The following is a 60948-nucleotide window of genomic DNA, read 5'->3' as shown; positions in this document are numbered from 1 at the left end:
GAGACTAAAGCACATTGTAAAAATAATCATCTTTCAATGATATCCAGTTGTTTGCTTGTGTCATGTCCTCCTTTGGAGCCAAGTGGCTGAATGTCACAATGACATTTTTCTGGGTTAACATAACCAGCACACCTCCGTCCTCGTGTCCTCGTGTCCTCGTGTACATTTACATAAGGGCTTCACTTGCGCACAATGTTGCTTTTGCAGGTGACGTGCAAAGTATTTTGAAAAATAAGTTAAAAGAATTGAAATTAAAGGAGAAGCACAGCAAAGGGCTTCTAATAAAATGCAGCTTAGGAAACATACTGTAAAAAAAGCTTATAGAGAACTATGCATAATGAATCGCAATACTAAAAACTGTGTGTGTGTGTCTCGGTATGTATATATATATATATATATATATATATGAAAGTTGAGCGTAATTTCGTCACATTGCATGAAGTTAATATCGCGATGAAAGCCACTGTTTTTGAACTGGTAGTTTGCGGGACCAGTTTCAGTGGGGAGAGGCGAGCGGGCACTAAAGGGGCTCCGTCACCGCTGTCAGTGGGTCGTAGAGTGCCTCCCCCTCAGTTTTACCACCGGCCACACTAGATGGGATGCCTGATGTTTGATTTACTATGCTGCCCTGTTTTTTGTGAAGTGAATTTGGTTCAAAATATTAACAAAAAATGTGTTGTGACTTAATGACCAAGGCAAAATATAGGTGCTGAAGCTAAACTAGTTGAGAGCCACCGATCTAAGCCGATATGATAAGCCACAGGTAAACAAGTGGAACCATGTGATGGTCTCAGTACTTAAACAGTGTCCCAAGACTCATGGCTTGCATTTCAGCAATTCACTATGCACACATTTCTGCTCTCCCTATGTGTGGTCGTGGCTGGTAAGCTGCTTTCATAATGCTCGGTCAGTACCTCAGTAAATAATTCTGAATTGAATAATGTTTCAAATTCTCCTTCAATTTCAGCTTGTCAGAGTATCAATTATGGTAAGTCATTATAAAATAATATATATAAATATTTTTTTTTATATTAATATCTGCAGGAAGGTGATAAGAATTCTGCATATATAGCTTTATAGATGATTATATAGATGAAATGTAAAGTGTTATATTACTAGGTAATACAGCTTTCAATATATTTCAGTACCGGACTTAAATCCAAAAAAAGCCTATGAGTACAAATATGTAGGGGTGATGACTATTGGACGTGATAGGCCAGATCTGGCCGAATCAGGCGTGAGAATTCAGTGCTCACTTAAAATCACTGGCGTATCGGATCAGACTTTCCTTCTTCAGGTATGAGCTCATCTGTTATGAAGTTAAATATATAAACATACAAAAAGTGTGTAAACTTTGTGTACTACTCAATTGTCTCAGAAATTATTAAATATTTTTTATCCAAGAGCTTTGTATAAAAACTGGTAAAAATAAATAAAATGAAAATAAGAAGTACATGGAAATAAATGACTGAATACCGATAAATTGACAGCTATTAATTTGCTAATAATAAAAAACTATTGCTTAATCTTGATAATACAATAGGAAGAACTATGAAGAAATCAACAAAAAAATGTTTTGACTGTTTTCTTAAATTGGTTTATGTACATTCTGTTGTTCTGTTGACATAATAATAATTTTGCTGATAACAGATTAACGATCTGACCTTCGATGAATTCAATGGCATCCCTGGAAAAAGTTCATTCGTCACCTCCCCGAAGCTGACCCAAAGGGTCGCAGCAGAGTTGACCCAGCCTGTTATGTTTGAGTATGTCAGAGGCCAGGTTGGTGATCTACAGGCTCCAGTGGAAGTTTCACACTCAGTGCTGAACATAGTAAGAGGAATTCTTGGATTTCTACAAGTTACGGTGAAGACCACACAGAACATTTATGAATTGGAGGAGGTACGTCTCCATATTATTTACTTAAATCCATAAAAGTTCATGTAGAGCTACCGTAACTGTGAGCGGTATTTCATTAAACATCAAATCATATAAAAATGATGGAGATGAAATTCACTGAAGGATAAGGCATGTTTGTATTGAACTGAAACAGAGATTTGCTTATACATTTTAATGATGGTATCTGTAACAATTGCCAGCTAGAAATAGTTCATCTTACATTTTTGTTACAGCTTGGGATCCACGGCATTTGCCAGAGTAACTATGCCATTGAGGAAGACTTAAACTCTAAGGAGTTGCATGTAACTCGGATAGTTGATATCAAAAACTGCAGAGAAAAGGCAGCAGTATACAAAGGAATGGCACTGGCACTTGAAAATAATGATTGTAAAGAGGTTTGTCATATTTTACTGCCAAGGTTGCAAGGAAATCAATATTGAAGGTAATTTTTTCTGAATGCTTCTGAATAGGCACATGTACATATTTTAAATGTGTTATGTATTCTCTTCTTTCACAGAGAGGTGATAACACTGTAGAAATTGTTCAATACAAGTATAATGTCAGACCTACTGAAGACGGTGGCCTTATTACAAAGGTCTATGCTGAGGAAAATCAGCTGTTCTCTCCATTTAACGTAAAGGGAGGTAATTCAAAACTACTGGCAACGTAAGGGAACCGTCGTTATATCATTTATGCATCATAAGAATAAATGAATCACATTCTGTGTTTAACATACATATTTTTTTCCATTTAGACAAGAGGTGTTTTTGATCGGTGTGACAGACAGTGTGGGTAATGTAACTCCAAGTCCAATGCAAAATAGAGGGAATCAAATCTACAAATTTGGGACGGAACTGAATCAAATTCCACTTCAGCTAAACAAAAATACTGATCCAATGGCAAAGGTAAGCTTAATGGTCTGCTAGACCATGATCACATGATCATTAATGGTCTGCTAGACCATGATCACATGATCATTAATGGTCTGCTAGACCATGATCACATGATCACTGATGCAGTAAAGTAATACTTTTGTATATTGTTTGTGTATAATATATTTGTATGTTCTGTAGATTTCAGAATTAATCGAACACATCGTAGCAGCTAACATTAAACAAGTTGACAACTCCAGAACTGCAGATATTCTCCAACTATATCAACTTCTTCGCTTGGTAACTCTTGATAATATGGAAACTCTGTGGAATAAATATTTGGGAAATTCTGAGCACAGGTATCTTTATGTCTGTTTCTTATTTCATTGATAAAATTGCATGCAATAATACCAACTGATGAAATTAGTTTTTTTCATAATGTTAAATGAGAAAGCATTTACCATACGCGAAAGACAATATACGAAGTATCAAAGCAAGGTTCAAGAAAACTGAAATAGTCTAAATCTCTACCTTTGGGATTTCTTAAAACAAGAGACATTCAACATTTGCCTTGATATCAGCTTCACAAACATAATTCTTGCCCAGTTTTGCTGTATGCGGGATCATTCATTTATTGAACAAGAAGGACTGCCCAATCAGCCAAAATCCTGTACAATATTCTCATCACATAATCTGATGTAATTTTTTCTTGTTTTTTGTAAAGGACAGATTAAACTGAAAGCCCCTTCACTATGTGTTCTTATAGGAGATGGCTGCTGGATGTCATAGCCGAAGTTTCAGATGCTAGGGTCATCAGATTCCTTATAAACAGATTTCAAAGGGGGGATCTTTCAGTAAACGAGGCTACACAGGCAGTTCTGCTGACCTTCAACCATTTAGAAGCAAATTCTGAAACTGTAGAAATGTGTAAGGTAACAAAGCATTCTACCTTTTGTGAGAATAACTTTTTTTATCATAAAGTTTTCATAATTTATTAATAATAGTATGTTTATTATTAATGTTCTTGATGTTATTTACATTTACACAGTGTGAAATTGCCCAATTCCTCCACCCCATTTTTATTTATTTTTTTAAGGAATTTCTGATAATGCCATTCAGTAGATCCAGTGACTTGCTGTGGAGCACTGTACTTCTGTCTTATGGATCTGTAGTCTATAGGTACTGTGGTACCGTTGACCCCTGCCCACTGATTGCTGTGCAGGTAAATACCATTAACAAACAATTAAAGTATTGTTCTACTCAAACACTACCGGGGATGGGCCTTTCAAGTGCAATTAATTATGATTTGATCTCACGTTTCACAGCCACTGCTGGACCTGGCCACCGATAGCCTTTCTCGAAATGACGAGGCGGATCTGATTCGATCCTTAAAGGCGATAGGAAATGCAGGCCATCTCTCCAGCGTCAAAACTATCATGAAGTTCCTCCCTGGCGTCTCTCCGACAGTCGTGTCTGTTTCCACTCGGGCCCAGAGAGCAGCTGTGCAGGCCCTCAGACACTTAGCTGTCAGAGACGTGCATCGTGTGAGCTATCCCAAACCAAAGCAGCACATACTTCAAAATCTTTTCTGGGACTCCTGTCGTTTAATTAAAAAACATTCTATTTTAGCATTATTTGGTTATTTCGCCAACACTTTTATCCAAACAAATTATTTGGTTGAAAATTTATTGAAATAACTCAGGTTAAGTACCAAGCCACAACAATGAAGCCCACCCTGGGATATGAACTTTCATCTTTATATTTCCAATTTAATATTAAATGATCCTGCTACAATTTACCCTTTAAGGTGGTCTTCATTGTTTACACACCAATAGTATATGCCAACCACTAATCAAGCATTTAGGTGAATTGAGGTCTGATATTTATAAGCAATACATGTTCATAGTTTAGTATATTCATTAAACTGCTGCATTTTTAGTGTATCTGTTTTGTTTCTAAGATTTTTATACTCAAATTTGTGTTGCTGCAGGTACAGGAAATCACATTAAATCTGTTTATGCAGAGGAACCTCAGCTCCGAGGTGCGAATGCAGGCCTGTCTGATCCTGTTTGACACAAAGCCACCTTTAGCTCTAGTGTCAATGATTGCATCATTCTTGCTGGAAGAAAGCAATCTGCAAGTAGCCAGTTTCTCTTATTCTCTGATTCATGGCCTTGCAAGATCCCAAACTCCTGACAACCACATTCTGTGAGTGTTCTGTAGGTGCCCATATCTTAATAATATTCAGATTTAGTCCAGTGTCAATCCATAAATGTACCTCTATGTGTCTGTATTTTTTTTTACAACAGATCCATAGCCTGCAATGTAGCCATTAAGATTCTTAAACCCAAACTGGGCCACCTCAGTTACCACTACAGCAAGGCCCTACACTTTGATTGGTTTAATGGTACGTTCAAATACTTTCTTAAATCAGTCATATGATTTTACCCCCTTGAGATGTTCTTTATTATGCTTTATGTCTCATTTTGAAGGTTAAACAATGGCAGGCTAATTATTGTACAGTATGTTTTTTTCTTATTTTCAGATGACTTTTTAATTGGCAAATCGTCTGATATCTATATTTTCAAAAATGTGAATAGCTACTTTCCATCAACACTTATATCAAAATGGAAAGCCTACTTTATTGGTAGAATACTGGAGACCATTGAGGTAACTGCAATTTTGGTGTATCTTGCATTGCTGTTTTTCATTTTACACTACGTATTTATTTATGTAGTATCACAATATTCTGTTACGCAACATATTTTATTTGTGTACTGTATACTTTTTAAATTAGTATGCACTATGTTTACTTTGTGTAGTGCCTTGCACCTTGTCTGTTTGGCACTATATGTATATGTGTCTGTGTACTGTGTTCTTCCTGTTGTATGTCAATAATGTCCATCCTAATTTTGTATGCACTAGAATTCCCCACTGGGATCAATAAAGTCCATCCTAATTTTAATCTTACTTACAGTTTGGTGTCCATACAGCAGGAATCCAGGAAATGTTCAGGAAGACTACCTCCATTTTAACTGAAAAACAAAACACGAGTCTTATGGAAGCTGTATTAAAAATGGTAAGATGGGTTATATGCAGTACCAGCACACAGCATCCACTGAAATAATTAAATAAAATATTTTTTTAGGTTAGAGTACAAGGAAATTATCTTTGTTTTTACCAGCTCTCAGAATGGCAGTCATTACCAGAGAAACAACCGCTAATATCTGCATTTGCAAGGGTTTTTGGACAAGAAGTATTCCATGCTGATTTGAACAAAGATGTTATTCAAAGTGTCATGCAGGTATGTGGATCATTCTTGCTCTTTTTCATAGCTTCATTTTCAAATCATGCTACATTTAATAAATGATGTAGTGTCATTTTTATAACCATTTGTGTCAGATGTGTTCGAAAGACATGATAACTTATTTTATTATTTTGTTTCATATCTACAGGCAATTAGTCCTAAAGCTGGAAAAGAAAGTCCAGTTTGGAATATGATAGAAAATATTCAGAATGGGGTAGCTTGGCACTGGACAAAGCCATATCTAATATTTGAAACCCGATACATACGAGCAACAATGACTGGCCTTCCAATTGAGATTAGCAAATACTACCTCTCTGTAACAGGCTCCACAGTAAATGGTAAATACACTCTACCTGTAACATAATGTATCATTATGTTTTTATGGACTTCAAATAAAGAAGCACACTCTTTGTTCTCTTCTCCAGCTAAATCTACAATCAGTCCCCCACCTACAGATAATCTGGGTCAACTACTGAATGCTGACATTTTATTTGAAACTGATGGAAATGTACGGTAATGTATCAGAACAAAAATATTACAATTATTTTGTAAATACTAGTATCAAACCAAATATTTTGCATATTTATGCATGCTCTGTACTTTCTTGCAGTTCTGCAAAAGACCTTTTTGTTTTTCATGGAATAAACACTGATGTTGTTCAGTCTGGTGCGGAATCAATTAGTAAATGCCTTTTAAATATTCCATGGAAATTTTCTATAAAAATGAATGTAAAATCAATGAAATTCCAACTGGATACCCCTCCTTGGAAAACACGGACAGAGATTTTGTCTCTCAAGTATGTTTTTTTTTGTCTATATATGCACATTATACATTTCTCATTGAATGTACACTCAGATGCAGTTTATTAAGTACACCGGATTGGAAATGCAAACATCTGGCTTCTCCCGACAGAAAATCATGTAGGTGCAACTAAACACATATATTTTAATATGTGGTGGTCCCAGCATCTCAGAAACAGCAATCCTCCTGGGATTTTAACAAACTGCAGTTTCTAGAGTTTGCAGAGAATGCTATGATAAACAACAAACACCCAGTCAGAGGAAGGTCATATTTGTTGAAGCTAACAGGCAAACCACTGGGGCAAAAATAACGGCTCAGTATAACAGCAGTGTGTGGAATTGCTTCTGAAAAGTCTTAAAGCCTTAAAGCAGTTCAGTCAGGCAAGTGTGGGTCCTATCCACTAGCTAAGTGTACTTAATAAAGTGGCCATTGAGTGTGCATCTAATTCAGACATTGATGTATAATAATTCACATTCAAAAAACTGGGTGCTAATAGGAGAATAATTCTGTAAATGCTTGCAGTTACAATGTCTATGCAGTCTCAAGAAACATTGAAGATCCAGCGGAGGCTAAAATGACTCCAATGATGGGAGACCACATGGAATTTGAGGAAAATCCGCAAACCCTCAAAAACACAACAGGAGAGTCTGGCCAAGAGCAGGTGTGTCCCTCGTGGTAAAAAAAAAAACCTTTGGCCAAAAAAAGCACATGTTGGTGTATGTGTGTATTTGTATGTTATCCTTTATCCAACAGACAAAGAGCTGGTCAGAGGCAGACCATCTTCAAACGAAGATTTGTGCAAAAGCTCCCAGTTATGCCACTGCAATGTGCATGGAAATGGAAGCAGAAAGAGCACATTACCTCAGTGAATATCCTCTTTACTATGTCTTAGGATACACGCGGTGCGCATTTACACTCGAGCCAGGTAAAGAAATATTCATCTTCATTTAAACATCTTTTAAAGTTAATGGAAAAAATGTATTCCATTCTGACTGAAAACCATTTTTAATATATCAATTCATTAAGAAAGTTAGAACAAAATGTCAGCTTCCAGAGGAATTTTTTATTTAATGACATTATCATGTTTTCTTTTACCTGTCTTTCATTTTTTTTGTATTTTTCTTTTTTTTTTTTTTTACAGTTGAGAGAAATAAACCGATTGACAAAATACAAATAGAAATAAGCAATGGGCCAAACAAAGACACGGAAAGTGTCAGTCAATCAATGAAAATTTTCCTCAGTCAGCAAATGTCCAAGGTACAATATATTACATTTTCAGATTAGTATGAAATTGATGCATTGCATAATGTTTTCAAATGTAATACAGAATGTAATCGTTACTGTTGTCCTGCTTTACCTCCAGTCCTTGGGCTCCATACCAGATCCTGTTTTGATTATGACAGCTTTGGCAGTCAGTGGTAATGACAAACCTGAAGGTTATGAAACGACAGTTTATTTGACTCAAGCTGCCGAGAAGGATGAAATTCAGCTCTTAGTTTCACAAATTGGAGAAGAAGCCAACTGGAGATTGTGCGTAGATGCAGATGTTGATAGAACTAATAACAAATCAAAGGTACTGATGTTAATTCCTTGTTTAAAATCTTGACGTGTTTGATGCCATATTAATTATTTCACTGTTGCTGTCATCAGGGACATTTTGCAACCATCATTACAGTATTATAGAATAATTACATGATCTTTACTATATATATATGCGTTTATACATTCCAGATGCAATTACAATGGGGTGCAGAGTGTCAGACATACAAAATTAATGTAGAAGCTGAAACATCACACCTGCCTGGATCAAATCCATCCGTGAATGCCACGGTGAACTGGGAAGAAGTGCCAGAGTACATGCAAGAAATTGGAAAGCGGTACATTCTGACTGACATTGTACTATTGTGCTTAACATAAACAGAACAGCAACTAAAGACAGCTTTTTAATCTGTGTGACTAGTCTATACACATTCTTATCAAAAGCCAAGAGACAACAGAGATACATAGCATAGCACCCCTGATTAGAGGTAAAAATATAGTTTTATACCCTAGTTTTATATGGAATGATGTAACATATATGGAAAATCATGCCCATATGAAGCAATAATGACAAGCATCAGTCCAGATGAAAATAAAAGTTATAAAGTCCCCTGTTAAAAAGGTAAAAGTATGTTATATCTTTTATTGGAAGTAAAAAAATTAACAAAGATGAAATGGAGAAAACACCTGAAAAAGCATAGTTTTTCTAGCTTATATAGAGAGTAAAGGGGTGTACTATATATAGTAATATTGTATTGCTTTGTCTTATCTTCATAAGAGTTGGAGAATACATTCCAGGCGTGGCCTTACTTCAAAGATTTTCTCAGACACATGAAAAAAATCCAGAAAAGCAAATTTCTGCCTTAGTGACTTTGGCAACGTCCGAGAGCATTGACATGAGGATGGAGATTCCAGAGGTGGCATAGTCATTTGTTGAATTATTTTTTTCCTCTTTCGCTGACAATGTAAAAGCAATTCCCAATACATTGTAAGTTCCTTAATACATTTGTGTTTTTTTTTAACAGCTTACAGTTTATCAAAAGGAAATTCCACTTCCTTTTCAATTTTTTCCCTTTGAGAGCAATCAGCAAGACGAGGGACCAAGCATTTCCTCGTCAGTCCGGCTTCTCGAGATACAAGGTAAATTTGCAGTGCAGCTGCACATTTACATTTTTGTCTGCCTAGTTTAAGCAAAATAAGTAAAATTTGATAAAGCAGGAAACATCTGGGAATACAAAAATAGAAATGTATTTTTGCATTTTATAGGTATTTGCACAATTTCTGGGAACCACTTCAGGACCTTTAACAACATCAGATTCACTGAAGCTATGCCAAAGGACTGCTACCTTGTTTTAGCCAAGGACTGCACTACAGAAGAAAAGTTTCAGGTTTTAGTGAAAGAGCAATTGAATAGAAGAAAGGAAGTCTCTCTCAAAACGCCAGCGGGGTTAGGACCATTTTCCAGATCACACATCACATATCAGACCAATTAATTTCAACAATATTCTGTTAATATTGTGTTCATAGCAGTATCTGAATTGTTCATAACATATCAATATATTTATTTACAGGTCCATCAACATGAATTATTTCAGGTCGGGCATTCAGTTAAAAATGAATGATTCCAACATCTTGCTGTCTACCTTGCCAATAAGAGACACATCAGGTAATATTCACCATAAAAAATCAGCTATATTAGTACTCCTTATATATTTCTGTGACGGTGTATTAGATATTTGTGTTTTCTATGTACAGGGACCTTAGCTTGACCCATTTGTATATACTACCAGGTTTAAGGGGCATATAATTGTGTAGAAATGCTTATTTATGCTGAATAGGACTGCCTACCTCAGTATATTTTAGATGCATCCGTGATCAAAGACAGGTATTTCAAGAAAAAAAAAACAAAAAAAAAACATGATCTCTTTGATCTTTCTCAGTCTTGCAGATCGTGTTGTTTTCTGTAGATTCAGAGCACTTCTTTACCCTTTAAAAATGCAGGCATGCCGATTTTAGCATTTTGTGTTGCCATGCACAAGTGCTGCAATGGTGTTATTACAAGCTGCACTCTATAATAGATTAAAATTTGTTGAGAACCTATGCATTAAATTTTAATATGTCTTGGTAAGTTAAAACATTTAGATTAATTTTTTAATATGCTATATGTAATTGTCTAGTTTTTATTTTTGTTCAATTTTGTCATCAAAGTACAAATTAAAATTTCTATAATCCATCCGACTTCTCGCTGCCTATTTTTATCTGGCTTGCAGGAAAACTTTGCAGTCTGATTTTAATATTATTACTCTTTTAAACAGGACAATTACTGATAAAATTTGAGAATGGGATTGTAATCCAAGCACCAACGCTAGGACTCAATAGTTTGTATTACAATGGACACACTATAAAGGTAAGATATTTCACAAGCATATAGCAAATGATCAGTGTTTTCCCTGCAACAAATTGTTACTGTTTGAATTGGAATGCAATTTCCTGTTTTTAAATTAGGTTGAGATTGAATCTGGGATGAAAAGGACAACATGCGGCTTATGTGGTCAAGCAGATGGAGAGACCAAAGCTGTATTCAGAAAACCTAAATCACAGATGGCCAGAAACGCGTTCAGCCTCCTCACCTCATGGATGCTAGACAGAACAGGCTGCTCAGACAGTATGATTCTCTATATGTCATCCTTTTAAAAGGAAGTCAGTTTACTACAATATGATTCTAAATTAATCTAATTAATATTTGAAGTTTTTTTTATTATTTATTTAGTGCAACCGTCTACTATAATAGGTATTATAAAAGGTATTAACTATCATCTACTGTATTTGTGATTGTAAATGATGAAACTTTATATGTTATACAGTACTGTGCAAAAGCTCTAGGCAGTCAAAAGAAAAGCTGAAAGTTATCTGGATAGTAAGTGTATATTTGCTCAGAACAAAAACACATTTTGACATCAGAATATATGCAAATTAAGAGTAACACCTCAGAGTAAAAAACTAACAGGAATTTCTTCTGTTCTCCAAAAAGTCATTGATATCTTGCTGGATGGCTAGATGAATACTGCTTTGGTTCCCAAACCACTCACCAGGGGCACCTTTGTCATTCCATGTATTTGTTAAATTTCACCACCAACTTAATTATTTAATTAATTAAGGTTTCTAAAAGTGGATCTAGTCAAAAAATGCATGGGTGTATTGGGTGGTTGTTGTAAATACTGTGGTGATTATAGGAGAGATTTGAAATGCTTAAGCTAACACACTTTTACAGACGTAATATAATAGTTTTACACAATCTTGAAGGTCACTTAAACATTGTTTCCTTTGACTACCAAAGACTTTTACACAGTACTGTATCTGAGTGAAAATCCCAATTGGTCATGCAATTGACTGAGGGCAGATAGCAAGGGCTTCATTTGGGACTGAGCCGCATGTGTTGAAATGCTTGTGAATGTATGTTTATTCCAGCCTGCAGCCTAGAACGTCAACACCTAGAGATGAAGCTAGAGACAAAGTCAAAGTGTTACTCAGTGGAACCAGTGCTACGGTGCAGGGAAGGCTGCTCTCCCAGAGCTACTGTACCGCAATCTGTTGGTTTTCGCTGTATCCCCACTGGTAAGTTTACAATAATGTGATAATTTTCTGGAGCATACATTATATGGACAAAATATTGGGACACCAGGGCATTACGTCTACAGGAACTTTTATGAATGCCATTCTAAAACCATAGGCATCAATATGAAGTGGTTCCCACCTTTGCAGCTGTAACAGCTGCCACTCTTCCAGCAAGGCTTTCCGCAAGATTTTGGAATGTGTCTGTGGGAATTTTTGCCCATTCATCCAGAAGAGCATTCGTGAGGTCAGGCACTGATAATGGATGTGAAGGCTTGGCTCACAATCTCATCTCAAAGGTGTTCGATGGAATTGAGATTAGGGCTCTGTGCGGGCCAAGCAAGTTCTTGCACACCAAACTCACCCAACCATGTCTTTATGGACCTTGCTTTATGCACTGGGGCACAGTCATACTGTAACAGAAAAGGGCCTCTTCCCCAAACTGTTCCTACAAAGTCGGAAGCAGAGAATTGTCCAAAATGTCTTTGGTATGCTGAAGGGGAAAACTAGGGCATGTAGTCCAACCATTGTAAAACAACCCCAGACCATTATCCCTCATCCATCAAACTTTACAGTTTGCACAGTGCAGTCAGACAGGTAACGTTCTCCTGGCATCTGCCAAACCCGGACTCATCCATCAGACTGCCAGACAGAGAAGCGTGATTCGTCACTCCACAGAACATTTCCACTGCTCCAAAGTCCAGAGGCAACATGCTTTTTGCAATACTCAAAGACCCTACTCTGTTACTTTGAGTGGTCTACCACTCCGGGGCTGAGTTTCTATTGTTCCAAAACACTTCCACTTACCAATAATACCATTTACATTTACCTAGCAGAGAAGAAATTTCACAAACTGACTTACTGCAAAGCTGACATCCTATGACAGAACCACACTTGAATTCAGTGATTTCTTCAGAACAATCCATTCTTTCACAAATGTTTGTACACATGACTGCATGCCTAGGTGCTTGATTTTATACTGGGTCTGAATGAAACACCTGAATTCAATGATTAAGAGGTATGTTCCAATATTTTTGTCCATATAGTGTAACTCAGAAGTACGTTTTTTTGATTATAATCTATTTCTTTTTAGTCGAAACTGGGATTTTTCTAAATAAGAAACTCATCTAGTTAACAAGTCTTGGAATTAGTTATGGATTATGTAACATTGTACAATATGTTTATAAATGATTTTCTGAAGCTTTCTGAAACGTTACTATGAACAACTGTTGCTTGCTTGTTAACTGCTTATTTCAGATACTGCTGTGACATCTTTTGATCCTCCATCATCAAGATCATACGATACAAACAGTGCATATGTGGAGGAAACAGTGGATGCACACATATCTTGCTTTTGCAAAGCGAATGACTGCTTAGCTGCTTGAGTGTGTTTTTTTTTTGCCAATAAGAATATTGAGGTTCATAATAAAGTGTATAATTATTCTCTTAAAGCTTTTCTTTGAGTTGATTTTCCATATTGAAATGGCATTTGATTATAACTGAGAGCAGCAATGTAAAACAATGCAGCAGATGTGTAGTATTGTGTTGATGTCTTACGCCATCAAATAACATGCTTAAGGTAAGTGTATATTTACAGAGAAAAAAATATTAGAATATATGCAAATGAACAGTAACAAAAAAATAAAAAGAATGTCTTCTGCTATCCAATAAAGTTATTGGTATCTTGTTTGACGACTAGAGGAACACCACTTTGGTTTCCTAAACTCTCAATGGGGGCACCGCCGGCCATTCTATGTATTTGTTAAATTATACCAGCAGCTCACTTTTAATTAAACTTAAATAATTTCATGAGGCATTCATTAGCCAAACATGGCGTGCTACTTTTCAAGTGAACAAATACAACTTTGACTATCAAAGGCTTCATAGTATTTACTACTGTTAACCAGATACAACTTACTTTTACAAATGCTACTAGTATTATTTATTTATGTTTAGATAAGCAAAAATAAAAACAATAGAGGTATTCATATCCCAAGTAAACTGATTAATAAGAGATGTACATTATACATATAGCACCAGTGGAGAATATTATATATAAAGAACCAAAATAAAAAAAGTAAAAATAATAAACCAATTCAAGATATTTTGGAATGTTATCAATGTCACTTATTTTCAATTTCAATATATAGTGCACTTTCACAACATTATATGAAACATTTTGCAACCCAAAATGGTGTAAAGCAAAGAAGCTGTTAACATTCATTTAAATGAGAAATTTTTTGATGGGTTCTCAGACCCAGCAAATAACCTACTAAAATCATACCAAATAACATATAAAACCTAAAATAACACTAACATATTGTAATAACAGGAATGTACAGTGTAGTTTCACTTATGAGAATCAATACAGTCATGCCTCATTTAATTACAGGGATACGTTCTGAGAAATGATTTTTTGGGCAATTTGTGAAGTTGTGAAAACATCATAGTGAACCTAGACTGTACACTACTACACACCTAGGTTATATGAAATTGAGTAAATAACAATAAAAAACAACTACAGTATAGTAAATACATAAACCAGTAACATAGCTGTTTATCACTATGAAGTTATGTGCTGTACATAATTCTATGTGTTATACTTGAGTCACCACAAACATGTGAGTGTTGCATTGTGCTAGGGCTACAACATTGTTGGGTGATTTTTCAGCTGCATTATAATCTTATGGGACCACTGTCATATATGTAGTCCTTCATTGACTAAAACTGTCATGGGAAAGGGGCACGGTGCAAGCAGGACACAGGAGGTGACGATCCACTAGCAGCTCTGAGACACAAAGGGGTCTATTACAGAACTTACAAACAAAAGAAAAGAACCACAAGGGGCCAAAATTAAACCAGGGAACGATGTAAGTAACAGAACAAAATATGATCTACGAAGGGAAAACTGGTAACACAAGGAACAGGCACGGACACAAACATAGCACACAGCAAAACCAAATAATCAACATACACAACCAACAAATCACTGGAGAACAAAGCAGGGCAGGCACTTAAATACACAGTAAACTGGGGCATACAAGGAACAGGTGTAAGACATAATTGATTAATCAATCAACACAGGACATTGGACAACGAGCAACAGAATAGAACAATCAACAAGGACTGGCAAAACAGGCAACAGGTGAAACTAATAATTAAATCAAGGAACTGAAAAACTAGGAAACAGAATTAAAACACTAGGGAAATAACAAAGACAGGTAAAACAAAACCAAAGGCACAAAGCAAAAAACCAAAACAGAACACAAGCCACAGAATTCAGGAACTAGAAAAAGTAACCCGAAGGAAACACTAGGGAACAAAATCTGCTAAAGACAAAAACAGATTGGACTCGTACACACGACTGAAAGGGTAATAACCGCACACTCAGCCCATAACACCACACAGAAATCCAGGGAATTGAAGAAACTCATGAAGGACTTGGGCATTGGGAGAACAGGATGGCCAGCGACACCTGCTGGCCAAATGGGGAGAAGACACGAAAGGCTGGGACAGATGGCTGCTGACCCCGACACAATGTCATTATGCGATGCATGACTGTGTATCTACAATTGTTTAACTGATGTTGAACGCTATTTTTGATGTTCCCCTTTCTTCGTAAAAGCAAAAATCCTCTTTGAACTTTTTATTAGAAAAAACTGGTGCTTCTGTAAAATCAAAGTGGTGTAGAGTGAACGTTTGTAAAGCAGAAGATACCTGTATTGGTATTACAGGCCACGATGTTTATCTTGCTATCTATGTAGCAATCATATTGTAGGAAACACTCCTAAGACCTACGAAAAACAGGCAATGGTGTGAAAATGACAGAGGAATAATTCATACCATGGAAGGAGTAAATTGGTGTCAATCAATGACTTGGCCACGTACTGTTGATTCTTCACTCAAAGCAAGATTATAGCTGTACAGTGTGGCATGTGACATGCCACTGACTGGTCATCACTGGAAGATCGTAATAAAACAGGACATGATTACTTACACAGCTTAAAGGGACTTCCCATCAAAAGCATGTTGGGGCACTACTGATGCCTGTGTTCATTATTCCATGTCATTCACAAATTTCCTTTGGACATTTTTTCTTTACATATCACATCCCTATACAATTTTAATGAAAACTTCATTAGAACAGTTTGCACAAATTGTATACTTTACCTGGCTTTCATGCAATTTATTAGTTTAATCTGGTAATTTTATTTCAATTGTATTTTACATGTATTTTTAGATATATATCTATGAAGAGATTTAAAACATTTTAAAGAATAAAACAGATTATTTCAGAATTATACATAAATAAAATGCATTTACCATAACCAAAATGAGGGTGTAGATGATGGATGGATAGATGGATGGATTTCTAAAAATGACATAAGCATTTGGTGTAATAAAGTGACCTTGCCCCCCCCCCCCCCCCCCCGAATTTGGGATTCTAGTCCCACCAGTGACCTGTGATGCATGACATAGGTCACCATGCCACCATGATCATGCTTAGGATTAAGATTTATTATTATTATTATTATTATTATTATCAACTCAAAAAGACATAATGCATGAAATGTCTTACTGTTTATGATTTAAATTGATCCAACTGCAAGCCCTTGCTAGTATCTTCACATATAGTAGCACAATTTGACAAAGTTATACCTGTAGTGGCCCTTTGGATGTATGCCCTTGTTTCAGATATTGCGTTAACCTTTACTGATATATGATGAAATATTCTAGTGACATGTCATGCTGTCCTCTAGAAAACCAGCCAATTACTTAATCCAGATAAATCCCAATCAGCACTTAGGTGACTGCAGTGGCATGAGGGGGTCCAGGTGGAACTCAGGCCCACCCAGGTGGAACTCATTCAGCGTGAGCGATAAAGTATAATAAAACTTTTGAGTGTCACAGATACGTGTGTGTGTATGATTATATTAATGGGAGGAAACGTGCTGTTGAGAGGCAAATAGATTTTACTTTCTCTTTGTTCATTTGGTGTTAGTAATGTCATGGGCAAGCTTGGACTGGCCATTGGGAAGTTCGTACATTTTCCTGTGAGGGGCCCTAATCTGGCATTATGTGGCCTATATACCAGGGTTGGCCAGCTTGCGTGTGATCATGAAGACAAAGTCATCAAAAAGATAAGATTCTGCTATGTAATACTTACTCTGTTTCTTTAATACTGCCATTCTCTATATTCATCCAGGAGAACCCATAAAATCACATGACTGTGCACAACAGCTGGTTCAGGACCTCTTCTTCTGGCCTGCTGTACTTGTGCTTGTCCCAAGTTACCTCACCACCCTCCAGTTATGCTGCTACACCAGTTTTCTGTCATCTCAGTCACGGTCTCACATTGATTTTCTCAAGAATTTGCCTCCATTTAACAGGAACACAGTGACACTCACCGCTAGATTAATTACCTGATTTAAGTCATCCTCAGAGAGGGAAAATGCACAATTTGCATATGAGATCCTTGAGGATCAAGTCACTGACCAGATCACCTCCAAGTTATGAGACATGATCCTGAGGGCCAGAGCTACATCTTCATCAGGACACTACCACCAACCCAATGGGCAAACAAAGGGTTTAAACCAAGATTTTTTCTTGGTTTCTGAGGACTTACATACAAGGAATCAGACTGGTTTGATTATTTACCTGGGCCCAGTTATGGACATCACCTCCTAGTTTGTTCAGCCATTGGTTTAACCCCTTTCTAGAGTCTTTTAGGTTATTGACCTTGCTTGTTCCCTCTTAATCTACCAAAAGCTAATATCCTTATCATCGATGATGGGGTTTGGTAAACTAACTCAATACACAATGTACACACAAACACACACGCACATGTAGGGTAAACATATCCTTATGGGGACCGCTCATTAATTTCAATGGGAAAAATGCTAACGATAACTATGACAACCTTAACCCCCACCCTGCCCTAACCATAACCTTAAGTAACCAAACAAAATACAAGAGTTTTTGCATTTTTAGTTTTTTCATAGCAGTCACCGATTTTTATAAAATAGAGTTTTTTTTAAAAAATGGATATTTATCACGTTATGGGGACATTGTGTCCCCATAAGGATAGGTAAACCCACTCGCACACACACACACACATATGGAAATTATGTTTTGGGAACAGCAGTCGAAAAGCATTACTGACCTGCAACCAAAAAGCAAATGACCTGTGTTTGTATTTGCTTTAAGTTGTGTTTAACTCAGATAGTGTAACTGTTATCTGTACAAGCATATTAAATGCTCTTAAATATCTTACTGCATTTTTACTTGTTTTTTTTATGTCTATCCATGCAAACTGTCAAGAAACTCCATATGTAAGCACTGTAATGATATTACTATTACCATTACTACAGTGTCATATATTGACATATATTTCTTTTATTACTTTTTGTAAAACTAAATTCTTAATACCTTAACTCTCTAAAAATAAATAAGCAGGATATACAACAACAACAAAAACTTAACAATAGCAATAATAATAAGTGTAAGTACGTGTACCCTAATCCTCTACCTGGGAAAGCTGCCTGCCGTAGTTGTTCAAGAAATTGAAACCTGGACATCTACTGCATTAAACTTAAGACACAGTCGCCCCAAGGTTGGCCAACAAGTGGTACCTAAGTTCTGGTAGGTTTTGGGGTTTGAACCGCTGACCTTCCATCCAGAGACCACAAGCTGTAGGTCCTCCTACCCGCAGACAACTGATGCTGGAACCCATGCAGTTATGGCAGTTAAAACTCCGCAGCAGGCCATGTAAATGAGCTGGGACTGAGTTTTTGCTTCCACTGCACTGAGGCCCTGAGTAGTTGTGCTTTACTCCACAATGTTTCCCAAGTTCTCCTCACATCACAATGTACTTACACATAGGTGTTATTAGACCATCCACATCCCATTTTATATTATATATAGACCCAGACTGTGTGAACTTGCATTGACAGTAGACTTACAAACAAGTGTTATTTGACCCTCAGCATCCCCTACAGCAGCCAGCTCCTACTTCGTAAGTAATCGTGAAGGGGTCCCCGTCCATGAACTGAATACTATGACGTGAATTTTACAACTGTTAAGCACTGTTACTGGTTACCACTCATTCCCTCCACAATTAAAAAGGGTGCATCTGCCAACATCTACACAGATACTGACCTGTGGAGTGCCTATATCTTTATTCATATCCAAGAGAGTGATGAATGGAAGGCTGCGTTACACACTTGGTGACCATGAGTATTTTATAATGTTCTTTGGTCTGGTGAATGGTCCTTTCTTTACCAGGCATTCCTTAATAATGTTCTTTGAGATACACCATACCTCTTGTTGTACACTTCAACAACATTCTTTCCTATTACCTTACTGAGATCAAGCAAGCGAAGCACATATGAAAAGTGCTTTTACAGCATAGGTTTTACAGAATTCCCTTGAAAAGTGTTTTTACTACTTACTAGCGATGTTACGTTCATGAACGACCTGATTCTTTTCAACTGACATCACTCTGTGCACACTATGTATGAGTGCCCATAATCCTATGAGTATTGATTTCATACTGTCCAAATTGTTGGTACTTATCTCAGGTCTCTTGCACACTGCGCTTATATTGCACTGCATAATCACTTTTACCTACAGTATCACTAATGTATAGATTATGTACAGCTGAACATTTCATATATTTTTTATTTTATATTGTTATTTTTCTATATTTTGTTATTCTCTTATCATGCACAACTGCTTGGAGTGACCAGGGTTACATTTCACTACATGTTGTATGTATACAGTTGTGTACGTGACAAATAAACCTCTTGAATCTTGAATCAATGGGTCTTTGGTAAGAATGAAGGAAACCAAGTCATAGTTGAGAGCCATTCATTTTATCACTGTGCCCAAATTTCAATGTCTGCCCTAATTCCCCTGCTCTACTCCCCGTTAAGTGAACAGTGAGAACCTGCCAGTTAAATGAGGTAGCATCTCAAAAACTACAGAGTGGATTTGGTCAAATTGCTGAATCTGTGCCCTCCCTCTGCTCAACATCAGTAACTTTGACTTTGATTATCTAATGACTGGGGACTTTGTGTAATAGTGCTGTTGTTGTGTTATGTGTGCGAGTGAGTGGGTGCATGTGTGGAAGTGAGAGTATTTTTTAGGTATTTTTTTAGGTATTTATTTTAGTAATTTTTAATTTAAGAATTAAATATTTATTATTCACGATGTACTGCAAATTTCGTTGTACATTGTGCAATGACAATAAAGCTATTACTATTACTATTACTATTACTATATGTGTGCACCCAGGTAGAATTTTCCTCCCTTGGGATCTGCACCCCTTCAGCAACTCTCTATTAATCTGGGATTTCTCCTCAGCTCCAAAAGACCTGCAAAATTTTTCACAGACATAGCAAGAGTGTAGGGTACACTTTGTATGAAGTGCCACTGGGTTCTGGAGCAGAGTTTGCCCCTGCTTTGTGGATGACCTCTCTGACCTCCTTCAGCTGCACTTCTGACAGGTCAGACTGCACTTCCGGTTCAGGGGGTTCTATCCAGGTGTTGCATTCTCCCAACCACTGCTGTCCTTCCAGAATGCTGTATGTTTGCCACAGATATTGGTTTATTTCTTCCTGCGACATTCCTGCTGCATTTTTGCCCTAGTAGCTCCTTGAAGGGGATGGTAAGGGGCTACACATTTCCAAGCCCTTTCCCACCACCATCTCCGATACCGATCGATCTGACGGAGGGCCCAAGCCAATGCACTCCTCTGCTCTGCCGATTTATACTATTATATCTTCATTATATTCATCTCCTGCCCGATGTTGTGGATCTTCACTGCTCTATGATTCTTTATGTAAGGTCAAGTACGCATGTTGAGAAACAGCCAAGGAGTATATATCTACAGCTTTCACTTCTGTCGATAAAAGGCGCAGCCATCTTGAATTCTGAGGTCAGGGTTGTAAGGTTCATCCGACTTTTGAAATCAGAGGGTGTTTCTCAATATGCGTACTTGACCGTACTTGAATTCTCGTGTACCCGTTTTGCATCATCTTCCATTGCCAAAGACCAGTTTCAATACTCAAGAACAGAAGTACAGAGGACAGTAAAAATCCCCGAATGGCATTCTTGCCATGCCTCAAATATCAAGGATACATCAGTTGCATCCTTGCCAAATGAGACCAATCCCATGATTCATTGCACCACAAGTTCATTCTTGGGAGGCAAGTTAGCCAGACCGGTCCAGACAACAAGTATGATCTACTCTTTCTTCATATTGAGAAACACCCGAGGAATTTCCAGCTTCCGAGTTCAATTAGAATCCAGCAGTCCCAGTCGGTAGAATGACCAATCAAAACATTCCATACCATTTTGAAAATGTTTTGGATGCTTCTTATTGGGTGAAACAGTTGTCACTTAAATTTGGTGTCCCCTACATAAAGGTTGCAGTGAAACACGATCGTGGACAATCATTCTATACATCAAGCATGCTATGCTAGTATGGAGTCAGAGCATTTATTTCAAAAACTGCTTGACAGTGAGTAATGACAGGGATTTATTTATGTACATAATAGATCAAGCTTTCAAATGTGTGTAAGTCTGACACTTTGTTCAATGCTTTTGGTAGAAAACTCTAGAGATGACTGCTATACCCCACGTCTACAATATGTTGGCTTACTTTTTTCTGTGATGAGTGAGTAAGCCATTTGAAAGCTTGACAGTCATTTATGTGGGAAATGGTGCATTTTATCTTGTTGTCGTGATAGTTAATGTTTTTTTGTGGTGAAAGAAAGAGTTTGAAGTGCTTGCTTTTTATTTTATTAACACTTATTTAACTTCTGATCCCTTTAAACATGACTGCCATAGTAGTTATATCTACTTATTACAAGAAAAATATATGAAACATATGAAAGAACTTCTTGAAAAATGGTCTATAAGCCTGAGTAACTGCCACATTATGGTATCAAAGGTTTGGACAAAGTAAATGCAGTGTTGTGAAGGTCATGTGCTAAAACTGGCTGGAAACCATTCCATTTTATTTACAGGTGAGGATAAAAATGGCAGGTATCCAGGCGGCATGGTGCCGGAACGGCTCTCTTGTTAGAATTTCTAATTGGGAAAACAAAATGAAAATATGATATGTATGTCATCTTTATATACTATTGTGACCTAGATGACAATTTTAAAGGGTTAACACACTTTTTTTTTCATTCAGAGGAAGCTATTCCTTAAAAATGTGTGCATTTCTTGTGCAGAAACTAGACTGGAAAGCTGTCCTAATTTTACTTGGTTTGTTCTTACATATTTAGAAAGTACACAGCAGATCATTATTTTACCACATGTATATATGCATATTAAAATTGTAAATACAAATGGGCATGTGACAGCTAATTTGTTTATTTGCCTCTTGGGCCTGGAAATATATGCAGTTTAAACACATGCAATACACATAAAGTAGTCTGTTATTACATTACTGTGTTAATGGTGGTATTGATGCAAATGTTGAAAAACATGTAATTGAAGGATTACTCTGTATAAGAAAGGTTTACCACTTGACAGTATTTCAAATGTAAAAGATACAGATTTAAAATATTAATCTTCTGCCTTTGAGTGAAGGAAAGTAAAACAAACAAACACATGCATCATGTGTATGTCTGTATGTATCTCAGAAGGTTGCCGGTTCGAGCCCAGCCTTGCCACGTCCACGAGCCCTTAAGCAAGGCCCCTAACCTCCAGCTCCCTGGGTGCCATAACAGGTCACTGCCCTTCATGGCCAGCTTGCTTTCACCTACAGAGAGCAAGCTGTGAGAGGCGTAAAGAGAATTTCCCCACGGGATCAATAAAATATCAATTACTGTATAGTTTTTTGCAGCCCAGTGCAACCATTTAGCCATCTATGCATGAAGGTATTTGCAATGCTTTAGCCCAAGACTGAAAATGTAACCTCAGATTTCTGACACTAATAGACAAAGGTGCCAGCATGGGACAGAAATATCCCAATCAATCGCTGCATGATAACTGTATACTGAAAGGTATACTGCAGTAATTAGTAGTGTGTGTATGTGTGGTTTAGGTTTATATTACATTATGGGGACCAAATGGCTCCCACAATATGATAAGAACCTGTTATTTTGACGTTGTGAGGACCGTTTTTCGGGTCCTCACAAAGATCTGTGAATGCAATGAAAAAACTAAAAATGCCAAAAGTCTTGTATTTTGTTTACTTATCAACATATGTATCAAAATTAACGGGTTCACACGGATTACTCCATCATCATGATTAATCTGATTCAAATTTTTTAACACAATTAACCCATCTGCAGCGCAGAATGACTCAAAATCCCTGAAACGTCTCTGTCAACGCATTTTGGGCAGTTTGTCCAAGTAGAGTTACCTTCGCACATGAGCAAATGGGCAGTTGATCTGGTAGTGACAGGCAGCAGAACCAATCAACTCAATATGGAAGATGATAAACAGCACATTGGCCCTCTCGATGGGAAATTTGAGTATAAAAAAAACAAGACGGAACAGTCGACCGTCATGAAGTATTATGCACATTGTGCAGGAAGGAATTTTCTTTTCACCGAAGCACTTCCAGCTTAAAATACCACATTAACGCAAAGCATACGTTAGTCGGGGATGCTGCAGGCACTTTGGCTAATGCGTCGCCCAGCTTGCGACAAACCACTCTCACGGAGCGTTGGGGCCTCTGTAAGTCTACCTCGGACAAATTGACTGACACAATTGCCAAGTGGCAGCAAACAACCCTGGGGCAGCAGAAGGAGCCATTGATCAAGGATGTGCCAACACGCTGGAATTAAACACTACAAATGGTCAAGCGTCTAAACCGCAACCAAGCAGTAATTAAAGCGACCATGGACCAACAGAGCCACAAACTTGTCATGCTGGCGCCACAAGAATGGGACAAACTGCAGAAACTGGAGTCTCTTCTGGAGCCCTGCAAGTAAGCAATCTATATACAATTTAGGCTGAAATAAAATGAATTGATTAAAGAAAATCCATTTCTTGTTTTTATAACCATTTTGTTCTTCTTCCATCTCTCCCTCTGTTTGTGTGTTTATGTAACTGAGATTCTGGGTGGGGAATCCCTACGCTTCCTGCTCAGTGGTACTGCCAGCCGTCTGCCACCTGCATCGTGTGATGGAAACCTCTGATGATGACCCTGCATATGTAGCTAAGTTTAAAACTGCATTCCAAGAAGACCTAACCTCCTGTCAAGAAAACTATGTCAACAGTGAATGGCTCAAGATTGCAACAGCTTTGGATCCTCATTCCAAGGACTTGAAGTGCCTCCCCAAGAGTGACAGAGAGAGGGTGTGGACCACACTTGGAAGACTGCTGCATGATCAGTCCCCACCTCGACAGACTTGTGAAGATGAGCCACCCAAGAAAATGAGTCTTTTACAGATGGGCTCAGATTCAGAATCAGATGAGGAGTTGCTGCCTGACAGAATCATTAGTATGCAGGACTGTCCCTTGGAGTGGTGGTCAGCTCATTCAGGAGCTCATGACAGACTGGCACTGCTGGCTTGCAAATATCTTGCCACTCCTGCAACCACTGTTCCGTGTGAGAGACTGTTCTCAGTTGCAGGCAACGTTGTAAATAAGAAGCGGTCAGCTCTCCTCTCGGATAATGTCAACAAGTTAGTTTGTCTTAGTAACTGACTGAAAGAGGAGTAACAGGGCCACATTAATGTGGATAAATGTTTATAGAGAGTTTTTTGTTAACATAAATGTTCAAGATGTTCAACAAACATGTTAAGTGCATATATATTCCCTTTTTTCTTGAGTCTGCTCATACAAAATGAAATGCGATTAATATAGATTAAAAATGAATGATATTTAATCTTGATTAATCGAAATTAATCCACAGCAACCCTGTGATTAATCAGATTAAAAATTTTAATCGTTTGACAGCACTAATATATACCTATATATAATATATGAACCTAACCTGGTGCAATATCCTACACATATCAGCAAATGACTTAATGCATTGCACCTGTTTAGGAAAGTCGTAGCTCTTTTCTTTATAACTATCTATCTATCTATTGTGCTGGATAAACAGTCAAAGAATATGAAAGGTTATGAAAGCAGTAGCTTCTTTATTAGATTGTTTGATGCATCTAATAAGCAGGGACATCGTGTCCACATACAAGAAATGGCCACAATTATTCTCTAGCGCAGCTCCTTTATACTTCTGCTTCATGTTTATCATTCAACGCGATAAGAAAGAAGGTTCACAGTCACTGTCTTCTCTGTGTGCAACTAAAACAGAACCGGTCAGAACCAGCTCAGTAATTGTCGGTGTGACCTTTCTCCTGGTCAGCTGCTATGTAGCCCCTGCTTTTCACTTTGTAACACAGTTTTCGTACCATGTGATCATAGAGAATATCTTCTAAGTAAGCGGTCCAAATGCACAATTTCCATTGTCTACAGTATCTATCTATCTATCTATCTATCTCACAATAGCCTTTGGGTACCGGTGTTAATGGTTAGAATGGAGAAGGTTCAAATTTCCTCAGCTTATTTATTGAATTAGAGCACCTCTTTGCACTGTTTTTCTATCTCACAATCAGGTTCTATTTGCCAGCCTTTTGGTCCAGAAACATGTTGTGACATATTCATTGGATAGGGCAGTCCCACAGTGGGATTCCTAAGGTCAAGAAGGGGCAATAAAATGCTTAAAGAAATTTTAATTTTAATTTTATTAGAATGGAAAGACGTCGGAAAGATGTTAAGGCATGTCAGTTACTGGCTAACAACCATTCCTGTGAAAATTTGGCTTTTTAATAAATTTTTATTACAAGCCAACATTTAGACAGGTCATTCTGTGTTTCTTTTAACTTTGTGTGTATAGGTAATTGGCTGTAGCTTCCTTTTCATCTTAATGTCCTTGACACTTGACAGAATTTTCAATCTATACCTTCTAGCAATGTAGAAATGAACACTTTGCAATGTCACTTCTTTTTTACACTGGCAAACTCACTACTGGTATCAAAAAGTTGGCAGAAGAGTTGCTTTGTGGGATGTGAAAAACTCGATGTACACAGCTAAGGATTCACATAAATGCAATTTAAGGGGCCATAATTCATTGATTGTTACTTTTGGAACATTTCTTCAGTTATTTACATGCTTTGGAAAACTTTAATAATAAAAAAACTTCATGGGATTTTGATGCTTTGCATTAGGAAATCTGATTTGTGAGACTCACATTCTTTTTCAAAGAGGATCACGTTTGGACTGGTGATCTGTTGCAAGGCTTTTTATTTCTTTGGTTTGGCCACTATTCACCTTTCCAACAAAGCTGATTGAGAGAGCTTGTTGTAAAAAGGCATGATGCTGCCACAACCACATGTTTTGATGCCGATGGTGTGGCATGGTTGGTTTTCACCAGAAATACTGCTTAGAATTCAGGTCAACATGCTTCTGCCACATGCATGTGGTGACCTCAAAATTCTTTGGGAAAGGATGTGGTTCATATTCAACCTGTGTTACTCCCATTTTCCTCTCCCGAAAAGCCCCTTTGTGCAACGTCTGGGACACTGTTGATCAATGAACATAACTCAGTCACAGTTTCTCATTCACTAACTCATTTAGAATCACAGGTATAAATTTTAGCTATTGAATTTTTGATTTGGTGTCCAATGCCTTGTAAATTGATGGGGGGAAAAAATGTAATGTATTTTATATCTGGTACCCCAAACAACAGAAGATAATAAACATTCTCGGGGGAGTGAGTACTTATTCGAGGCACTGTAGTAAATCCTGTATGATTTGAATATGTTCATTCTTTGTTCATTTTCCTTTACATTTTTTTTTTACCAAATATCCACCCATACACCTTTCTTAAATTACCTTAGACTGAAATATACTATATGTCTTATCTCATCATGATTGTGCAACACAGCAAGCGATACTGCAATGATGCACACTTTGACACCTCATGTAAAAGGTTATTACAGTAGACATAATTCCTCCCTTGTCCTTGGTGTCATCACCAGTAGTTTCAATGCCAGTATCAAAAAGACCAGTTAACATTTTATTTATGTGAAGTCAGCATTTTAAATGAAATTTAACCTCAAAATCACGTGCAGATTTGATGTTATAGAGTTTATGGTTTATTCTTCTAGCACTGTATGGTATACCAGACAATCCATTTTATACATTTAGCCAAATGTAACAAGTAAATTATTTAAACATTATATAATATTACTATATGACATAATTATTATATTCAATAGTAATCAACTTGTTTGACATTTTAACTGGGACCTTCCCAAAAATTTCTATGAGAAGGACTTTTTTTTTCACTTGCCAAAAAACTTATTAAAAATGTAATTGCAGTTAAGTGGTATGATATTCCAGATTACTGGTCAAATCTGTTCTACATGCAAATTATTTGTGAAATCCCATCCATCCATCCATCCATCCATCCATCTGTCTCTATCTCTTTTCAGACACCAGCTGTTGTTACTGATGTTGTTACCACTATTGTTAGGGTTATGTGTAAGAACAAATTAGTAAAATACTTATGTTCTTAATAACATTAAACATTACCTTAAGCTGGACGTTGGACATGATGTGAAATGCACTGACACAGAAGAACAGGGTAACCTGACCTGGAATGTTCTTGGTCACTCAGATTGAGATTTTTATCCATTCAGTTTGTTTGATTGGGCCTGCAACTTAGATAAACAAAGATTCAAACAGAATCTGACATCATTATGTTAATTTGTTACCCTTAAGGTAAATATGTATTTTTGATTAACTTCAACGAGAAAACGGTATAAAAAGGCAGCAGGTCTTGACTGTTCCTTACATCTCATCAAAAATGAGACCGGTTATTCTTGCCTTGGCTTTAGCCCTTGTGGGTAAGTAAATGACTTAATAAGTTTCAATGACGGGAAATAGGAAATAAAGAACAATTAATTCATAGAGATTTTATAGCAAAGATAATTTTAATGGACTGTAAAAAATAATTAAGACATTTTCTCTTAAAGAGCTGGAGATCTATTGATGTATATTAATGGCTGCTGCCTAATGACACATAGAAAATGTGCTGAATATTTTCCAGAAAGTGTAAAACAACAGAAATAGTCTCGCATACATATTCTGTACATGTGTGTTCGTTTACCCTGTCTCAAATAATAACTATTAAAAATTGTGTTTGATAATCACTTGCATCAATTTTCTCTTGCAGCGGGACAACAGAATAGCCTAAGTGAGTATATGATTATTTAATAATTTAACCTGAATATGTTTACTGTTACTGGACAAAATAATGAGTATGGTATATTCCATTCTATACCAGCACCAGATTTTAGTACAAGTAAGACCTACGTGTACAAGTATGAAGCACTGCTCCTTGGCGGACTCCCTAATGAGGGCTTGGCTAGAGCCGGCGTGAAGATTGTCAGCAAGGTTCTCATCAGCGGAATTGCCCAGAACACCTACCTGCTTCAAGTAAGCCTTTATCAAAGTGTCAGAAGTGTCCTGAGCACCTTCTGTGGAGTAACATCTAGGACTGAAATACATAATGCTGATACACTCAATAATCTCCTTCATGTATTTTCTCTTCATTTTCTAATATTCCAGATCGGTTTATCCATTAAACCTGTTTCTGTGCACTTCTAGCTCTCGAACCCCGAGATCCTGCAATACAGCGGCAACTGGCCAAAAGATCAGTTCACCCCGGCCCAAAAGCTCACTGAGGCCCTGTCTGCCCAGCTGCGCACCCCCATTAAGTTCGAGTATACCAATGGTGTGGTGGGTAAGGTGTTTGCCCCTGAGGAAGTGTCTGCAACTGTTCTCAACATCCACAGAGGAATCCTCAACATCATCCAGCTCAACATCAAGAGAACACAGAAAGTATATGAATTCCAGGAGGTGAGGCATTCCACTCATTTAACTGCTTGACATTACCCAGTGTTCTATCTTACCACTGATGATAAAATAATAATCACAATAATTATTATTATTATAATCTTCATTTATATAGCACTTTTCATACTTGAGATGCTGCTCAAAGTACCTCACATAAGGGATTAAAATAAGAGAGAAAGACAGAGAAAATGTATAAAATATGCAACCAAGGTACAACTTGAAGAAAGTATAGGAAGAAGGAATGGGAATTTAAAAATAAAACAAATAAGCAAATAAATCTAGTAAAATGTCAACAAATAACCAAAATGAATGAAATAAATAAGACTACAATGCTTGAAGTAAGAATAATTCAGAATAAAAATGCCATGTCTTGTCTTCCCCAGGCTGGAACTCAGGGAGTATGTAAGACTGACTATGTGATAGATGAGGATACAAAGGGTGAGCACATTTACGTGATTAAGTCCAAGGATCTGCAGAACTGCCACCAGCCGATCGTTACCGATGTGGGAATGGAATACATAGAATCATGTGAGCGATGCCAGCAGGTAAAGAGGACTTTAAGTTTTTCTCCTGGTCAGTTCTCCTTGATCACGGTAAAGGTCTCAAGAAGTTGTTTCTTCTGATCAGAGAGTAAAGAACCTGAGAGGAGCTGCATCATACAACTATGTGATGAAACCATCTGGTACTGGGAGTCTGATCACTGAGGCGACTGTTCAGGAGGTACACCAGTTCACACCATTCCACGAAATGACTGGAGCTGGCCAGATGGAAGCAAGGTAGTGCACGTCTGTATATGAAAACTAAAAGCTTCTACCCAAATAGAATTCATATTTCCTATACCAATTAATCCTTTTTGTTTCCTAGACAAACCTTGCGGTTTTCTGAGACCCAGAATGTTCCAGTTCAGCCCATACAAGCCGACTATGTCACCCGTGGATCCCTGCAATATGAATTTGCTACTGAACTTGACCAGATGCCTATTCAACTCATTAAAATCAATAATGCTCAGACCCAGGTATTACTTCTTACCATCTATCTTTTATGGTCACTTATCCAGTAGAGGGTGCCAGGCATGGGACACCCTGGGTAGGATGCCAGTTTATCACAGTACATACATACATTCACAGACTATAAGCAATTTAGAGATGCTCACCTAGTTTGTGGGACTGCAGAAGTCAGAGATTACAGAGATTCCCTTTACTCTTGTATCACTACCATTGATGTTATAATTTTGGTTGTTTTATACAAAAAGAGCTTGGTTGGTGCCATCTTCCCATAGTTATGCTCTTCTTATGTTCACAGATTATGGAAACCTTGACTCATCTAGCCACAAACAATGTTGCCCGGGTTCATGAAGATGCCCCATTAAAGTTTGTCCAGCTGGTCCAGCTAATGCGTGATGCAGAAACTGAGACTGTTGAGACCATCTGGGCTCAGAACAAGGCTAAGCCAGCTTACAGGTACATATCTATATTTTAAAACTTTATTTTTAATATTATAATTCAGCTGACATGTTGCAGAAAGGCATGGTTACAAATCTGCACACTGAGGCTGTGGCTTCATAAGGGAAAAAAATTCTGCTTTAGACGTTGGATCCTGGATGCTGTTCCTGCAATTGGAGATGCAGACGCTATGAAGTTCATCAAGGAAAAGTTCCTGGCTGGTGATCTAACCACACCTGAAGTCATGCAGGCTCTGCTGAGTGCTGTGCACCTGGTGGACGCTGATCAGGACACCATGAACTTAGCAAAGGTATGTAGTCCTCTTCATTCCATTTAATAATATAATTTCATTGTTGTTGGGTAAATAGTAATATATGACATCTCTCCCATCTCCAGGCTCTGGCATTTCATCCCAAAGTTCAGCAACACATCATTGTCAGAAACACTGCCATGCTTGTATACGGTTCCATGATATTTAAGTTTTGTGCTGAAAACCCCAACTGTCCTGCAGATATTATAAAGGTAAATGCAGAGATTTTGTTCCATTATTTTCAAATTTTTTATCTATAAATTTCCTCTATTGTTCATTTCATTTTTTTTTTACCATGCTATACCTTTTTTCCCCTCTACAGCCCGTCCATGACTTTGCTGCAGATGCCATTGCTAAGGCAGATGTTGCAGATATTTCCGTAGCTCTAAAAGTCATCGGCAATGCTGGTCACCCTGCCAGCATTAAGACAATTCTGAAGCTGCTGCCTGGGTTTGGTTCTGTAGCCGCTACCCTCCCAGTCAAAGCCCGGGTTGATGCTGTCATGGCCCTGAGGAACATTGCCAAAAGGGAACGCAGAATGGTGTGTTTACCATTAAGCCCAAATTTATTAAGAGTAGCAGGAGTTTTCTTTCTCCAGTGATTTACTACATGACCTTCCACTGACATCTGCGCCTGTTGCTTTGGTTCAGGTTCAGGAAATTGCCCTGCAGTTGTTTATGGACAGAGACATTCACCCAGAAGTACGGATGGTTGCTTGTATTGTGCTGTTTGAGACCAAACCCTCCATGGGTCTGGTAGCTGTTGTTGCTCAAACACTGCAGAAGGAGACCAGCTTGCAAGTGGCCAGCTTCACCTACTCCCACATGAAGGCCCTGACCAGGAGTACAGCCCCTAATCTTGCTCCAATGTAAGACAGCAATCTCCTTCTAGTAGCACATTATACTCTCTTGCTTGCTGATTTTCCATTTTGAGTCAAATTATCTTCTTTCTATTTAGTGCTGCTGCATGCAATGTTGCTGTGAAGATGCTCAGCCCCAAACTGGACAGACTAAACTATCGTTTCAGTAAAGCCATCCGTGTGGACTTCTTCAAAAGTAAGACCATTTTAGCATTTCTAGTGTTTTGTCCTGGTGTTAGGTGTCTGGATCAACTATAGTCATGCAACCCCCACTTAACTTAACTTATATTTCATTCTACTAACTTATGGGTCGAATTGTCTTGATAGATGACCTGATGGCTGGTGCTGCCGCTAGCGCTTTCCTCATGAATGATGCTGCCACCATTTTGCCCAGAGCGCTTGTGACCAAAATCCGCGCCTACATGGTTGGGGCGGTGGCTGATGTCGTGGAGGTGCGAAGTGGTCTTCATAAGATAAGAGTATAATTCATATGATAAGTGAGGATTCCTATCAGGTTGATTAAGCCACTCTTTCTCACAGCTTGGGGCAAGAACAGAAGGAATTCAGGAGGCCCTTTTGAAAGCACCAGCTGTACCTGCCAATGCTGACAGAATCACAAGGATAAAGCGTGTTCTCAGTACTGTAAGTCAATGCGTTTGGGTGCATCATTTTATTGTGAGAAAACTAATAGAAAAATCTCATTTTGGATATTTTGGCTCTTGTGTTTATGTGATATAAGCTCTTCATTGTCATTCTGTTTCCCATAAAGCTGACAAACTGGAAGGCATTACCCACAGATCAACCGTTGGCTACCATGTACCTGAAACTCTTCGGTCAGGAGATTGCCTTTGCCAACATTGACAGGGACCTCATTGAACAAGCAGTACAGGTACTGCTAAATGTGTAATTTTGTTGTTTTTTTTAAATGGATATTTGAGGAAAATCAGTCAATGATGTTAGCAGTGTGTGGATGTTCAATCTCGCTCATTCTCTTGTTCTTTTGAAGCTGGCCACAGGACCTGCAGCACAGCACGCAATTGTGAGGAATGCGCTCAGTGCACTGCAGTCTGGCCTTGCCATCCAGTGGGCAAAATCCCTGCTGGCCACTGAGGTGCGTCGCATCTTCCCCACCTGTGTTGGTGTCCCCATGGAGCTGAGTCTGTACACTGCTGCAGTGGCTGTTGCCAAAATTAATGGTCAGTATTCCGTACTCGGCAACAGAGAATTTATATAGTACCTGCCTTCTCCTATTAAATACTATGTATTGTGCAGTTTTATTTTTTTTTATTCACACATGCCTGTACCCACAGCTCAGGCCACCCTGAACCCTCCACCTGCTGAGAACTTCCATATTGCTCAGCTCAAGAACACTGACATTCAGCTGCAAGCCCATATTGAGCCAAGGTAAATCTACAGATGAGCTTTTAAAAATGGCTTGTATTGAAACATAGAGCTACTAAATGCAGTATTTGTTTTTTTTTTTTTTTTTGCAGTGTTGCAATGCACACATTTGCAGTGATGGGAGTAAACACAGCCTTTATTCAGGCTGCAGTTGTGCTGAAAGCCAAGGTGCACCACAATCTTCCTATGAAAGTCAACGCAAGAATTAATATTGCTGAAGGACACTTCAAGATTGAGACTCAGCCTATTCAAGATCTGGATAATGTTTTGGATTTGGAGTAAGCAGATTTTTTTTTTAGTTACACAACACTCATAAGTATTTGCAATATTCTCAAGTTTGAAAAAGTAGGAAGAGTGGAAAAGGAGGAAAATACTGTTTTGATACACTAAAAACATACTAACTGTTAACAGTAAGTCTGGCTCCTTTAATGAATCATTTTCATCAACAGTGCTGAAGCCTTAGCTGTGGCAAGAAACGTGGAAAATCTTTCAGCTGCTAAGAAAACTCCAATCGTACCTGAAGCTTTAGCAGCCCGGATATCCAAGGAGAAATTTACATCTGCTAAATCTTCTGACAGTGACTTGGTAAGCCACCAATCTGCTGTGCTTTTGCTAAATTCATACAGTGCATTTATGATATGGTGTAATGCATTTCTGACTACTCATGTCTGTCTCACTCTTTCTTTTATTTTTAGTCAAGTTCATCGGAAATTATGTCTTCTGGTGCCACCGATACGGACCAGCCAATGGACATTCGTGTCTCAGCCAGAATTGACCGGAAACTGTGTATCACAATGGAAAGACTTGGTTTAAAGGCTTGTGTTAAGATAGCTTCCCAGAATGCTGGCTTCATGAGAAATTCCCCTCTTTATAAGCTTGTTGGAGATCATAACATAACCATTTCTATGAAACCTGGTACGTTATCTGAACGAGAAATGAGCATTCATGATCTGTTAAGTCAAAGTCATAATTCTCTAGTGCTCTTTAGCCAAACCTAAATGAATCTGAGAAATTTTAAATTTCTTATAGTTTCAGATGAAGGCATTGAGAAAATACAGGTTGAAATACAGGTTGGACCCAAGGCTGCATCAAAGCTCATTAAAACGGTCACTCTGCCAGAAGAAAACGAAACACCTGTGGTATCAAAACTGAAGAAAATCCTGCAGACTGACATGGTGCATGATTTTATTTAAGATGTTTCCCCAACCGTCACATCAAATGATATTTCAAACAATATCAAAGAACTGGGAAGCATAAGTTTAAGAACTGACCTGTACCTGCACCCTCCTCTTCTTGTAGAGACAGAGACTGAAGAATTCCACCAGCTCCAGCTCCAGCAGTTCTTCCAGCCGTCGCACAGGCGTGCGAACACGCAAGGGCTCCTCCAGCTCCTCTTCCAGCTCTTCTTCAAGTTCTTCTTCCAGCTCCTCTTCTAGCTCTTCTTCCAGCTCCTCTTCCAGCTCTTCTTCCAGCTCCTCTTCCAGTTCCTCTTCTTCCAGCTCCTCTTCCAGTTCCTCTTCTTCTCCCTCAAATCGCCAAAGAAAAGATCAGGACCAAGGGGCTAAAAACAAGGATATCAAGAGGCGCAGCAGCAGCAGCAGCAGCAACTCTGACAGCAGCAGCTCCTCCAGTTCAAGTAGCTCTGAGGTGAGACCCTCTCATTCTCCCACCAGCTCTTCTGGGAGGTTATCATCACATTATACTTCTAAAATTTCAAACTAGACATATTTGTGAATGTACGTTTTTATTTGCCTGTACAGGAAAAGGTTTACAACTACAAATTCGTCAAATACAACCAAAAGGAGGTAATACAGTAGGATCTGGCTATATTTACGTTAATGTATGTAAGTTTCAAAACCGTACAGGCTTTAAACAAAATTTCTTACGCTTCCTAGCAGCAAACCAGATCCAAAGCTGCTGACCAAAGACGATCCTCCTCAAGTTCTGAAAGCAGCAGCAGCAGCAGCAGCAGCAGCAGCAGCAGTAGTAGCAGCAGCAGTGGCTCCAGCTTTGAAGACATTTACAGGAAGGTATAACCAACGCTGTGCGTGACTGTAAGCCACGTTATATTGTCATAGCAGAATTAAGCATTTTCTGAGCTTTCTACCTCTGTCTCTCTGTGGTACAGTCAAGATTGCTTGGAGATTCCATCCCTCCAGAACTGGCCGTCATCATCCGTGCAGTGAGGACTGATGGTAAAATGCAGGGATACCAGGCTGCCGCTTACCTGGACAGGGACACAAACAGGATGCAGATCATCATGGCCGCTCTAGCCGAGAATGACAACTGGAAGATGTGTGCTGATGGTATCCTGCTCAGCATGCACAAAGTCCAGGTGAGATTCAGCACTTGAATTTGCAATTGTATCACAAAATGCTTTACCAGAGCAACAGAGTAGCTCTGCCATTTAGGAGCAGTAATTTAAGGGCAGCTGGGTTTTGTGTTTTGCTTTCTCTCTCTTTCTAAAGCCAATTGCAAACTCAATGACAATTAACATTATATCTTTTCTTTTGAAATAGGCAAAGGTTGGCTGGGGAGAACATTGCCAGCAATATAGAGTAGATATCGCAGCAGAAACTGGTCTTATGGGTACAAACCCTGCCGCCCGCTTGAAGCTGAAATGGGACAAGATTCCTCGCGCCATTAAGAAATCTGCAAATATGTAAGTCTCCCCTCCCATCATTAATAATGACCCTTTTAAAATTCCATTGTCTGAATTACCGGTTGGAATCTGTCATTTCGTTGTCTTTTTTTCCACAAAGGCTCGCTGAGTACATCCCAGGTGCCGCTTTCATGGCTGGGCTAAGAGGTGGAAGGGACAAAAACACAGGGAGACAGATTAAACTGATTGTAGCTGTTGCTGCACCCCGACTACTGAATGTTATCATTAAAACACCAAGGGTGAATAACACATGACGCCTTTTCTGAATGAATGACTGAATGAATGAATGAATGAGTGAAGTGCTCCATAATGAGATAACTCCATTGATAATTACATTCACTGTTTCTGCATACCTTGTTTTATATACAGTAACTCCCTGTAAGCTGGCTGTACACATTCCCATTGACTTGCTCCATGTGTTATCTTAGATGACGTTCTACAAGCTTGCTGTATATAATCCCTTCGCCCTGCCTATTGGAGATGCAGCTTCTCAAATACAGCGGGACCAGAGCATATCTGACAGAATTCTCCATATGTTTAATGAAGCCACTCTAGGTAAGAAGAACAAGAAAAGTTTCACCATGTTTCACCATGTAACAAGCATGATGAATCTTGAGAGTTGGCTACCTAAATCCTAGTACCATTATCTTCCTTCCTGTCTGTGTTGTCTGTGCTACTACTTTAAATAAAACAAACCACAGGAATGAAATCTTTACTGAATTCTTGTCATTTAAAATGGCTTCTTTGTATCCTACATTGTAATGGTATAAGTGAGTTGCAAATAAACACAAGGTGAAATGTGCACGACACCATGCTCTAAATGCCAAACATTAATTTTAAAACTTTCTTCCTTCATCCATCCAGCCCGCTGCGATATGGAAAATGACATGCTAACAACATTCAACAGAAGAAAAATCAGAAGCGTAAGGCCTGAATCATGCTACCAAGTTCTGGCTCAGGACTGCACAACTGAGCACAAGTTTATGGTTCTGTTAAAAAACAGCAGCTCATCTGATCCACACGCCATTGTCAAGGTTGCTAATGTGTGAGTACACGCCACACTAACTTCTGTTTCATTTTTCAGGTTTCATGAAATTTTGCTCACTGCTACTTTTTACTCTTGCTTTCCCTTCAGAGATATTGACCTGTTGATTGAAGACGACAAAGTTCGGGTGAATGTCAATGGAATGCGAGTCCTCAGAAGCAGCCTCCCATATCAACATCCTTCAGGTGCCTCCTCAGCTCCAAGTCGGATTAAAAGCAAAATCCCAAATATGTTTGGCACACATTTGTTTATATATATATACATCTGTGACGTTAAATGCACCTTTTTTTGGTCTATATTTTAAGGGTCAATCCGAGTCGTACTCAAAGGCGATGGTGTGTCACTATATGCTGCTGACCATGGTCTCCATGAATTCTACTTTGACGAGAACACATGGACTGTGAGAAACTGCTTTTTAATGAATGTGATTTTGAGATTTTTTGTTTCCCTATTGCATACGATTAACTGTGTGGTGAATTTTGTTCAGATTCTGCTAGCTGATTGGATGAAGGGCAAGGCCTGTGGAGTTTGTGGAAAGGCCGACGGGGAAGTGAAACAGGAATTCCGCACCCCCAATGGACGCCTGGCCAGTAGCGCCGTCAGCTTTTCCCACTCCTGGGTTCTTCCTGCAAAAAGTTGCCGGGATGCTGAGCGTGAGTGTTTTTGTTTGAACTGATTTACAAAAGCTGAACCAAAAAGGCTTTTTCTAATCCTGAGAAATTCTTCTCCGATGCAGAGTGCTTCATGAAGACAGAGTCCATTCAGCTGGCGAAGCAGATTAATCTGAACGGCCAGGAATCTAAATGCTACTCCGTTGAGCCTGTGCTGCAGTGTTTACCGGGCTGCAACCCACTAAAAACAACCCCTGTGACTGTTGGCTTCCACTGCCTCCCCATCGGTATGTTCTTCACCGATTCCATAGGCAAGAGCAAGGCCCATTTTCTGAGGGGCAAAAGAATACCATTGTGCACTTTCCTAGTTACTGGAAGACATTTAAACTTATGCATTTGCAATACCTGACATAGTGCTTTATTTTCCCTTTTGCAGATTCTAATGTGAACAGTCTTAGCAGTTTTTGGGAGAAGACCGTGGACCTCAAAGAGAACACTGAAGCTCACGTTGCCTGTCACTGTACCCACCAATGTGCTTAGATTCTGAAAGTACCTATATTAGAATTTATTTCATGTGTAATTCTTGATGTTGACAAGTATTAACAGAAACTAATGTTCAAAATATGAATTTAATATGAATTTAATGTGATTTTAAATAAAGTACATGCATTCAGAAGCATTTTGAGTGTCAAGAGCATTAATTCTTGGGGAACATCTAATATGAAAATCATATTAAGATGCAGATTGTGAAGTAATAAATTTATGGAGGACTTAAAATGACTCTAACAAAGCCACACCTTTATGCTGAATAGAAAAGACCATCCCCCACAACCAAAGTATCTGCAAACCAAACGATTAATTTAGACAATCACTGCACACAACCCTGAAATATCAAAATATGTACCCTACACCTAACACAAAAGGCAAAACACATCAACTAAGACCTATGAATTATTACTGCAAATAAAGCAAAAAGCATACAAAGTAAATCAACTAAGGATGTAAGAATGTTTCAGGTCTTACTGTGTGGCTGTAGCCATCACATGAACTATGAAAGGGGTCCCAGGCAGTTCTCCAGCAATAAGTCTTGCCAAAATTCTGAACACTGAATGAAAAATGGGAAGGGATGTGCAGAACCAGTAGGAGCTCAGCCAGTATCAGAGGAAGTCGCTTTTTAATCCACCACCCTAAGACCATCAAGCTGCCTTACAGTACAGAACATCAGTCTTTTGAATCAGTTGTTCAGGCTGTGCTTTATTTACCTGTGCAATATTTAATTTTATGTAATGTGTTTTTACTTATAATTTGAAATGTTTATGTTCTGAATAGTCTTAAAGACAACATTTTTTAACTTAGCATTGTTAAATACGATATAAGCAGAGAAATAACCAAAAAATACACCTAAATATTTAAACCATATATAATTTTACTCAATAAAATGTGACACAGAACATGAACTCAGAAGTCCTGTGGAGATGCCTGGTCTCGATCACCACGGCACAGAAAGCCATCATCTATCTCCTGCTCTGTGCTATTACTCCGCCTTCCACTTCTCCACCTTAACCTTCAGCTCCACCTGGACCATAAGTGATACAGCATGAAGAAGCAGCATGAGGTGCCTGCAGACCAAGCCCTCCGGGGCCAAAACATAAGCGTGTATTACCCTCCATATGCTCCTGGCCATGGTTTCATCTCTGCAGTCCCTGTGGTGCTAATTCATTCCTACTGGACAGGAAATCTTTGCAGGCCACCTCTGGTACCCATGTTTTCCTATGCTTCTCCTCATAGGTGGTTCTAGACGCTAATTTTTTATTTTATTTTTTTGGGGGGTCATCAGAAAACCTCAGCCACCTAAAAAAACGATTTTTCTAAAACCATTTAGTGATTTATCCTTTATTTTTTTATATACATTTTATAGCCCAACAAACTTTATTGTGGGAAGTCCACGGGTGTTTTGGTGTGGGGCTGGGATTCCGTATTCTATCAGGGGGCCGGGACGCCCCTAAGTGTCAAATCCTAGAATCGCCCCGGCTCCTCCTGTCACTGTCAGGGTTTCTTCTCTTTCTACTGCCCCTAGTGCTCCTCCTGCTCACTGTTCCTCCTACTCCTTTGGGCAAATAATGTATTTGATTCCCTGGAATGAAAAGCAACATACACAGGTACATAGCAATTTAAAGCAATGCTTTAATTCCCCACTAGAGGGTAGAATATTACAGTTCTTATGAGAACAAACAAAAACTTTGAAGTGTATACAAACACTTGTGTATACAAGTAGTTGTCATGAGCAATCTGGGAGGAAACAATTGTTCGGATTCTGAATATTTCTTATAAGTGTTATTACTGCTGACAATTGTAATTCTGGCATTGCCTCTAGAATGTACCCCAACTTTGGTCTGCTGTCTGCGATGAGGTGCAGGTCCCCAGCAAAACAATGACTAGGATAAGCAGGTAGAAAATGGAAGGATGGGTAATAATCTGGTTGTTGTCATGGTCCAAATGCATTTGCCTTATTTTGATCAGGAATACTGTGTGTAATTTCACATGTTCCACTGATAATATGAACTTTCCTACCTGTATGGGCTTTTTTTCTGTAAAAATGCTGTAAATCGTTCTTGTCTTGCAATAACAATAAATATAAGATATCACAATGAAGGTATCTAGGGAACATAAAGTTGAATCACTTATTGTTGATTATACTGATAAAATATGTTTTGCCTAGCAATAAATTATGCATATATTATCACAAAATATATTTTTTTATCTATTTAATTACTTGAGAACAGCATTTTTGTATCTAGAAGTCTATTAAATATGATCAATTAAGTCTAATTATATATGTATCATTATATATATACTGTGTGTGTGTGTATATATAAATATATATTTATTTATTACTACATACACATAATGCAAGCTGTTCTTTTCACTGCAATACAGCTATGCATGTCCCAGCTGAGTCCAGTGAAGCTTGGATTAAGCCACATGCGGTCTGTCTCTCCAAACAGCAACTAGAGTTTTGCTGATGTATATTAGCACCTTGTTTTCAGGTATAGAGTGTTTGTATCATACGGTTGTTTCTTGACTGTCCTGGTCCTGTGTTTGTCCCTTCCTCTTCATCTTGCAGTTTTTATTTGATGATTTTCTTCATATTGCAGTGTTTGGTCCAGTGACATTTGGACATTCAGATTACAGATTTTGGAATGTAATATGCTCTATGTTATTACTGGCTCTTTGATCTATCACATGTGCTTTGGAATATTTGGAATATTTTGGTTGCAATTGCTAAATTAACCTGGTGTCTCTAATCATTAGTGCAAAAAAAAAACATTATGCCAAGAGATTGCTAAGAGAATGTGCCTCTGGTGGAAAAGAGCCCGAAATATTTATGAGTCTATGAGTTAACTTTTGTTGTATCAGGAATGAACAATCGACTTCGCATATTCACAAGAAAAACTATTTAGTACAACAGATGTTGGTCAGACATGTTTTGAAAATTAAAGGATTATTTGTGTATTAACTGCCAATTACATAATTATTGTAGATACCTGTATAAGGGCAGATACTTAACCTACTACTGTACAGGCAGTAGTCATTGTACAAACCGTCCTAAATACATGGACACTTCCCCAAACATGTTCCACTAATTTTGCCTAATACATTCTTTAATAATTAATGGGTTTCCCAACCCACTTGTTGATTATAATATGTCCCTAATTCTCATCTAGCTATACCCTACAATAAAAAATATATACATCTTCATAACAGGTAATAGTTTTTCGGATATAAAAATACAATTTATTTTAAGCTGTAAATTAAAAAAAAATTAATTTAGAAAAAGTCATTTGAAAAGTACAAATGATCATAATGCTCACAGAATTAAAAGATACATTAAATTAACATTTTTTGATTATACCAATCATTCCCTTTAAAAAGGGCATTCATAGTGGTATAAAACAGGAAAGATAAAAAAGAAAATTCATTAAAAAGGAAAAAACAGGAATTAGCTCTCTTTGTCTAGTGGCTATGTACAGTACATCTGGTGGGTACATGCTACAGAATTTCAACAATACAATACATTGAAATACATTACACTTTGCATTCTAATTTACATTAAATTACAGAAAAGAAAATATGTCATTATGACCATAGCCACATTTAAATATGAGTGTTAAAAGGGTGTCAGCTGAAGTGATTTGCAACTGGATTTCATATACTGGAATTTATTTTATCAGACATTACATTTATTTATTTTTATTTGGTTAGATATTGGTATAGATATTGCACAGATAAATAATGCTAACTCCAAGTAGCAGGTCTGCCCATATATACTGAAATGTTTATCTGAGGCACTCGAAGCAACAAGGGACATTTTTAAACAGCCTGTAGTACTCCTCTTGAATCTGGAAGAGGGAACAGAAAAAAGAAGGTGAGTTTTATGAAAATAAAAAACACTGGCAGTTCACATGCCAATGATCCATTTCACAGCCCCTTATCCAGTTCTGGGCTATAGTGAGGCTCAAGCCCGTCCCAGGAAGCTGAGAACACAACCTGGATGTCGTGGAACATGCAGTCATGCACTGCCAGTAATTTAGAGACACCAGTGCACCTAACTGTATGTTTTGAACTGCGGAAGGAAACACACACAGAGACAGAGCTATGAGGGGAAGGATTCAAACTCCCAGAGGTGGAGCTGGGAGGAAACAGTGCAGTGCGGCAATGTGAGCCACTGTGCCAACCTTAACGATAAACAAAATAAAGCATAAATAAAATTTTCCGGCACATTTAACAATTTCACTAGCAGTGAAACTTTATCTGAAATAGACAAGAGGAATTCAGTTTAGATGTCTACCTGCACAATACATTTAAAATAATGGTTTAAACATTTTGGTATTGTTGATATTAATGTTACGAGTAATTCACAAAGTAGGGTATTAAGATGTGCAGATAAAATACCACTCTATTATCCGTCAAATATTTTGCATGGAATTCATGTCAGTGAATATGCGACTGTCAGAGAAAATTGGTACACTTTTTAGTTTTATTATGTCTATAGTCACCCCAAGGTCTAAATCAAGGAATGGGGAATTCTAGGCAGTGTTTTGTACTAGTTAAGCTTTTAATTAAATTTGACTTGATTGAGATGTTCAATGTTTTTTTTTTTTCTAAGGCTGTTCTAGATAAGGACTCACAATACATATTGTTTAATCTAATCATTTCACTTCAATAAAGAGTAATGACCTTAGCTTGATTAATCCTTTAATGGCTGAAGCTATTCTTAACATAAGTGGTTTCATATTCTTTGAAAATTCTACCAGGCATTTTGTATAATATCTCTTATTTTTTATATAAAAGCTATCCTTAGCTTGGCTGGTAATTTTACTTGCACTTTCAGGCCTAGAAACAGAATGCGCTTCATTATTCTCATATAACAGTTATGCATTTTAATTCAAATTATAAAACCATATCAACAGATTAGTTAAAATAGAAAAACACAAAGTCTAAGTTTTAAAAATACTTTAATTAGTATAGAATAGTAGAAACCCCATTCACACTAAAACAGGTTTTAGTGATGAGATACTTTTTTATTGACTACATTATCGGGAGGTATGGCCACACACAAATGAGAGCTCCGGTTGTCTCTCATTAGTTGGCAGACAGAGGTTTAACAGGGTAGAATGGGAGTTACTTATTCAAAGCTCTCTGCTGCGCTTGCTGGAAGATGAATTTATCTAATGGATTCGGGTCATTAATTACTCTCCCCAGACCTCTGGGCTAACAAAGAGCAAGCACAGTCATAGGAGGCCGGAAGTCATAAACACAATTGAAATAGGAGACCCAATTCACAGAGAAGTGTTACAGCACAGCTAGACATATATAATCTAGCTTTAATTTTGTCTATATCTATTTTTGTCTATTTTTCGTAAAAATTGAAATATCCATTAGATAAGAAGACATGCCACTATGCAACTTCTACAGTAGTTACTTTTTGTTGTTGTTGGTGGTGGCGGTGTGTGTGTGTGTGTGTGTGTGTTTTAATGTAGCTTTTATAGGTATCCTGACAGGAATCTCTATCACAGCTTGGCAAAAGTAATATTAAGTTGGATTTTCCAAATGCATATGTATTAATTACCATAACTTATTGCAATTTATTGAAATATTTTTGAAAAATGTCATATTTAAATAAATTTGTGCAGTAAGCAAAGGGTGAATGTGGCATTAAAAAAAAACCTTTTTCACTACTGAATGACTGCATTCATATGCCAACAAACTTGACTGCAAACTGAATGGGAAGAACGGTTACCTTTCTGGATAACACACAAAGGAAGATGAAGATGAACATCCCTTGGAAAGTGTTGCAGATGGTGAACAGATATGCAGTGACAGTGGTTTCTTGAAGGATGTGAAGGACACCGAAGGTCCAAGTGGCGCCAAGGACGAATAAGAGAGCGAGGGCTCCCCTAGCACATGACCTGAAGGGGGAAACATTGTGTCATGAAACAAGGTGCAAGACATGTTCTGCATTTATACAGAACTGATTGTATCAGACAATACCATACAACGTAGCAGCCACAGTAATGCATTTTCTGAAATAGAAAAAAAATATGAATTCCCAACAGCTTCTTTTAGCGTGTTAGCTTGGCTAGCTTTTCGCATATAGCCATAATTACAGAAGAACTGGGACTCTATGATAAATATAAAAATGCTTGAAATGAACATTAGGTGAAAGCAGAGAAACTGTGTTACCTGATATTTTCGTAGTGGCTAATTTCAGGCTTCTTTATAGCAGTGTGACGATACACTTTATACATGATCACTCCAAAAGCCAAGAGATTAACCTTAGGCAAGATTATTTCATAATTAGACATGCAACACATGCATAAATTGATTAATTGTAAATAATAATAATAAGCATAGAAAATATAAGGCATTAGAATTACTTATAGATTGATTTATTCATGTTTATTTAAATTTATTTTCCTGACTGCCAGAAATACAGGATTAATTTCTTACCAGAATAATTAAACAGGCTGGTCCAATAAAACTCCATATAAAATTGTTCTCTGTACTTAACCAACACCTGCAAAATAAACATGTTCCTTACCACTACAATCCTATAAAACTGTTGGGGATTATTTAAATGTAGGCCTGCAAAATTTCACTTACGCTTTTTTAGTACCATAGTATTTGTAACCGAGAGTCGCAGAAATTGCTACCACAACAGCAGGGCTCCCATAGCCAAAGATGTAGAAGTTGCGATGCAAGAAACCCTTATTGTAAATGACGCCAACGACTATCAGATAGAGATGAATTCCCTCGATGCACATCCAGGCGAATGCAGCTAAAAAGAAGTAATGCAACAGCATGGCAACGATGGAGCAGAAGTGCTAAGGAGAAACAGAAAAGTAAAAAAGGCAATATGATCAAACTGCAGCTTGTTTGTCCTTGAAACATCTCATAACCAACTTTTTTAATATAAAGCAAAATATCACTTTACAGGCACACCGTGACTTGTGACCATTAAATGGATGGATGGATGGATTGATAGATAGATATATGAAATTTGAGAGCTATAGATGTGTGCTATGAAAGAATACCATGGATATAATGCTGTGGATATAGAACAAACATTTCATGATTAAGCTAAGAACGGTGCTCACTTTATGGTTGCTCATATTAATTCCAACTAAAAATATGAATTCAGCCATGAAGAGACTGCAGCAAAGGTTTTTGTGAATAGTTGTTCTGGTGCTCTGTATTTCACTGAAGAACCAGAAAGTAAAAATGCACATAGAGAGACATATGATGGATATTATCATTCCGAGTTGGGTAAGTCTGGTCAGAATATTCAAGTGGTCTGTTACCTGCAAAATAAACAACAACAACAGTCAGGTTTGCATAATCATAAAAAAAGATGCATCAGAGCACTGCTAAACAGAATTACTATTAAAAACAGTTCATTAAATACATGTAACATGAGGCTCTACTTAGAATACGGAATAGGGACCCCCCACGACCCTCAATAGGACAAGCAGTTTCAGAAATTTAATGGATGGATGGAATTAGACTTAGAAACACAAAACAAAACCAGTCTTTGGAGGATGCATATGAAATGTCTAAGCTTACTTCGGAACGTCCAGAAGACATCAGGATGGCAAAGTGGGTCATGTGATTACAGCTGCAGGTGGTGTGGGATGTGTTGACATGAATGTATTTGCAACCATCTGTGGCCCAGTGGCCCCTCATTGACTCTGAGTACTTCCAGAATGCACATTTCACAGAATGACGGTCAGAGTCAAATGGCTGTATAAATGAAAGTACAAATAAATAAAGAAATGGAATAAATTAATAAATAAAAAGTTAAAATGATATGTTTTGGTTTGTGGTGTAAATATATATATATACAGCCTTAGGCAGTCATAGAAAATGATTAAATAATCTCCCTGTTGGTGTAAAACTTTGCTACGATGCCTGTCAAATAGTGTTAGCTTCACCATTTCAAAACTTCTCTTAATATCACCCCAGTATTTGAGCACCTGTTGACCACTCGGGCGCCTTGTATGGATAATCAATACCTCACTGAATTTTTAATCTAGTTAAATTAATAAATTAAGTGAGCTTGTGATAAAATGTAACAAATCCATGTAATGGCTGAGGAGGGGTTTGGGAACTGAAGCGGTGTTACTGTTTTTATGGTAACACTTTAAATGAAAATTTCATCTAGCATGCATTAAAGATGCCTTCATAGTGCCTTATAATGGTTGATATACAAATTAATAAAGCATTACAGCATCTTCTGCTGACAGTTAAAAGGCATTTTAATGTCGATTATAACACTTCATAAGCTCCAATGAAGCTCTACATTATAATGCATTATATTAAGAATTAAGAATGCTTTGTACTGCATTAGAAAGGTATCTATATTGTATTATAGATGAGAGCTCCATTAAGCATTCATAATGCATTATAAACATGGCTATTATACAGTACCTTTTATGAATATTTATAGCCATGCTTTATGAATGCACTATAATGTGTAAAGAATGTTTTCATAGATCCTTATAGATATTACATTCATTGAAAGTGTTACCATAAATAAACACTAAATACACTTATCACACTTCATTTTTTACACTTACTTCAGAGTGTTTTAAGGAAAATGTTACAACATCAAGCTCATAGACGTTTGCTGGTTTTAGGGCAACTGCTACAACTTGAGAGTTCACAGTAAAATCTTCGGCTTCTGAATGTTGTTTATACTCCTGCACGAGTTTGTCTTTGCTGTTTTTCAAAAGATTGCTAATGCTTGTGTAACGAAGAAAAACCACAGAGACGTTTTCTGAGAAAGAAAGAGATTAAGTTACCCTGACACGCACTATACATAAACAGTTGTAAAGAAGTCTATAGTGAATAAATGAATAATTGCATTACAACAATTTAAAAATGTCTTTTAATATAATGATCAGTATAGTCTAATGAAGGGCATCACACTATAAACCATCACTCTATAAAATTATGCCTCTTCAACATCATCAGCAGTACAATATAAAAATATAAAAAATACCTGCTAAACTAATTTTCAAACCAATTACAAAGCAGCAGCAACATTAAAGTATTCAACCTACCATTGACTTTTGTTTCTGCAGATTGCAACTTAATGGAATCTCCTCCCAGATTAGCTTGAAGGTTCAGTTGCTTATTGTGTTGTGTTTCAAAAGCACATAGCTTAAGGGCTACAAATGAAAAAAAAAAATACAAACTATATTATAGTATAAAAAGAGGTAAATTAAAAATAACATAATACATAAAAATATGTATAAAGTACTACCAGTTGAGCAGATTATACGAGGAACATAGATCAAATATTCTAGTAGCTCTAAAATCTGTTTATATGAGCTTTTTGAATAAGTATTCTTACCTAAGTGGCTTGTATTGACTTCCACTTCTGTTGCAGTTTTGTAATTTTTAGAAATGCTCAGTGTTGCTTCTTCCACAGTATGCAATAGTTTTGTAATGGTCTGTTCTTGATTCACCTCTGTTATGTTATACCATGCATTGTTTTCAACAATATTGTTTACTGTGTTTACAAAGACCTATCAATAAGAAACAATTTTGGTAAAAATGAATTCATGTATATTAACATATACAGTTATACATTCATATAATTCGCATACATTCATATATGAAATTCGTAATTAAACTATTGCCAACATAATCAACGTGTGTTTAGACTTTTTTTTTAATATAAAAAGAAATTGTAAAAATGAATAGTAAAACTTACTTTTATTGTTTCATTAGTAGAAGCGTCCACATTAGCACTGGTGTCATTCACAACAGATAACAATGGCAGGGATTGAGATAAGACCTCCACATATGAAATGATATCGACTGGTGTCAGCTCCTCCGAAGTTTGTTTTCTGATTTCTTTCAGCAGTGGTAGGGGACTTTTATTGCCACTCATCTAGACATTGAATAAATTAAATGAAGTTAATGCACGGAACATGTCTCACTTAATTAAATTACTGCACTAAACATCATTGATTACTTAAACAATCAAATTATTATTGAAGTCATTATCCTGAAATAAAATCACACCTAGAGGCACATCATAAGAGCCAGATGGTTCATTCACTATCCTGTTATTACAGTTCAAAATGGATTCAGTCCTAGAGGGTTACAGAGTACACTGGTCATGATTTCAGTCAATGTTTAATTATTTATGCTTTTCTCAAGTGTTAATTTAACTACACACTGAAATACAGGTAAAAAAACCCAAACTTTTTTTCATTGCATTAAACTAAAAATACCTAAATGGGTATTTCTCAAAATGTTTTTATTTTATTACTTTTCAGTTGAGTAGCAGACCTATTAATTATTTAAATTAATTTATATTGAATTAGCAATTTTTTGTAGTAATTGGTGAAACAAGGTGTGAAAACACAACGTGGGATTATTAAGATGTCAATAACTGGTTAGTGTAAACTGGATCCCATTGGGTTAAATATAGCAGTGATTTACTTTACACAGTAATCCTACCCCTCCATAAGTTACAAAGAGAGGTTACTCCTATCCCTATGTCCATCTTTGAGCCATTAGATATTAAGGATTGTTTTAAATAAATGTATTTGATTATCAATCAATTCTCATCTTCAATTTTACTGAGGAATGTAATAAAACCATAATGGATTGCAAGGGTAAATTTCTTTATCATTACAAATCTGGTTTAATAGTGCAGGTTTTGAATGATTATGCCGATCAACAGCTTAATCAAATTGAATAAAAGTAAAGCCAGTGAAATTTGTTGCTTGACTTTAATTGGTAGACCCAGTTAAAAAAATAATAAAATAATACTAATAACTTTGTAATTATGATGCTCTGTACTTACACTTTGTAGTGTTTTATTGACCATCTGGGAGACACATTTGTCATTCAAGTGACACATCGTCTTTGGAATTTCTGTAAAAAACAAAAAAAGTTCAAAACAAACTGAGCAACCCCAGTGGAACAAGACAGTTTTTTTAAATTGACTACTAGGCAGGAACAGGGTAATATTGGGAAGCAATATAGCTACATAGTATTGAACATGAGCGTGGATTCCTATACTCCAAAACCACATATTGTTCTTGCAATACATTATGAGTAACATACAATAAGTGTTGTAGAAACTTTATTAGTGTTTCCCTAAATATAGGATATTTCTTTTGGAAAAGGCATTAATTTGAGTTTTTCTAGAAGCTCATCTGTGCAGTAAATGCCATTTTTGGGTGCAAATTGTTTAGTATCTGTATTTCGCCACAGATAAGAGCGGCTATAAGATCCGGCAACGTTGACGCAATGGGAGTTAGGGGCCAGAGACTCTCAGATCATTTCATCAATATCTGCAGATAACCACAGACCAAAACACACAAAAGGATAATGAAAGATTTCATTACTGCATTTACATTTTCATTACTAGATAATTATCTACATTGCATTGCATTGTGAGGCTTATTTATTTGTGAAATCTCACTAATAAAGCTGACATTCGCCTTATGCAAACATTGAAATCTATGCCACAACGCACATTGAAAAGTATATAAAACAGGTGATAAATTACCAACACAATGTGTATCATCATTTGTTTGAAAGTTTTCTGTCCCAGTGGATTTGTAGCCAGGTGTACATGTGCAGAAGTAGCTCCCTTGAATGTTGCTGCAATACGCATTTTTACCACAGATGCCTGTGACATTTTCGCATTCATTGTCATCTGTGATTAAAACAGTAAACAGAACAATTACAATAGAAGCCAAAGAATGCAGAGTGTTCACATGTGTATTAATATTAATAGACAATGTCTATCCATCCATTCTACAACTACTTATCCAGTAAGAGAACAGTATAGAGCACAAAGCAGGGGAATCTCTCTCTCTCTCTCTCTCTCTCTCTCTCTCTGATACTGAAATATGATACTTTTGACATTTTTAGTTTTTTGACTGCAAAAAATAAAAATGAGTTTATCCTTGTGGAGACCAAAAAAATGCCCCAACAAGGTAAAAAGTTACAGGTTTTTATCAAATTGTAGGGCAATCTAGTTCCTACCACGTAATAAACAGAAAAATGCATTAATAGATGAAGTTCAATATAGATGCCCATCACATCATCCTAGATAGATATTTAGAGATGCATGTTATGCACACAAATTAGAGCCACTTGTCCCTAGTTTCCATACACATAGGCCAAACGGTGTGTTTGACTCGTCTGTCAAGTTCTTTTTTGTTCTTCTTCTTTTTTTTTCTTTCCTCCCCCCCCCCCCCCCCACTCCCCTCCCAGGACATTGTTTTTGAACAGAACAATAGTCCAAATTCCACTCAGGTCACATGGTTGTGTTTCCTACCTTGAAATGACTAATATACCATAATGTTAATTATAAAACAAAATAAAAATTATGGCTCCAGTTGAGAGTTAACTGGTGGACTGTTTGTTACAAAAATGAAACACAAGAACAACATTAGTATATAACATTAGTATCGACAACAACAGCAACAACAAAGCAACAACAATAATGATAATGATGATGATCATGATAGGAAGAAGAAGAAGAAGAAAATATAATACAGACCACCACAGTATAAAATTTTTACATTTCTCTGATTCTTCTCATGAGAAATCATCATTGAAAATTAACCACAGATACCTTGAAAACAAATCTCTGCAGGGAATCTGAAATCTCTGTAACCATCGTTTAACATATCTCTGAACATTAAAAACATAATAATTAAAATAAAACATAATTAACATAAGTATTCTTCATCTTACAACATGAATCTTTGTCTAAATTATGAAATATTACCAATTTCACTGATGATTATACAGCTTATTGTAAATATTTAAGTCTCTTTTTCCTGGAATATTTCATCATTCTAACTTTTATGAGATTTAATTTGATCAGCAAAAAATGCTCATTATTTCCCCGAAATATTTAAAAATAGTGGTTTTATCCTATGTGTACAGCACTCATCAACTTCCCCGCTTCTTGTGGAAAAACCCTGTCCCGTAAGGGACATCCTCTGCATCCGTAAGTGGGAGGCAAAGTGTTCTCAGGAAATTTGTCCTAAATTCCACACCTAGGTCTTCATTAAATGTTTAAATAAACTTACTCCTTTTGAAAGCCACTTTTAAGCTGAAAAGAAAAGCTCCACTTTCTATTTTCAACTGCCATCACTTTCATACAGCATTTCAAAAAGTAGTTTAAACAAGAAAACTTAAATCTAGTAACTTAAATTTAAGACACATATTATATAGTAAAGAGTACAAGATAAAAACAAATAAATATAGATAATGTAAAATATGCATATTTCAGTCAGATTGTTTATACTTTCAATATACGAAATTCGATTGTGTTCAATCAGATTTGAAACAGGTATAACTAGAGTCTATTTAGTTTCACTGGTATAATCCTAAATTTGCTTGAATAGTATAGGGTCCCCGTGTGCCTGGAGCTTATCCCAGGAAGCACAGGGCACGGGGGAGGGGACACCCAGTTTATCTCAGGATGTTTGGAGCATAGCCATAAAAAGCTAGGTAGCTAATACTAACCATTGAGCCACCAAGCTGGCTGGTTTATTTTTCATGTTATTAGGCACTGCCTTATCCTAAAGTTACGTATGACAACACATTTTCAAAATGTACCATTAAATATACTAAGATTTTTCAAAATATTGTGGGTGCTCTTTTCCTTTTCTCTATGAGACGTAGTTTCTTGATCTCCTACAGCTCAATCTTTTCCTAAATAGTATACACGCCTACAGGAAACATATGACACTTTGCTCACTAATTTAAATAACAGGAAGATTCTAAGCTTTGTCTGCTGAACCTTCACAGTTTAATGCCTAAACCATATTTCAGTTTTTACAGCACTAAATACATTCATTCTCATTACTTAATTAAATGCCCCACTATCCAGTAATTATTTAGTTTTCTTACAGAACTTTAAGCTGTATAAGGCTAAATTAAACTAATACTGTAAGTTTCACCAAAATAAAAACTAACAATAAAAAGATTATTAATGCATTTACACATGGAATGGGAAAACTAATTATATTTTATTAATGATGTTTACAATTATATCTATAGAAGTGAGAACTGGAAGCTTAACTTCCCTGCCTAAATGATCTAGAACAATTAACTCCTAGCTGCACGTATAATACAGGAGGGTTTATCCCATATAGACATAAATAAGTGAAACCAGTGAAAATGAAAAGTGGCTAAGGATTGTGTTAAGTATCCTATAAAATAAATACTCAGATGAAAAATGTTGTAATTATAATAACGTTATTTTTCGAAGTCTAATAAGCTTGTCAGTACTTCTAAGAATGATTTCAAAAGTTGTCTTAGAAGATATACAAAATCTGTGACAGTCAAATAGTAATGACTAAACAGAAGCCTAATTTGTGCTTATGATGTGGGAACCAACAGTTTAACAGTTATTTGTAACAACAACAATAACAGCAATAACAACAACAACAACAACATAATAATAATAATAATAATAATAATAAAATGAAATTGTCCTTATTATTATTGTCTTATTATTATTGTTGTTGTTGTTGGTCATATTACATGAAAAAGGAATTCACAGACTGGCTACTTCTTATACTCTAATTAGGTGCATATTTGTGTATCAGTAATAGAAACATAGTATTCATTTTATAGGACAACACAAGAAATCGATGCAGAACACAAGAAACAATGATGGACGAACACAATCATCATTATCGGATATGCATATATCATTTAAAAATTTAGTACATTTAGTAAGATTTACTTTATTAGAATTTAAACAGTAACATTAAATTCCGTAAAAAATCTACAGTTCATCACTCTTAATAATTCAACAACTCTGTTGTTTTCTGATTTTCTAAACAATTTTCAAAACGGTGACAAAACATCTTCAGTTCGATTATAGATCAAGATTATTTATAGATACCGACATATAAAATTGGTAAAAAAAAAAAAGAAAAAAAGGTGAAACGTTTACCTGCACAAAAACTTATCCCATCACCAGTATATCCAATTTTACAAAGGCATACTTCTGAACCATTATTAGTTTGACACGTTGCCTCCTTAAGACATTTTTTGCAGAAGTCAGAAAATTTGCATGGGTCCAGGAGAAGAGAAAGCCATGCTAATCGGAAAAATGATAAACATAAGCATGTCACTCAGAAGCAAAAACACTGATAAACACAATATACAGGCTAAAATGGCTACAATTTGAGCAATTGGTATTCAAATTATAATAATGAACTAATAATGATCTAATGCAAAGAAATATATTCTTTAAAAAGCGAAACAGCTATTTCAAGGCATCTTGCTTTCTGCGTACTTCCTGTTTGTCAATAGAAAGAAAATGATACTACTATGGTGCCCAACATACAGTTACATTCAGCTGATACATCTTGAATGTAGCAAAAGCTTACTTACCAGCTAAAAGTACAAGTTTCATTGGGAACTTTAGAAAAGACTCCATACTCAGGTTGGACGAGGACTGCTTTTAGCTGAAACCTTCAGTCTGATGACGTTCGCCATTTCCTTACATCAGTTTTCCTGTTTCCTCCAACCTTGCCCTTCCTGTGCTGTTCTTTAATCAGCTTTTACAAACACTATTCTGTGAGCTGCACCAACATTAGAAGAAAATGGTCAGCTAGCTAATATGTTATAAAGTCGCAGAGTGACACATTTTATAAAACTAAATATTTTTGCAATCATAGAAAGCAGCCGGAAAGTAGAATAATTCCTACATGAAAAAAGCCTTTTACATCTCATTTTTCAATCAACAGTTCATGATAATAAGAAGAGATCAAATGCATTTTACAGTGACTGTATTCATGGTCAGTGTGTGTGTGTGATTTTTAAGAAATATTTGCACAGAGAACAATATATTTGTTTTGTGAGTATTCCACTGCCTCCTTTTTAGATGAATGTCATAATATAGAAAAATGCACTTCCACTTATGAATTTACATGCTGATACAGCTAGCACATTTACATTTTCTCAATAATTAACTTTATAATGATTTTGTTCCCTTATCTGATTTAATTGATTTAGATGTAACATCAAAGCAGAACTACAGGTCAGGGCTACAATTAATCTCAAAATTTCACAAGACATCATGAAATAAGAAACGGATGTATGTTGACACTTGTTTAAAAAAAGGAAAAAAAAATATTATTTTCTGTTGTGAGTCAGTAGAACGAGTGTGTCTTTGAAGATAAGCCATAAAATAACACAATTGGTGATTTTATTTGTGGGTGGCAATTCTACACCCTTTAGTTGGAAACGGACCTATTCTTTCTGTGAGAAATTACAATCAGGCTGCTTTGAGCATGACAGGGCACTGCCCATTCCAAGTGTGTAACAAAAAAAGAAAAAAAAATTGGAAAAGTCACAGAGTTATTAGAATATAAAAGTCCTATGAAAACATTTTTGATACCCTTTTATGTATAGGCCATTTAGAAATCAACTAAAAGTGTAGGACAAAAAAGGAATTCTAATTAATTACACAACTATATTTTAAGTCTAGGGGTGGCATAGTGGAACAGAAGCACTCACCTGCAGGGTCTAAGTTTGAATCCCATTCATGCGGTTTATGGAGTTTGCATTTTCTCCCATTGTCAAAAAAATCTACTTGGGGCAATAACTTGTATTGATTTTTACAACTTAATTCTTGGGAAAGTGGCTGACACAAGGACTTCAGGACCTTAGAGTTGTGTATACAAAGACCAGCAGCATGCAATCATGGGAAAACTTCTTTTGAATTGTGGGAGCAAGTTAGCATTTGAAAATAATAATGTTCTTGTTTTCTGTCATCAAAATGGCCGACAGGATTGTGCAACACATTGAATTTCTTTCATCATGTTCATATACAATGTAAGCTCTAGTTCTCTCACATTAGCAAGTGAACCAGTCCATTTTTGTAATTTGGTGGTACTAAAAATATAAAACATTGAACTGTCTGAACTGACTGAGTAATTTCAGTGGCATTTTTTTTTTTGCATTAAATATACTGTCTGTTAGTATTAAAAGTTCACACATGAAAGATTGATGATCTCATTTTTGTTACCATCTTGATATTATATCATTATGTTATAAAAGTACGCCGGCCAATTAGTGTTAACACACAACAAATTCTTAAAACACTTTGATCAAACGACAACACATTATCTACCTTTACAAACATGTGTACAATTTAAATAAATGTGTTGTAAATTTAGAAAACACATGCAAAACAAAAAAACGCTGCAAATCCACTCAAACACGAAATGGGTTTCCAGGGGATAATGAAATGAGGCAAAGCAATTAGGGCTGTGCTGTACATCAGATGTTTAAAGTACATCTATATATTTTGAAAATGAGCTATAGCATGACACAATATGGATATGCTTTTATAGCGTGTTAACATGATGGCTGATTGAATAGAGATCAATAGTATTTCTTCCTGACTGTAAGGAACGTTCTGTTGCATCCCAGAATTCATAGCTAAACTGAAATCATTCAGTTAGCATCTCACAGGGAACTTGACAGGGGGTAAAGTGATGAATCATTGTTACTTGGTTCGTTTTGTTTCAAACCATTGCCAAACAGATCACGTGTTAAACATTCTAAACATTCTAATTTGCAATATTTTTTTCAGGCTCCTGAAGGCTCATACCTTAAAATGAGGAGCTTTTCAGATATTAAGTGCACTTTCAATGGTTGTCAAGCCTCTTTGCATGCCCATGCAACAGATATAGGCATAATTTATTTTTGTCTTTTCTTCGAGACCTCTGTTTAGAATTTAGCTAATACAGGGCTTCCAACGTGTAGTGTGTTGACTCAATGTAATGTCTCCATATGATTAGTTATGAACACATCAAATTTTACCTGTAGGAATACCTGTTTGTCTCGCAGGCCACCATAAGACAATGATTAAATGAGTTATACAGTACATATCACTATAAATAATCGCTACATAATCACATACCTTTTATATTATATTAAATACCCTTCATGATGATTTGCTAACAGGGAGCAGGATGATACACTGGTTAGCACTGTTGTCTCACGTCTAGGGGATGAGGGTTTGAATCTTTGCCATGACTCCACGTGTGTGATTTTAAGGTTCTCCCTATGTCTCACCCAAAGTCCAAAAACATGCTGAGGGTAATTGGAGTTACCAAATTGCCCGTAGGTGTGAATGGTATGTAAGTGTGACCCGCAATGGGTTGGCGCCCCATACTGGGTTGTTCCCTGCCTTGCACTTGTAGTCTTTGGGACAGCCCCCAGCCCCCAGCCCCCCTCGACCCTGAATAGGATAAACAGTTACCGAAAATGGATTTATTGGTACGTAAATAATGGGAGTTTAGACAAAAATATATTCATTCATAGGCAAATAGGGGTCATAAAATACAAATGTGAAATAAAAACGAATAATTTTGCCATAAACATTAATGGCAAAATGACATTTTCAACACGTTATTAAAATTAAATATCCCATAGTTGTTAGTATTAGCCTACTGCAGATTATTTTCATAATAAAAGACATTTAGGGAAAATGTAGCTGAGCCAATGCACTGTGAAATATTAATATCTGACATAGTTACAAAAAAACAGTTAATTTGGAGAATACTCATAAATGCAAAAGTATACATGCATGTACACTGATCAGCCATAACATTAAAACCACTGACAGGTGAAGCGAATAGCACTGATTATCTTGTTAAACTGGCCATTAAAAGGTAGGAAAGTGAACATTCAGCTATTCAATTTGATGTGTTCGAGGCAGGAAAAATGGGTGTAAGGATCTGAGTGACTCTGACAAGGGCCAAAGTGTAATGGCTAGATGACTGGATCAGAACATTTCCAAAAGAGCAGGTCTTGTGTGGTGTTCTTGGTATGCAGTGTCAGTATCTACTAAAAGTGGTCTATGGTTGGCCATCCTGTGAACTTTTGAGATGATCATGGTCACTCAAGGCTCACTGATGCATTTAGAGAGTGAAGGCTAGCCCATCTGGTCCAATCCTACAGGAGAGTTACTGCTGAAGACGTCAATGCCGGCTATGATAGAAAGGTGTCAGAACACACAGTGCATCACCGCTTGCTGTGTATGGGGCTGCGGAGCTCTAGGCTGGTCAGAGTGCCCGTGCTGACCCCTGTCCACCACCAAAAGCACCTACAATGGGCACATAAGCATCAGAACTGGACCATGGAGCCATGGAAGAAGGTGGCATGGTCTGATGAGTCACATTTCCTGTTATATGTGGACGGCCGGGTACGTGAGTGTCATTGACCCGAAGAAGAGGTGGCACTAGGATACTCAAGAGGGCAAGCAGGTAGAGGCAGTGTGATGTTCTGCTGGGAAACCTCGGATCTTGGCATTCATGTGGGTGTTACTTTGACATGTACCACCTACCGAAACGTTACTGCAGATGTAGAAGTACACCCCTTCATGACAACGGTATTCCCTGATGGCAGTGATCTCTAGGATAATGCACCCTGCCTCACTGCAAAAACTGGAGTGGTCTGAGGACCATGAAAAGGAGCTTAAGGTGTTGACTTGGCCTTCAAATTTCTAAGATCTCAGTACAATTGAACATCCGTGGGATGTGCTGGACAAACAAGTCCAAACCATAGATGCCCCACCGCGCAACAAGCAATGTGGCGTAAAAAATACAGTCCTAGTGGTCCAGCAAGCAGTGGAAAAAAGTTAAATGGGCAAAACAATTGGACCCATAGCATCAGAGTGAATACACATTTACACAAAATGCTACATTGAAATTAAATTCCTGAGGGCCTTCAGGGGAATAAAGCAATGCCCTTCAGTAGGAAAAGGGACACAAAACCTGTATTTAAAGCTCTTTGGCTCCACCAAGTCACAAGCAGATCTACATTTTCTAAAAGGAGAATGCTTGGGAAAGTTATGAATTCCATGAGTGGCTAAACTGCCAAAATGTCTCCAAACTTAGAACAACACCAAGAAGTGTGTAATCTTCCCTCACATCAGCTGAGGTCATGGTTCATCAGCCCACTATCAAGCAAAAAAAAAAACTATAGAAAAGAGCGACAAAAAAAGAAAAAAAAAGAAAAAGAAACCAGTACTGACTCAATAAATACGAATACTTGTTTTCCCAAAATAATTTGTATGAGAGTTCTGAAGCAGTGTTCTTTGGGTACTTCTATTGAAAGCATGTTTTCAGTTAACTTAGCCCCTATTATATTTGTCAAAAATCAATCACTTTTCACATGAAGAAGAGTCCCCAGTCTGATTATGCTTTGCTGAATCTGGACCTGGAATACCTTCCATTATTGAAACAACCATGAATTTTGCTCAGTAACACAGAATTCTAGAGAATTACAAAACCATTAGTACTGCTGGCTCTTGCAGCACAACAATGACCTGGAACATACTAACACATATCCAATAGAATAAATAAAAATGAAAAATATTCAGGTGAATACTCCATCATAGCAAACCTGAAACCAAAATGTGAACTCATATATTACATTTACATTCTTTTATTTTTGCAAACACTTTTGTCCAAAGCAGCATATACAAATGAGGTAGATAGTAGGCTATATGCTGTTAACAATTGTTTACCGAGCTGCATAAATCATTGAGAGGCAGGCCAAATTCTTCCATGAAGTTGTAAAGGACTGATCAATAAGTTAAGAAAACACTTGACTGCAGTCTTTGCTGCTGAAGTGGTATGAAACACTTGAGAGTAAGGTTGACATCATACACGAAGACCGAGATCATCAATATTGCATAGCAATATTAAAGTATCAGTTTTTGTATTAGGTGTTAATTCTGGTCTGGTTAACGATATGTACTGTCAAAAAAATTTACACACGCAGACAATGACACAAGGCATATGGTTTTTGCAGTACCTGACCTTGTCTGGTGATATGAACCCACCCACATTTTTGGTTAGAATTCTCACTTAAGATTTTGGGATACACAGCAAAAATAGTTAGTCTAAGAAAGTTTACGAACGTTAATGAAGTTTAAAAAAAATTGCTCAAAAATGAATAACTTATGAAGTCACTGAGTTTTATAATAATTTTTATGCCATATGGTGTTCATTAATCAATGACATTTCTGCCATTTGCTACCTTTCATGCCCCAAAATTGCACAATTAAGGAAACTGTAACGTGTAAAATGTTGAGTAGATTTTTTTAAATTGAGAAATAAGTCAAACTGACATATACATGTGTTGCAAAGACAAAAAAAGACTACAAATTAAAGATGTATGCTGCCTTGCATATGCCTAATGAAGAACTTATAGAGCAAGGTTGACAATGAACGCGGAACTCCACTTTCCAAAGTTTCATGTAGCTAGCCTTGATAGTGAATTTGATTAAATGAATAATAAAATTTGTACCATCCTAAACTGCAACATAAATAAGTTTTCAATTGTAATCACAAATTATGAGAATCCATACTTTTGAATAACTTCTGATTCTAAAAAGCATACATCGAAAATAAATGTGATTAACTGGTTACTCTGAACTCACAAAGGGAGAGGATGAACATTACGTTTCATTGCATTCAACTGACTTTTTAAAAACTATTCAGCCTCAAATAATTGAATTTCTTTAGTCATTAGCTTGTTGTTAAGTCTCATTAACTCAAGATTTTTTTAGCAAGTTTCATTAATTTGTGGATTTCAGAGGCCCTAACCACTGCACTTAATCAATATGACTCACAAAAAAAAAATACGGCAAGAAATTCAACAGCTGCAAATATAAAATAATTTTGCTAGCAAACTTTTGGAAGAGGATTTATAAATATATTGAGGGACAAGTGCAAAGTAATTTCAGCACTCCTGTCAGATCTTTAAAGCTTGAAAAAAATATTGTGTTTTGGTTTTGGGAAATAGATACTTGGTGACCTGTTATAGTGGGTTGGAAACGGACAGGGCCAGCTTCCCTGCAAACTGAAAAACAATAGAGCAGAGCAGTCAGCTAGCAGACTTCCTCCCTCTGGTATTAGTGAACACCATCCAGAGTGTAAGCCGTGCACAATCAGCGGCCGGAACCCCCACCCAGCTGCATGGCCTTCTGTTACCCTTTAGCAGAGGTGATCTCTTAGTGAAAAACAATTCACATTCTGGCCGTGTGAGGCCGTGAGACGTCGGTACATTTCCATTATTATCCGCAAAAACTTCCTTCATTGTGTTGCATAGAGATACTGTATCTGTCTCAAAGAGGCCATAATTCAGGTGATCCTGAAGCTGCAGTCCACCAGTGTTTAACAGAAGCCATGGTGTAATAAACAGTGCAGAATGAATCACAAAATCTTTTTTTTCTTCTTCTCGTGTGTGTATTATTTTGCTATCCCATAAAGTGTAACAAATCAGCAGAACACGCTTTTTTTCCAAAGTGTACCTCTGAGAAACTGGTCTGCTTTGACTTTTTCGTAATGGTTTGCTATATTGAAGGAGGGGAACCTTGTAAACTCTGTTGATTTTTAGCGGGTAATATCTTCAGCATATGGCACTTTGATCAGAAAAGGCAGAGACATACTGTAGTCACTGAAATTTAATTAGTGTGCACTGTACCTGAACTGTTGTATTGCCATATATATTGATACATATTACACTGCAGCAAATGGGGGGTAAGGAATGCATTTCTTTGGGTTTAGTATACCGTGATAAAAATGTTACATTTTTGTTTTCTTAATACTACACGTGTCTGAGTACATATGGGACTGTCACTGCTTCAAATGTGATTTTGTGACCATAATTATATGGAGTTAAACGGAAGCAGACTTGAGTGAGAAGTCAGTTAATTTGATGTTCACACTGTTCAATTATATTTGTTCAAAAGGGTAAGATACCGTACGATATCATCAGAGCTTTGCAGTGCTGCAGTGTGACCAGCTATTGTTTAGGTGCTTGATGGCAGTTTTGTACGGAGCCTGTGAAGTCCCAAAAAATTATCGAGTCATGCTACTATGCTCATTTTTCAGTTTTAATCCATAAACTAAACAATGCTTGATCAATATATATATATATATATATATATATATATATATATATATATATATATATATATATATATGTATATATATATGTGTGTGTGTGTGTTTAAATATATTTTTATGCAAATTGATATACATCACAATATATATAAATATATATGAAACACATTTTTCCCCCCCTTTTAATTTTATTTATTTAT

General features: G+C 36.9%; 3 protein-coding genes across 4 annotated transcripts; 2 read left to right on the top strand and 1 right to left on the bottom strand.

The window, feature by feature from the left end:
- Positions 1-834: 834 nt before the first annotated feature.
- Positions 835-13619, top strand: vtg3 (vitellogenin 3, phosvitinless). Its single transcript, XM_072699741.1, has 32 exons — positions 835-883; positions 968-988; positions 1146-1297; positions 1651-1902; positions 2133-2294; positions 2417-2565; positions 2654-2804; positions 2973-3130; positions 3538-3703; positions 3868-3993; positions 4097-4315; positions 4762-4979; positions 5081-5178; positions 5317-5441; positions 5749-5850; positions 5956-6075; positions 6227-6416; positions 6504-6591; positions 6689-6874; positions 7402-7540; positions 7633-7804; positions 8021-8136; positions 8243-8452; positions 8611-8756; positions 9197-9335; positions 9444-9558; positions 9685-9865; positions 9990-10084; positions 10734-10825; positions 10924-11083; positions 11887-12033; positions 13288-13619. The coding sequence occupies exons 1-32, from the start codon at positions 844-846 to the stop codon at positions 13413-13415; spliced, it is 4563 nt and encodes a 1520-aa protein (XP_072555842.1). The 5' UTR covers positions 835-843; the 3' UTR covers positions 13416-13619.
- A 14600-nt stretch (positions 13620-28219) lies between these two features.
- LOC111860479 (vitellogenin-like) lies at positions 28220-37932 on the top strand. 2 transcript variants are annotated; one of them, XM_072699766.1, is made up of 34 exons: positions 28220-28261; positions 28352-28503; positions 28675-28926; positions 29307-29468; positions 29551-29699; positions 29788-29938; positions 30226-30383; positions 30510-30675; positions 30762-30887; positions 30998-31216; positions 31326-31543; positions 31633-31730; positions 31862-31986; positions 32075-32176; positions 32304-32423; positions 32541-32730; positions 32845-32938; positions 33028-33213; positions 33385-33520; positions 33631-33850; positions 33965-34110; positions 34235-34582; positions 34696-34740; positions 34834-34965; positions 35064-35270; positions 35455-35597; positions 35698-35836; positions 36026-36152; positions 36462-36642; positions 36733-36827; positions 36948-37042; positions 37130-37295; positions 37379-37540; positions 37690-37932. In XM_072699766.1, exons 4-34 carry the CDS (start codon positions 29433-29435, stop codon positions 37791-37793), a joined length of 4584 nt encoding a protein of 1527 aa, XP_072555867.1. In that variant the 5' UTR covers positions 28220-28261; positions 28352-28503; positions 28675-28926; positions 29307-29432; the 3' UTR covers positions 37794-37932. The 2 variants fall into 2 exon arrangements, with proteins under 2 accessions (XP_072555867.1, XP_072555866.1); XM_072699765.1 differs by having other exon boundaries at positions 34831-34965.
- Positions 37933-41022: 3090 nt separating this feature from the next.
- On the bottom strand, positions 41023-53353 carry adgrl4 (adhesion G protein-coupled receptor L4). Its single transcript, XM_023844309.2, has 15 exons — positions 53211-53353; positions 52768-52914; positions 49348-49497; positions 48637-48707; positions 47533-47712; positions 47170-47344; positions 46877-46984; positions 46391-46590; positions 45378-45554; positions 44912-45115; positions 44418-44638; positions 44265-44331; positions 43998-44089; positions 43555-43723; positions 41023-41653 (listed from the first exon to the last, which is right to left on the bottom strand). Exons 1-15 carry the CDS (start codon positions 53254-53256, stop codon positions 41591-41593), a joined length of 2070 nt encoding a protein of 689 aa, XP_023700077.1. The 5' UTR covers positions 53257-53353; the 3' UTR covers positions 41023-41590.
- Between the last annotated feature and the right edge of the window lie 7595 nt (positions 53354-60948).

The sequence above is a fragment of the Paramormyrops kingsleyae genome, chromosome 15 (assembly GCF_048594095.1).
Source record: "Paramormyrops kingsleyae isolate MSU_618 chromosome 15, PKINGS_0.4, whole genome shotgun sequence".
NCBI classification, from domain to species: Eukaryota; Metazoa; Chordata; class Actinopteri; order Osteoglossiformes; family Mormyridae; genus Paramormyrops; species Paramormyrops kingsleyae.
The sequence above is the reverse complement of the archived record's forward strand: the minus strand, read 5'-3'. Positions and strand labels throughout refer to the sequence as shown.

What these genes read in the sequence shown, in the direction of transcription:
- LOC111860479 (XM_072699765.1), top strand. Translation starts at nt 29,433, where the DNA reads ATGGAATACATAGAATCATGTGAGCGATGCCAGCAG. An exon ending in GTTTAATGAAGCCACTCTAG is followed by an intron (nt 36,153 to 36,461) that starts GTAAGAAGAACA and finishes TCATCCATCCAG; the next exon opens with CCCGCTGCGATATGGAAAAT. An exon ending in ATTGTCAAGGTTGCTAATGT is followed by an intron (nt 36,643 to 36,732) that starts GTGAGTACACGC and finishes CTTTCCCTTCAG; the next exon opens with AGATATTGACCTGTTGATTG.
- vtg3 (XM_072699741.1), top strand. Translation starts at nt 844, where the DNA reads ATGCACACATTTCTGCTCTCCCTATGTGTGGTCGTGGCTG. An exon ending in GAATACTGGAGACCATTGAG is followed by an intron (nt 5,442 to 5,748) that starts GTAACTGCAATT and finishes TCTTACTTACAG; the next exon opens with TTTGGTGTCCATACAGCAGG. An exon ending in TTATTCAAAGTGTCATGCAG is followed by an intron (nt 6,076 to 6,226) that starts GTATGTGGATCA and finishes TCATATCTACAG; the next exon opens with GCAATTAGTCCTAAAGCTGG.
- adgrl4 (XM_023844309.2), bottom strand. Translation starts at nt 53,256, where the DNA reads ATGGAGTCTTTTCTAAAGTTCCCAATGAAACTTGTACTTTTAGCTG. An exon ending in AGTCAATACAAGCCACTTAG is followed by an intron (nt 46,985 to 47,169) that starts GTAAGAATACTT and finishes TTTCATTTGTAG; the next exon opens with CCCTTAAGCTATGTGCTTTT. An exon ending in TGCAGAAACAAAAGTCAATG is followed by an intron (nt 46,591 to 46,876) that starts GTAGGTTGAATA and finishes TTTCTTTCTCAG; the next exon opens with AAAACGTCTCTGTGGTTTTT.